This window comes from Topomyia yanbarensis, chromosome 2 (assembly GCF_030247195.1).
Source record: "Topomyia yanbarensis strain Yona2022 chromosome 2, ASM3024719v1, whole genome shotgun sequence".
NCBI classification, from domain to species: Eukaryota; Metazoa; Arthropoda; class Insecta; order Diptera; family Culicidae; genus Topomyia; species Topomyia yanbarensis.
In genome coordinates, this window is record NC_080671.1 from 217,076,466 (window position 1) to 217,148,554 (window position 72,089).

At 41.2% G+C, this 72,089-nt stretch overlaps 3 protein-coding genes, 1 long non-coding RNA gene and 1 pseudogene across 4 annotated transcripts; 2 read left to right on the plus strand and 3 right to left on the minus strand.

Moving 5' to 3' along the window:
* Window positions 1-27,654: 27,654 nt before the first annotated feature.
* LOC131680065 (uncharacterized) lies at window positions 27,655-28,971 on the minus strand. Its single transcript, XM_058960789.1, has 2 exons — window positions 28,779-28,971; window positions 27,655-28,067 (listed from the first exon to the last, which is right to left on the minus strand). The coding sequence occupies exons 1-2, from the start codon at window positions 28,969-28,971 to the stop codon at window positions 27,655-27,657; spliced, it is 606 nt and encodes a 201-aa protein (XP_058816772.1).
* Window positions 28,972-48,846: 19,875 nt separating this feature from the next.
* On the plus strand, window positions 48,847-49,885 carry LOC131678867 (uncharacterized). The gene is made up of 3 exons (XR_009303747.1): window positions 48,847-49,031; window positions 49,185-49,685; window positions 49,750-49,885. It is a non-coding gene; the product is annotated as an uncharacterized LOC131678867 (long non-coding RNA).
* A 5,059-nt stretch (window positions 49,886-54,944) lies between these two features.
* Window positions 54,945-56,036, minus strand: LOC131680066 (uncharacterized). Its single transcript, XM_058960790.1, has one exon. It carries the CDS (start codon window positions 56,034-56,036, stop codon window positions 54,945-54,947), a length of 1,092 nt encoding a protein of 363 aa, XP_058816773.1.
* Window positions 56,037-56,071: 35 nt separating this feature from the next.
* LOC131680068 (uncharacterized) lies at window positions 56,072-58,168 on the minus strand. Its single transcript, XM_058960791.1, has one exon. The coding sequence runs from the start codon at window positions 58,166-58,168 to the stop codon at window positions 56,072-56,074; it is 2,097 nt and encodes a 698-aa protein (XP_058816774.1).
* A 13,239-nt stretch (window positions 58,169-71,407) lies between these two features.
* LOC131680069 (serine--tRNA ligase, cytoplasmic-like) overlaps window positions 71,408-72,089 on the plus strand; it is a 1,076-nt pseudogene continuing 394 nt past the window's right edge.

Sequence of the window (72,089 nt, forward strand, 5' to 3'; positions counted from 1 at the left end):
GAAAAAATACGGTCCTGGGCTTCGTCCGAGCACCGCAATTATTGGATAAAGCTACAAACGTGTCGCCAAACAAAGGCGTTTCGAGAACAACAGTGTCTAGTGATTTCGAAAAATCTCTTACATTTTTCGACGCTCCACTGCGGCATGCTGACCAGGGCTTTAACCGGCCACTGCAAACTCAACTATCACATATATCGTCTGTACGGTGTATACCGAAGATATGAAAAAATAAACACATGGCAACTATTCAGCGCGCTGAGTCTTTTTCATGTGGTCTTTGTGAATCCGACTACGGCTCATATCATCTGATATGCAACTGTCCAGTGGTAGCGCGATTGCGATTTCGATTCTTCGGCCGTCCTTATATATACGAAACCATGTTTGGACAACTGAAACTCAGAGACATACTAAATTTTCTTATCCAGTGTGGTAAAGAGCTTTAGGCTTATTCACAGGCAAGTTGAACTACTTGTGAGTTTAACTTACCTGTTGTTTATTTTTGTTTTTGCGCTGTTATTTTTCCCATCCGTCTAATTCGACTTCCTCACACCTCCTTGTCCTTTCCTTCCGCTCAGGAAATGATGAAACACACGGCAAAGCACAAATCCCCGACTACATACGAGGAACGTGCCATTTAAGCCAATATATTCTGATTCCTGAACTGATCCTCTTAAAAGCCTTCTGATACGTTTTCTCCGTATAGTGCAAACATTTTTCAAGCAGTTGACTACTAAATGGCCCCTCCTTGAAGCGATCGTTTTATTCGATGGCTAAGTCATCGAACGAGGTCACCGATTCGATCACTGTTCTACTTTGGAAAAGCAGAAGTATCCTCCCGAAAATCGATTCCTTTAAATTTTTACTAAATAGTTTAAAATGTGATGCTTTCGTTTTATGTGAAACTTGGTTAACTTTCGATATAAATCTCAACTTCCACGACTTTAATATAATTCGTCTGGATCGAGAAAACCCCTATGGAGGAGTACTTTTGGGGATTAAAATGTGCTATTCTTTCAATCGAATTAAACTCCATTCGACACAAAGCATTGAAATTGTCGCTTGTCAAGTTCTAATCAAAGGCAAAGACCTTTGCATTGCTTCCATCTACATTCCTCCTAGAGTTTCGATAGGGCACCGAACACTTTATAATATCACGGAATCCTTACCGGCTGGTTCTGGGAAACTTTAACTCGCGCGGTACGGTATGGGGTTGTCTTCACGATGATAATAGATCAACATTAATCCAAGATCTTTGCGACAATTTCAACATGACCATCTTAAATACGGGAGAAATGACGCGGATTCCTATGAACAGCCCCACAATGGTAAACACCTAAAAAATGCGCAACCAACAATTCTAAGGTTGACCTGAAAGAACTCGCCACTAGCGAATTTGCAAACGCAGCGGCTTAAGTCGCGGTGCACATAGCACAACAAACGTGAGTCACTGTGTGGCTCGAAGAATTAATGATTGTTTATAGGTATCCGCGGTAAATAATCGATTTCCAATGACACCGGCGGCAGGTGTTTATACGATTGTATAGAATTTGGCTGTGCCAATATTAATTAACGTAATTATTTACATAGGCGTGGCGTTTTTATGATTGTGAGCGCATCGATACAAATGCATAATTATGTTCGGGAAATAGAGCGTTCAACTACTTACGAATAGCTTTAGTTAGAACAAGAGAACACGAGGTTCTAGCGAGAACCGAAGGCTCACTAACACTAAACCAATTAGGAAGTACTCACGTTCGGGGAACCTTCGTAAAATAATAGAAGACAGCAAGAGTTACTTTAAGATAGAGGAGAATAGGAATACATTAACATAAAAATTACAAACGAAGGAGAAAGATAGAAAGCGATGCGACACTAATACAAATATAATGTCAATCGCATGCTGAACAGGGATAGATAGTCAATAATTGAAATTTTGCTGAAGTAAGCAAGAAATTTACTATATAAACTTCAGAAGATTTAGAATCGAGGCTTTTTTTCTTTTTCTCCCTTTTTCAATTAACTCGATCAAGGCTGGGCCCCATGTACTGTGCGTACCTCTGGCTGCCAACAACCGAGATCAATTTGAGTAATAGATTGCGTAGGTGCGAAAGAATTCGCGCAGTAGGGTAGTTCAGAAAGTGTAAGTAAAAGTAGGGAAAATATATCGTTTTTCTTCTACCTATCCTTTGTGTTTCTCTTCAATTCCGCCACGGTGCGTAAGCATTTACGGCGCACCTACACCACCAGCACGCGCAAGCGCGTTGGATTTATCGCTATGCTCAACATCGCTACACTTAGATTGCTTGTGGAAGGTGATCCCTGATCCCCACGGTAGCGATCATTTGCCTATCGTAATTTCAATTGCTAACGGTTCAAGACCATCGGAAACAATCAATGTCTCGTATGACCTTACACGGAACATTGATTGGAAGTTACGCGACCGCGATATCCGGTAAAATCGAATCCATTCAAGACCTTCCTCCGGAGGAAGAGTACAGGTTTTTGGCTGGTTTGATTCTCGACAATGCGAATCAAGCTCAGACTAAACCAGTAACTAGCGCGAATACTCATGGACGGTCTCCTACCCTGTGGTGGGATCAAGAGTGCTCAGAGCTGTATGCGGAGAAGTCCACTGCATATAAGGCCTTCCGGGAAGACGGGTTACCCGCTAGCTATCAACAGTACGCGTCGTTAGAAAGGCGAATGAAGAGTCTAATGAAAGCCAAAAAAACACATTGGCGCCGGTTCGTCGACGGGTTAACGAGAGAAACAGCGATGAGCACTCTGGGGTACCGCTCGACGTATGCGTAACCGAAACAGTACTAACGAGAACGTGGAATATTCAAACCGCTGGATATTCGCTTTCGCCAAGAAGATCTGTCAGGACGCTGTTCCGGTAGAGAAAACTCACCGCGCCGCGTCTCCTCACGATACTGCGAACGAAACACCGTTTTCGATGGTGGAGTTCTCACTTGCTCTCTTATCATGCAACAATACGCCCCAGAGTTAGACAGAATCATATTCAACTTGCTGAAGAATCTGCCTGACACTGCAAAAAGGCGCTCGTTGAACTTATTTAACAAGTTTCTTGAGGGTAACATTGTCCCTCATGACTGGAGGCTAGTTAAGGTCATCGCCATCCAAAAACCAGCCTCCGACCACAATTCGTATCGATCGAGTACAATGCTGTCCTGTATTCGAAAGTTGTTCGAGAAAATGATCTTGTTTCGCCTCGAAAATTGGGTTGAACCAAATGGCTTACTATCAGATACACTCTTTTGCCTTCGCAAAAGTAAAGGGAACGATTGCCTTGCGTTGCTTTCTACAGAAATCCAAATGGCCTATGCTAACAAAGAGCAGATGGAATCAGTCTTCTTGGATATTAAGCGGGCTTTTGACTCAGTTTCTATCAGTATTCTGTCTGAGAAGCTGCACCAGCATGGTCTTTCACCAATTTTAAATAACTTTTTGCTAAACCTGTTGTCTGAAAAGCACATGCACTTTTCGCATGGCGATTTAACAACATCGCGATTTAGCTACATGGGTCTTCCCCAGGGTTCATGTCTAAGTCTACTCTACAACTTTTACGTGAATGACATTGATAATTGTCTTGTCAATTCATACACTCTAAGGCAACTTGCAAACGATGGAGTAGTCTGTATTACAGGGCCTTAAGCTGCCGATTTGCAAGGACCATTACAAGATACTTTGGACAATTTGTCTGCTTGGGCTCTCCAGCTGGGTATCGAGTTCTCCGCGGAGAAAAGTGAATTGTTTGTCTTTTCTAGGAAGCGTGAGCCGGTGCAACTCCAGCTTCTATTAATGGGTGTAACGATCAATCAGATTTTCACATTTAAATATCTCGGGGTCTGGTTTTCATACGTGTAATGTCCCGGCTTATGTCCAACCACTACACATTGGATGCGCATTTGCGGCGTATTGGGCTCGCGGAGAGTAGTCGGTGCGCTTGTAATGAAGATTATCGGTTACTATGTTTAATTGCCTCAAGGTTCTACTGTATCGATTTTGTTGGTTATTTTCGGCAAATTTGAGACTAAGGGAAACGAAAGCAATGAAATTGAAAGACGGATAGGTATTCTAGAACAAATCAGTTATAAACTTAGAACGGAAAACTAGGACTAGGCAGTAGGGTGTCCCAAAATGGCATCATGTTAAAAAAGTCATCGGGCTCACTTCTTAAATGAAAGGTTAGGGTATCAGGACCACTTTCTTCTTCGTAGTGAATTTGTTAAAACGCTCCCTACTACTGGCGAATTTTGTTTTTTTGTAAAATGGGCCGATTTTGGGTAAAATTTCAAATTCATGCTTGTTGAAGTGCTCCTGAACTGTATTAGATTTTTTTCAGCATTTTTTTATTTTTCTGGAGATCCAAATGGAGAAATTTGGCTAGTTAATTTGTACAAATTGTGGATTATAAGAGCGGCAGAGCCTTTAAAACTTGGTAAAAAGTTTAATTTTTGGTGTTTTTCATTAGTTTTTCTTCAAAACAAAATTTTAAAAGTATAGGAAACACTTCAAATAGTTGAGCCAAATATAGGGGCGTAGTTTTGCTGAAGAAAGTGTATAGCTACGGCTAATGGGGCATGAGTTATTTAAGTTTTTGCTAGATAACCTTTTGATATTTTAAGCTATTCATAAAAAATAACATTGTTCTACAAAAAAAACAATTTCAGTATGCTTAGTCCGCATTTTGTTTTTCGCAAAATTGGAGGAAAATGATGAAAAATGGCGTTTTCTGCTTGTCTCTACTACATCAGCATCGGTTTTTATGAGCATTTGACGATTTTTTTAAAATTATTTAGTATATTAATAACCACCTAAAGGGGTTGAAAATCATGAAAATTAAACAAATATGTCGAGTTAGTAGCAAGTTATAGCGTATATTTGTATGCTGAATTAATTAACGTATTCAGATTTGGTATATAAAGTTTCATTTCCATGTTAGGTACCTAAGAGTGAAAAAAATGCAGAAGGGTGGGGTGAATGTTAAAAAACTGATCTTTACGTTTTAGATCACGCAATTCCGAAATAGTCAATTTTGAGGGCTTTGTATTTTCAAAAAAAAATTTACAACAGAATACAGCGCATCTTCTCGTACAATAATTTTGGTGAATAAGCCTCCAAGAAGTAATTATGGAGAATTACTTTTCAGAAAATAATTGAAGACTTAGCATCATTAGTAAAGATATCACTATTTTTATAATTGATGATACAACAATCCATCAAATTCTCATTAAACCCGATCCTGACGCACTAAAGACAAGCAGAAAACGCCGTTTTAAATCATTTTCCTTCTATTTTCCAAGAAACAATATGTGGTCTAAGCATACTTGAATTATTTTATTTTTTGGAACATTATTATTTTTGATGAATTGCTAAAAATGTCGAAGGTTATATAACAAAAACTCATATAACTCATACCCCATTAGCCGTAGCTATACACTTTCTTCAGCAAAACTACGCCCGTATGTTTGGCTCAACTATTTGAAGTGTTTTCTATACTTTTAAAGTTTTGTGGATATCCAGTTTTGAAGAAAAACTAATGAAAAACACAAAAAATTACACTTTTTACCAAGTTTTAAAGACTCTGCCGCTCTTATAATCCACAATTTGTACAAATTAACTAACCAAGCTTCTCCATTTGGATCTCCAGAAAAATAAAAAAATACTGAAAAAATCTAAGACAGTTCAGGAGCACTTCAACAAGCATGAATTTGAAATTTTACCCAAAATCGGCCCATTTTACAAAAAATCAAAATTCGCCAGTAGTAGGGAGCGTTTTAACAAATTCACTCAAAAGAAGAAAGTGGTCCTGCTGCCCTAACCTTTCATTTAAGAAGTGAGCCAGATGACTTTTTTAACATGATGTCATTGATCGAAAGGAAATGTGAAGAATTCTTTGCCTTCTGCTAAGTAGGAGTTGGGCGTTGCACCCAAGTCTACCGCATGGTCTATGTTAGAACATAACTCATTATCATGTTTTACCGCCAAAGTGTGCCCTCAAGTGCAAAGACTGGTTTTACCAACAAATTTTCACCCTAGTGAGAAATTTTGTTGTTTACCAAATTTTCCTCCTTAGGGTGAAATATAGCATAGTGCTTTCGCATAGGTCTGCTAAGCCAAGACAAGTTTCGGCTTCACTGTGTCTCATCGGCATAAAAAGAACTTCTGCTCGGACGGGACATCACGTTTGATCAGTCATTCGATTGAAACACAAAGTGTGTTTTAATTTTAAGGGATTTGCGTCAAGCCGGCGCTAATCTATTCCGACAAAAAGGTAGTGTCGGTTTCTGATGAGGCGAAGCCTAAACGCAACTGTGTAAGAAATAAGGATTTGTGCCGTCAACTGCAAAGACTGGTTTTACCAACAAATTTTCACCCTGGTGAGAAATTTTGGTGTTTACCAAATTTTCCTCCATAGGGTGAAATATAGCATAGTGCTTTCGCATAGCCAGGACAAGTTTTGGCTTCACTGTGTCTCATCGGCATAAACAGAACTTCTGCTCGGAAGGGACATCACGTTTGATCAGTCATTCGATTGAAACACAAAGTGTGTTTTAGTTAACTGGAAGAACGACCGCTTTGTTTTCAACAGATGGAGATGGCTTTTGGTCACGGTTTTAGCAAATATTATTTTATTTTGTCTATCGCCTACGTTTCATAGGTCTACGCCTACATCTTCAGGGCTACTTGTAACCGTTTTTTGCCCTGAAGATGAAGTAGACCTTTGAAACGTAGGCGATAGACAAAATAAAATAATATTCGCTAAAACCGTAACCAAAAGCCATCTCCATCTGTTGAGTGTGTTTTTGTTTTAAGGGATTTGCGTCAAGCCGGCGCTAATCTATTCCGACAAAAAGTTAGTGTCGGTTTCTGATGAGGCGAAGCCGAAACGCAACTGTGTAAGAAATGCCCTGTGCCCTCAAGTGCAAATACTGGTTTTACCAACAAATTTTCACCCTAGTGAGAAATTTAGGTGTTTACCAAATTTTCCTTCTTAGGGTGAAATATAGCATAGTGCTTTCGCATAGGCCTGCTAAGCCAAGACAAGTTTCGGCTTCACTGTGTCTCATCGGTATAAACAGAACTTCTGCTCGGACGGGACATCACGTTTGATCAGTCGTTCGATTGAAACACAAAGTGTGTTTTAGTTTTAAGGGATTTGCGTCAAGCCGGCGCTAATCTATTCCGCCAAAAGTTAGTGTCGGTTTCTGATGAGGCGAAGCCGAAACGCAACTGTGTAAGATGGTGATCTTCTTTTCGTCGGCATCTACGCGTCCACCACTATTGTAATGCACTAGCGCATTATATCTACAGTGCTGTTCCAGACTTAAGACTGTTTTAAGCTTGTAGAGCCTTGATCTCCACTGCGACCTTTTAAAGGAATATTGTGGAATGACTCAATTTGATGTTAAGCACCTCAGCTTTCCCTTCATAATTGAGATACAAAGAGCCTTGCCTGATTTTGCATATTATCCCAGCTAGAATCAACTTGCGTAATGATTCTGATTACCACACTAGGATTTGATTGCCAAATCTCAGAAGGCTGTTGGAGCCCTTTTCCAAGAATAGAATACACTGAAGTTTTTTATGCGGATTTTCAAAGATTTGCGGTTTTATGCGGATTTTCAAAGTTATGTGATTCTTTTTATGCAGCTTTATTTTAATTTTTAGGGCATCACCTGAAGCGAATTTTATCGAAAGATAGATCCTCGTGAATACACATGCTCAGACACATGACATAAAATGTTCATATTTTTATTTTAGCTAATTAATTACTAGTCTTTGGGTTATCGGAAGCATTCACGATGTCAGTAAAAAAAAACACAAAGTGACTGAAAACCTTTTTAGCTTTCTCATAATAAAGGTTATGCAATCGGTCGCAATTTCGACATTTGAGCCGAGGCCCACAGGGCCGAATCTCTTATACCATTCGACTCAGTTCGGCGAGATCGGAAAAAAGTTTATGTGTGTGTGCATTTTTTACATGGTGGTAAAGCTTTTACGCCGACCCAACACTCGTTCAGTAGTTAGACCATACTACCGATTTCGTCCATCGTGTGCCAGAGTGAGGGACTCTGAAAAGAGAAGATAACTCTGAACCCTACTCTTCAAAACTCCACCGAGGAGTCCGACATTTGCCTGATCCCCCGGATTCCATTTGAAAAGACTACTTCGGGGGGAGGCCTGCTAATGCACTTCTCTTGATTTCAGGTCTAGCTGGTCGTGCTAGATTTCGCTGGTCTCATAACCGCCATATCAGTCCTGCACTGCATTATATTCTACGTACCCTCCTCTCTACGTTGGCCAGTTGCATGCCGATCCGGCGATTCCGGTTGGAAGGTAGCTTCCGGTTCACTGGTGCCCCAACGACCCTACACTAGTGGTTTGTCGCGTTCGGTGTTACTCGGCGTAGTCACCGACGGTGGGAGCTAGCCCAGCTCGGTGGAGAGTTCCCCGATGAAAGAATGTCTCCCGCAACCGTTGACGGACGCGTTATTCTTCCTTCGATGCAGTCCGGCGGAATGCCGAGGTCAGTCCAGCGATTCCGGGTGGAGGATTGCGTCCGGTTCACTGGTCCCCTGACGATTCAAGCCGGCGACTCGCTACGGACTACTCCAATAGTCCCCGATGGTGGAGAGTTCCCAGGCAGTGGAAGATCTTCCGAAACCGATGCTATCCGGGCAGATGCCGAGGTCGGTCCTGTGATTCTGGGTGGTGTGTGACTTTCAGTTGACAGGCGCCCCGACGACCATTTGCCGGTGCTAGTTCCTGATCTAGTCGAACTAGTCCCCGGCAGTGGTTCTAGTCTACTCCGTCGGAAAAATTTCCCGACGTTGGAATTTCTTTCGAAATCGTTATCTCGATGCTGGTCGGTTAGGTGCCGACGTTAGTCCTGCGATTCCGAGGAGTCACGGTTCCGACAGAATAAGTCATTAGGTGACTTTACACTTGTCCGGACATACCGCAGACTCAGGTGATTCGCATTTAATGCCAAAAGATCCGGACTCCTGCGTGGCAGAAGACAAAGAGTTAAGTAGCCAAGAAACTCTAAGCTTGCTCATATGACCCTACTTCACGCTTTTCTAAACTTTCTTAATGTGAATAGTCCGAGTCTGAAGGATCACCCAGCACGCTCCATGACACCCAAATAGGTGTTATCTTTGCGGTTGCTAGTGAACGAATGGACAACGCAAGTATCGTTGCTCCACAACCAAATATACGATGGCTGTGACGGAAATGCTTTGACCATTTCTATAAAAGGTGGTATTAGTGCGCCAACGAAAATCTGCATTACGGGTAATGAATCAATGCAAATGATAGCATGGTACTACACACTTACTTCAAATCCTTTCTCTTCCTTGAGTACCATGGCTCCTAACGTTGAAAAATATTTCACACCTTATGCGTTTTTTTATGCGGATTTTCAAAATTATGCGGTTTCTTTATGCGGATTTTCAAAGTTTGTAAGTAGCATTTTGCCCACTACTCGGATTCTGATTGCCCGGCGGACCCTTCTTTTCAGGGCGGCCTAGGTGCCTCTACCGGAATTACGAACACAAACAAATAAATTTAATTTTACCGTTTTTATTTTCCACTGTCAATTCTCCATTTCACTACTGCTGGCGTTGACTCGCTGCTGTGGGCGGAAAGGCGGGTGGTCTCGCCTGACCAGCCGGGATAACGACGGCCTCTGAACCCTACTCTTCAAAACTCCACCGAGGAGTCCGACATTTGCCTGATCCCCCGGATTCCATTTGAAAAGACTACTTCGGGGGGAGGCCTGCTAATGCACTTCTCTTGATTTCAGGTCTAGCTGGTCGTGCTAGATTTCGCTGGTCTCATAACCGCCATATCAGTCCTGCACTGCATTATATTCTACGTACCCTCCTCTCTACGTTGGCCAGTTGCATGCCGATCCGGCGATTCCGGTTGGAAGGTAGCTTCCGGTTCACTGGTGCCCCAACGACCCTACACTAGTGGTTTGTCGCGTTCGCTGTTACTCGGCGTAGTCACCGACGGTGGGAGCTAGCCCAGCTCGGTGGAGAGTTCCCCGATGAAAGAATGTCTCCCGCAACCGTTGACGGACGCGTTATTCTTCCTTCGATGCAGTCCGGCGGAATGCCGAGGTCAGTCCAGCGATTCCGGGTGGAGGATTGCGTCCGGTTCACTGGTCCCCTGACGATTCAAGCCGGCGACTCGCTACGGACTACTCCAATAGTCCCCGATGGTGGAGAGTTCCCAGGCAGTGGAAGATCTTCCGAAACCGATGCTATCCGGGCAGATGCCGAGGTCGGTCCTGTGATTCTGGGTGGTGTGTGACTTTCAGTTGACAGGCGCCCCGACGACCATTTGCCGGTGCTAGTTCCTGATATAGTCGAACTAGTCCCCGGCAGTGGTTCTAGTCTACTCCGTCGGAAAAATTTCCCGACGTTGGAATTTCTTTCGAAATCGTTATCTCGATGCTGGTCGGTTAGGTGCCGACGTTAGTCCTGCGATTCCGAGGAGTCACGGTTCCGACAGAATAAGTCATTAGGTGACTTTACACTTGTCCGGACATACCGCAGACTCAGGTGATTCGCATTTAATGCCAAAAGATCCGGACTCCTGCGTGGCAGAAGACAAAGAGTTAAGTAGCCAAGAAACTCTAAGCTTGCTCATATGACCCTACTTCACGCTTTTCTAAACTTTCTTAATGTGAATAGTCCGAGTCTGAAGGATCACCCAGCACGCTCCATGACACCCAAATAGGTGTTATCTTTGCGGTTGCTAGTGAACGAATGGACAACGCAAGTATCGTTGCTCCACAACCAAATATACGATGGCTGTGACGGAAATGCTTTGACCATTTCTATAAAAGGTGGTATTAGTGCGCCAACGAAAATCTGCATTACGGGTAATGAATCAATGCAAATGATAGCATGGTACTACACACTTACTTCAAATCCTTTCTCTTCCTTGAGTACCATGGCTCCTAACGTTGAAAAATATTTCACACCTTATGCGTTTTTTTATGCGGATTTTCAAAATTATGCGGTTTCTTTATGCGGATTTTCAAAGTTTGTAAGTAGCATTTTGCCCACTACTCGGATTCTGATTGCCCGGCGGACCCTTCTTTTCAGGGCGGCCTAGGTGCCTCTACCGGAATTACGAACACAAACAAATAAATTTAATTTTACCGTTTTTATTTTCCACTGTCAATTCTCCATTTCACTACTGCTGGCGTTGACTCGCTGCTGTGGGCGGAAAGGCGGGTGGTCTCGCCTGACCAGCCGGGATAACGACGGCCGAGTGCTCCCGAAACTACTGCTGGCTGCTCCGGGAACTGTCCTTAGCTAAAGAGGTGAGAAAGGCTCTTTTGTAGGAACCTCCCTAGCGACCGGGCGAATAATCGCCGGGACCACTCACTCCCCGTGAATGTTCAGGTAGACACCGCAGTGACCTACCTCAGGTGGATCCGCTGTCCAACCTGGGGTGGAATCATGTTAGGTGATTATCACCTGGTGATTATCACTTTTGAATATTTGGTATCACGTAAGGTGACAATCACCATAATTTGTTACCACTGTGGTAGGGTTAATATCGCATTATCAGCTTTCTGCCAAAATATAGGTGATAACGAAAAAGCTATCACTTTTCAAATTTTTCGAAACTTATATTATACAAGTGATTTGTTGAGTATCGCGTGTTGCAAATTATGAAAATGAGTTAAAAGAAAAGAAGGTAACGAAAACATTCTATTCATACATTATGTGTCTTTTTAGCGTTGTTGTGGAACACTACACGAGCAAGCAATCCCCAAATATTCTTCATATGATTTTGTTGAATGGGTAGCAATAACCATAATCGAAATGAACGGGTGACCTATTTTAGTGTTAGTGTATATTATTAGTGATATAATAAGAAACAACTAAGATAGCTTCCGTTATCATCGATCCAAAATTCGGTCCAATTTGTCGGTTAATTAGTTGGGAGAAACGTCAAAATAATTACGGACAATAGGGCGAAATTCCAGAACGCTCAAGACAAATTAATTTCATTTTTATTGAAATATCTACTAAGTGACATTAGGTCCCACTAGAATCTATGTATTATAACATAAACATAGACAACGCCTTACATAGAATGTTTCATGTTTTGAATATCCAATTGCTTCAGGAAATAAAAACTACTTAGGGGTGGGTGTAGCGTAGTTGGTAAATCGATTGCCTTGTACGCTGCGCACCTGGGTTCGAGTCCCGACCTCGCACATAGGGTTAGAAATTTTTCATAAGAGATTTTTCTAACCCGAAGAGGCGAATGACCTTGAGGTTAAAACCTCTATAATCGAAATAAAAAAAAACTACTTACCCTGAACCTTCAAACGCTAAAAACATTCAAAATAAATTAAGTTTGAAATTCATCCGTATTCATCGAATAATGGTGGTTTGTGGAAGGTAAAATACTAGTTAAAGTTTTAAATTGAAAGACGTTTAATTGCATGCTTTGATTTACCAGCTGCATTTTCACGGTAGTCAACAATACATAATTAATAGATTTCAGGTAAATTATTTTGCAAAAGGAAAGTAATAACAAGGATTTTATTCAGCTCTATTGCCACGAAACTTCCCAAAATTTCTGACGGCTAATATGCCACTAAAACTTTGCGTTTGGCGCATTACCCGAAATACTAAAACGCATGCCAATATTTTGTCGTTGCATAGCGTAGCATATACGATTGCACAAATCGTGGGTGGATGTACAATGATCAGCTAATATTCACCAAGATATCCACTATATCGTGTCGCAAAAAAACATTTGGGATTAACGCTTTTTCTTCATAGTGGAACAAGCATCACAGTGTACACCTGGCCACGTCCCTACACGAGCAAGCAATCCCCAAATATTCGAGGAAGGGAAGGAATGTTAGTTCAACATCTACTTGCGAAAGTGCAGGGAATCCATACTACTTTCATAGATGTTTCAGGAATAGGAGTTTGTGTTAGTACGGCAGGTTATTTATGAGGAGCTTATTCAACAACATTCCAGTGCAAAATGGATGTAACTTACCTCGTTTATACAATAAAACAATTATTTAGATAAAATATATAAACATTGAAAACATAACATTAAACAATTTCACCTGCTCTCAAGTAACTGGGGTGCAAGTATTCTCCTCAAACTTCAGTGAAATCGTTGCATCCACTAGTCATTTATAGATGGCGCTACGCTAAACGAGCGGGTGTATTTTTTGCGGCTAGATTCACGCGCATTCATTGCAAAGTTATCAGAATGTGACGATAAAATCACTACATAAAATCTCTCTATTTTCACGCTGTTCACACCTATTAACAAGTAACTTTATAGAAGAAATGACTATGTGAATGATTGACTTCGATCTTCCGTCAAGCACATTATATACTATTGGAAAACTTTGAAAATATTGCACGAACAGAGAGACACGTCCGAGCGATTCGGCGGTGCTGCCACTTTTCCGCATGCCAACATTTTGTCGTTGCCTACACAAATAATCGATTCAGGTAATTAACCTTTAAAGGAGAATCGTAATAAAACAATCTGATAATTATCTTTGAATGCAAATTTCTGTTTTTTTCAGTCTACCTTTTTATTTCGCACAGAGCAGAAGCTAAAAATCGATGTGCTATAACTTTATGCTATATACCGCGTTTTATAACTTATCCACTACATAATCAGTATAAAACCGTTTCCTCCAGCTGCGCACACAGAAAATAATGATGCCCGCACTAGGGGAAAATAATCTTGTTTGACACTTAAAACAAAATCCCTTTTTGATCTACATAAGCTGAAACCCTATAATGTTTAGAAATTAAGCCTAAGCGGAAAACTTTATTGCGAAGAACCAAATTCAACCGAACGTCGCATATGACAACGTAAAAACCAAGATCACATTATATATGATGACGATAAAATTCAAATAACCCCACATGACCAGCAACACGCGCTAAATTTGTTCATATTTACAGTTTCATGTCGAAATATGGGTAAGCGGAATCCGTTACAAATGACAGGAGAAACTTTTCACTGGCATTTCCAACTACATTGTAAATGTATCTGACCAAACCTATCCCTTCCTATTTGAGCCCAAAGAACTGAAAGACATTACCTATAAGCAAAATACGCTGTGCACCCACTGTGCTGGGATTCCTACGTGTCAATTCTGCAAGCAGAGCCAGCCACCGCTAAGAAAAATCAACCGACTACAACTTTTTTGCCTTTCTCATATAAAGAAAGGCTATGCAATCACTGTAAAAATCGACTTTTTAACCGAGGCCCGGAGGGCCGAGTGTCATACACCATTCGATTCAGTTCGTCGAGATCGGCAAATGTCTGTGTGTGTATGTATGTGTGTGTATGTTTGTTTGTGTGTGTCATTTAAACTCACACAATTTTCTCAGAGATGGCTGAACCGATTTTCGCAAACTTAGTTTCATATGAAAGGTATAACGCTTCCATAAGCTGCTATTGAATTTTTAGTTGATCCGACTTCCGGTTCCGGAGTTACGGGTTGAAGAGTGCGGTCACACAGCAAATTCCCATATAAACTGGTACCACCATGATGTTCAAATGATGTAAAACATATTAAAATTGATGTAACATTACTCTAGTTTGCGGGTCTGGATCACTTATGATCAATCAAAGCAGCTTTGACCACATTGGCCACCTATGACAGTTCATGACGCCTCCGGGGAACCCGCCAAGTTCCTAAGCTAATATCACACCCATTCTTCAACGAATTCTCTACCGATTTTTACAAACTTGATTTCAAATGAAAGATACAGTAATGCTGCTGCTGAATTTCATTCGGTTCTGACTCTTGCTTCCGGAGTTACAGGAGTGTTAGTAAGGATACACTGGAATTTCCCATATAAATCGGTACAATCGTAATACCTCAGAGGCTAAAAACTATTGAAATGGTCACCAAATTACTTCTAATCGCAGATCTATATCACTGATTGCCAATCAAACATTCTTTGAATATATTGTCCATTATCGACGATTCCGGAAGTCCGGAATTCCTGGCATATTCCACAAATAAAGTCACATCGGTTCTTCGGTGATGACTGAACCGATTTTCTCAAACCAAGTCTCAAATGGAAGGCAAAATATGCAGCTGAATATTGCATCGCCGCCCCTCCGCCCCCCCCCCGCCTTGCTCTTACATCTCCCTCCTTCATCACTACCTTCCCCTTGGACCACCCTCACGCCCGCATTTCCTTCATCCACCCCGTATACCAAAATAAGATGAAGGATTTCTGACGCATCCTCCACTCCCACTCTACTAACCCCCCATTCCCTCCACTTTTAAACCCATTCCATCAACATTTCAAAATACAATCACATGAAGATAACATTGAACTCATGCTGATTAAGCTAATTAAATACTATTCTTTTGCCTTTCTCATATAGAAAGGTTACGCAATTGCTCCAAAAACCGACCTTCTAACCGAGGCCCGGAGGGCCGAGTCTCATATAACATTCGACTCAGTTCGCCGAGATCGTAAAATATCTGTATGTATGTGTGTATGTGTGTATGTGTGTATGTATGTATGTATGTATGTATGTATGTATGTATGTATGCATGTATGTATGTATGTATGTATGTATGTATGTATGTATGTATGTATGTATGTATGTATGTATGTATGTATGTATGTATGTATGTATGTATGTATGTATGTATGTATGTATGTATGTATGTATGTATGTATGTATGTATGTATGTATGTATGTATGTATGTATGTATGTATGTATGTATGTATGTATGTATGTATGTATGTATGTATGTATGTATGTATGTATGTATGTATGTATGTATGTATGTATGTATGTATGTGTGTGTATGTGCGGATTTGTTAACAAAATGTCCACATCGGTTTCTAGGAGATGGCTGAACCGATTTTTACAAACTAAGATTCAAATGAAAGGTACACTATTCCCATAGGTTGCTACTGAATTTCATTTTCAACCGACATCTTGTTCCGGATTACGAGTTGAAGAGTATGGTTACAAAACAAAATTTGTTGATTTGTCCACATCGGTTTCTCGGAATTTTCTGAACCGATTTTGACAAACTTGATTTTAAATGGAAGGTCCATCAGCTGCTGTTGAATTTTGTGTGGAACCGAGTTCTGGTTCCTGAATTACAGGGTGATACGTACGATCACGCAGCAAATCTCGATTCTAACGAATTCTGCGATGAATGTAAAAAGGTGAAATTTTTGCCTTTCTCAATAGAAAGGTATTGCAATCGCTCTGAAAACCGACTTTTTAACGGAGGCCCGGAGGGCCGAATGACATATACCATTTGATTCAGTTCGTCGAGTTCGGCAAATGTCTGTGTGTGTATGTATGTATGTGCGTATGTGTGTGTGTATGTGACCAAAAATGTCACTCATTTTTCTCAGAGATGGCTGAACCGATTTTGACAAACTTAGTCTCAAATGAAAGGTGCAACGTTCCCATAGGCTGCTATTGAATTTCTAATGGATCCGATTCCGGTTCCGTAATTACAGGGTGATGAGTACGAACACGCAGAAAATGTCGATTTTAATAAATTCTGCAATGAATGTATAAAGGTGAAAATTTTTCCAAAATATGACCACAACTGCTTCGATTTGTAGTATTAGGTCACTAACATCCATTTAAAGTCTATTTGGCCACAATGGTCACCATCATTCGACTAAACTTGGCCTCAAATGAAAAGTATTGCGTCCCCGTAAATGGCTATTTAATTTCATCCGACTTCCGGTTCCGGAGTTACAGGTTGTGGCGTACGATCACATAGCAAATTGTGATTCAAACCGATACTCCGATGAAAGCAAAAAAGGTAAAAATTTCGCTAAAATGTCTCTCAAATAACTTAAATTTGCTGTTCTAGGTCACCGACGGCCAATCAAACTTTCGTTCACTACATTGACCACCATAGACGGTTCCGGAAGTGCCTCACATCAGTTTCCCGGAAATGGTTGGGCCGATTTTCACAAACTTAGTCCCAAATGATAGCTATAATATCCCCACAGATGTTTGTAAAATTTCGTACGGATCGCTTACATGGGGCCGGCAATATAGACTAAATCGTCCGGTCACATATAAAATTCCCATATAAGCCGGAACTCAATTTTTTTTTCAAAGGGGGGACCCCATGAAATTTCAGAAATCGAATTCGTATTGTTGATGCCAAACATCTTTAAAATGCATGAAACGTCGACATTTTATGTTATCTCGAAAACATTTTTTTTATATTGCGCACTTCCCACCAACCTGGACTCCGCACTTTCGAAGTGCGAGTGATCAAACTGCTACTGAAAACTGCGAGCTGTCAAATCACATGTATTTCAAGTGATAGAGATGGTATTTTCATGGACAGACCAGTCGAGCTAACCAGTCTATGAGAAGAATTCAATAGAAGAATAGTAAGTGCGCAGTGTGGTTAGAATCCAGTTTTTACTGCCACAAGCAATAAAAATCGACTTTTTGGGACTTTGCCGATTTCGCACCTTTTTTCAGTTCAATATTACCGTGGCTGTTTTTTCTTTTTAAAAATTTTAGAACTCGAATAATGATTTATTTTCCTGTATATAGTTGTCATGTGATGTACAATAATAAAATGTAATATATGCATTTAAAAGCTTTTAATGAATATAAACAACGCACACATTCTCGTGATTCATGATTGAGAAAGGCACAATTGCACCGCTAGGTGGATTAAAATAGGTTTTTTTTAATTATGTGACTAGTTTAGTTTGTCATTCGTCACATGTAACCGACTACAACCTAGAGCCCTCTAGTTAGAGTGTGGCCATGAGGAAGATGCCATGTCTACATATCCAAACGAGCATGAAATTTGCCATATGCACAATAGAAATACGTCAAATTTCATGCTCGTTTGGATACGGCATGTCTTTTCTTCCTCATGGCCACACTGTAACTAGAGTGCTCTACTATAACCAACACCATCCCAGTCTTAACAAATACTCTGATAATTATTTGTTGAACCATCGCAGCAGTTAAGCCCCATATGCAACTTCTTACAGCTTCTACGGTGAATACCCAATCTACCAATACTTCGATTTAAGAGGGGTGCGACCATATCCAATGATTTGTTACGTAAGCCTTTACCATAAGGACTAAATCCGAATGTACGATATACATATAGCACATGTTCGAGTTGATAAATCGCTATATTCGTATACTGTACTGTCAATAATCGCATGTGCGCCCTACGTTCAATGGGATTCTCTATCTACATAAGACTGACTTGCAATTGTAGGCAGTACTGCTGTATTCAAGTACATATTGACTGGTAAATTAGTGGTCAGAGAAAAAAAAATAAATATGAACACTTAGTTACTTAGTCACATAAATTCTGTTTACTTCAATTCACAATTAAGTTGGTGGATTTTTTCGAAAACAACCATCGTCGTTGTTGCACAGCAGCTACAACAAGGAGCACGCTTTTTAGGCATATATCAACTTTATATGTGCTACGTCACGAAAAAGTCCTTTGATGAAACGCTTCCAGGTTATACCATAAATCTTCCGCTTTCGGGTTATTCCACAATGTTCAGCTACCTATCAATGATACGTGAAGCTCTTCGGTCGGCGTTCACAGATGTCCTCTTTGTTCCTTTACAAGCCTCTCATACGTTTTATGGTATTTGTATCACATTCCATTCATAGTAATAGTTAAAAGGTAAATCTCACTACTGTAAAAACCTTCTTAATCGAAACAAGCAAAACAACATTCATTTTATTAGTAATTTACAATACTTAAATTTTTTGTGTTTCTCTGACATACACACTAACCAACGGACAAGCAACAATGGACCCACGAGCAATGACGGTTTCCTAATAATTTAACTCAAGCATTCCGTGACAATTTTATAACATCGTAGAATTCGAAAAATTCGATAAAACACCAACACAAAAAGATGGGTGGGTAATGTCTGCGACATAACCGGAGAGATGTAGAATACATAAGGAACACGTTCTTCAAATATGTTGATACTCATTAGGATTTTCGGACAAAAGCTGATTTGGGCGAGGAATATTTCAAATTATTCTTTACAAAAATGATGGTGGTCCTGAAAAGGACCGGTTTTGTTGGCGTTGTTGGCCTTGGTGAGGGAGATGGCTAACGATGAAATTAATTGTTAGCATGAGAAAGTCGCGTAGTACTGGCCAATGGAAGAACAGATAATAATTGATTCCTGAAAATCAATTTTTCTTTATTCATGTAAATTATACATAGATATAAATATACATACAAATCTAACAGAAGATTCCTGATCATATTTCTGATTCATTAGTGCGAACATTGTGTAATTTGGTTAAGTACAATGAAAGTTACAAACTTTCCAAACTCGACCTTCTGTTCCTTCAGAAATATTGAAATGGGGTGTCTATATTAAACCGTTAGTCGTGGTCACAATAAAAAAAGATGGGTGGGTAATGTCTGTCATATAACCGGAGCGTCGTGATTTCAATTCGAGACGTTAATTTAAATCTAATAATATTCAACAGAATCACGTTTGAATGGGAAATTTTCAAATAATTCTCTATGGTAATAATGGTGATTCTGAAAAGAACCTTTGGTATCGGCGTTGGTGTTGATGGTGATGCGCTGGATCGTTGGATATTTTTGGCATGATAGTTACGTGCCTGGCGAACTGTTTTGTAGCCTCGAACAAAACGACAAGACTGGCTTCTTCGGGTACCATTACGGCTGAACTTTATAAGCTTAGCTCGACTTTGAAATCCGGCACAATCTCACGAATCAGACACTGGTAGGGCCATTTTGTTTGCTACTAGCACGGAGCTGCACAAAAAAATCATTTAATGCAGTTAGTTCACGGGGGCTGCCAAAAAGCTTGAATAGAAGCATGCGACTTCAACGTTTATCTTAAACACATGCAACAACACATTCGTTTTGGTAATACTTATAACAGTAGAAAGGAATGGAAAAGCAGTGCACGAAACGAGCGAGAGGATAATTTAAATTTTTGTTCCGTGTGCAAGCTACTTCTTTCCACCCAACGTATTATGTTGCTTGTTGAAAACAAGAGAACACCTTAAAATGAAAGTTTCAGTTTAACTCTCACTAGAACACAATTGATTGGTCCTGAAAAGAACCGTTGCTTTTATTGTAATTTACGCCCACTCCCACAAACCGACCAAGTAGGCACTGGCTTCATTACGGCTGAGTTTTGTAAGCGTAGCTCGACTTTGAAGTAATACACAACCTTACGAACCAGGCGCTGGAATGTTAGCCAGCGGATTAGTTGCTCCGTTGCCCTTTAGTTGGGGCGAAATACTAGCATGGCGACAGTTCCTGATCGGCAGTTGGTTGCGATGGGCCACCAGTAGCTGGGGCACTTTTGCGGACCGTCATCATCGCCAACTGCTTTCCTCCGGTGGACTGGCTGCTTGCTAGTGCTTCAACGAATACGAATGATGAGAAAAACCGACCGACCAATATTCATATATGAAAACACGAGAAAGCACTACTATCGCTCTCCCGCTCGTTTTCGTGCCATTCCTGTGCCTTTCCTTTCCGTTCGGCTACCAATACTAGCATAACCAAAACGAATATTCTGTCTTTCCATCGCCTTCAATCTAGTGGCCAGTGCTAGCAAACTTGCATGTTCAGTTTTTCAATAACAACATTCCAACAATATTTTCAAAGAATGTTGCAGATTTGAAAAGAAGGAAGGAGAAGATTTTCACAAATTTAAATTCTTTCGTGTTATTTGTTAGCGCTGATAAAGGCTATTTAGTTTGCTACTAGCAAGGAGCTGACCAAACAAATCGATTTATGCAGTTAATCAACGGAGGCTGCCAAAAAGTTCGAATAAAAGCATGCGACTAGTGTACTTTGCACGTTCTATATTTTATCAATACTAGAGAGGATCAATAAAATAATTCAAATTGTAATAGCGACATGCAATTGTGGCAACACTGGTCATGAGATGGTGGGGGAACACGCACATTCGTTTTAGTTATGATGGTAGTAGCAGCAGAAAGGAATGGAAAAGCAGTGCACGAAAACGAGCGAGAGAGGATAATTTAAATTCTCTTTCTTTCCACACATCGTATTTCTTATATTGCTTTCTGAAAATTATTTGTTATACACCATAAAATGTAAATTACAGTTTAACTCTTATTAGAACACAATTAATTGGTCCTGTAAAGAACCGTTTATTGTTTTATTGCGGGAGCATAATTCAGATGCACTCCCCGCGGACACGGTGAGCTAGAAAGCACTATTTTGCATTCTCGAACAAACCGACCAAGTAGGCATCGTTGGCTTCTCGGGGCATCATTACGACTGAGCTTTGTAAGCGTAGCTCGACTTTGCAGTCCTGCACAATCTCACGACCCAGACGCTGGAACGATAGCCTACTCTGTTGCCCTTTAGTTGGGGCGAAATTCTTGCAGGGCGACAGTTCCTGATCGGGTTGCGATGAGTCACCAGTAGCTGGGGCACTTTTTCCGCCGTCGTCATCGCCAACTGCTTTTCTTCGGACTGCCTGCTTGCTAGTGCTTGAACGAATACGAATGATGAGAAAAACCGACCGACAGATATTTATATAATCGCGCTAATATGCACTACTATCGCTTTCTCGCTCGTTCTCGTGCCGTGCATGAGCCTTTCCTTTCCGTCCGGCTTCTAATGGCCTAACCAAAGGAATATGCCGTCTTTCCCCCACCAAGTGCTCTCGTCAAGCAACCCAATGCGAATAACCATACGAACAAACATGTAGTGGACCTATATATAAACTTTTCATTATTTTATTGTTCGGTTGGTCTACCATAACGACGGCTCTGTGCGGGATGGGCTGAAAATTTTCACTTTTCCGAGTCGTTTTCGAAAGATTTTTCAAAACACATTTTTTTTGTTATTAGTACATGTTATACATACTTCAAATTTTAATACAGCATAGAGGAACATATTTGCAACAAATTGGCCTAAAAATCAAATCATTCTGTTAAGTATGATAAAAGTTATTAACGTTCAAAATCTGACGCGGCGCCGCAGCCGATATTTTGAAACGGGACCCCTATATTGAAACCTTAAATGTATTCTACATTAAAAACAAAGAAAATTCCAATTCCAAATAAAATGCTCTCTAAAACATACACAGCAAAGGTAAAAAACCGACAACCAATAGGATCCCCCACTGTTTATCAACTGACGTAGTAGAAATACACAGCCACCATATAGTCATGAAGACACACAAACCAAGTAGAATCATGCCAATCGGAAGGCACAGGCCCTGCACCAACCCACACCATCAGCCGTTCAACCTGGAATTATATTTTCAACAATATATGTATTACTAACGCTTACAGATCCCGTTTTAGTGGTATTAGATGTACCATTGAGTCCATTAACACACTTCCTTACATCAATTCCAACTTGATAAAGAAATCCTCGGGTGATAAGTGATTATTACCTTGTGGTGACAAGGTGGTGATCACCCTACTTTTGGAAATCACCTACACGGAAAAGTAAAACAACCCGCAGAATAATTTCTTTTAACTTAAATTTAGGTAGTTTTGAGTCTTGCGTCGCTTTCGCACTTATTAGTGTTGTTAAAAACAAAGAGAGAGATTCGACTCAGTCGATGCCTTCCATGGAATAAGGTACTTTTGAGTTGTTTAAGGTATAATCAAAATTAGGTAGATTCAATTTAAATTTAGACTTATTTAACTCAAAGTTGAGTAAAAAAAACTTGTCAATGAGTTATGATTTTTGCCGTGGTTAAAGGGAAACTACCTTCAATACGGTTTACCTTATTTTACCTTATTCCACGATACCTCGAGATTGAGTCAAAAGAGCTCAACTTTTGGTAGTTTTTCGTATTCGTGTAAGGTGATCACTTCGATTATCATCAGGGGTGGAATCACGTAAGGTGATTATCATTGGGTGATTATCACTTTTGAATATTTGGTATCACGTAAGGTGACAATCATCACAATCTGTCACCAGTGGAGTAGGGCTAACATCACATTAAAATTTTGAAATCATCTAAGGTCACCTCGATGTATTCACTTTTCTGTCAAAATGTTAGTGACAAAGAAAAAGTTATCACTTTCCATAAATACAGTTCACTTTCCATTCGAAATACATTTTCTTCTAAACTCGTTATTTTTGAAGCATTCGTACTGCATGTGACAAATAGTGAAAATAAGTGCCACGAAAAGAGTATAAACTAACAATTTGAACTACGCATAGATGTGTCTATAAACTATCTAGTATACTAATGCTACACACAGAAAAAAATGTTAGTAAAAATAAGAGTTTTTCACTCTTAGCAAAAAACAACTAACGCATACTCTTAGTTTGAATATAATACTTTTATTTTGATTACCAATCTTCATTAGCTTAAAAGGAAATCTTTTATTTTGATTGTCATTTTTGATTTATTTAAAAGTTTTACTTTCAATCTGACAGTAGGCGTTGGTTGTTTTTTGCTAAGAGCGGAACACTCTTACTTTTACCAATATTTTTTTTCTGTGTGTATGTATGACACATATATTGGAAGAAATAAATTATGCAAATTCATTAAATGCTTTCACAATTGCCCCGTGCAAATTTTTGATTTTTCGCTTGTTAATTTTTTTTCGCTTCAAAAAACTATTAAATTGAAATATTCAAACACTCAATAAATAAAAAAAAAATATTTAAAAAAAATGCAGGTATGCAATATTAGAAACAAACGGAGTGACATTGTCAATAATTCGGTCTATCAAATATATTGGTACATATTCGAATAATAGTGAATCGTGTGGATAGGTAACTTACACTAAAAGATTTAGTTTCAAAGGCTTTTGACTATTTATATTTCATTTATGAGCAGGTCGTAAAACTGTCAGTTACAGAAACCTTGCAAAGTCAAAGAATATGTACACTTTAAGGTAAAAGTTCCGAATAGCGGCTTTTTTCGAAACGTAGGTTATTTTGGTTTGGAAATGGTTCTAAACGGCCTATTTTATAACAATCAATAAAAAGATGGGGGAAGTTTTAATATAGTTTAAACTGAAAAAATAAATTGTGCCTGTTAACCTTACTAACAGCGGTATAGAGTATGAGAAAGTGACGTGTATGGCGAAGGTAGTGTAATGCGGCTTGGCCGCATAGTCGAGTCCAAGGAGTCGAAACGGCGGAAAGCTGCTCATAATCCGCGAGACTAGGTGGTTTTGGCCTCGCTTTGGGGCCGTTCATATACCACGTGGACAAAAAAACCTTCGTTGTTGACCCCCTCCTCCCATTCTGTGGACAAGCGTGGACAATTCCTGCACGATGTCCACGTGGACTTTTGATAAAAATTCGGGTAGTTGTATGAAAATGGGTTTTATAAAATTTTCCAATGTGTTAGACTTCTATGATGCTGAAGGACCTAATGAAAATTGTTCACACTTCAACCATAGCATGTCATACACTTCTTTAGATTGTTGCGAAATTTCCATGGAAATATATTATTTCTTAATGACATTATGATCTTTCATATCTACGTTTTATAGATTCATCATAATTACACAAAATGTAAGTAACCTTGTAATAGGTTTGCCAGCGATGTGAAAGGACCGCGAAGGCAGCACCGACTAGCATGGATCAAATCACAAACCAAGAATATCCTCAAATACTGTTATGTGTTTAAACTAAGAAATATTTTGCATCATGACATTTGTTCACGGCTGACTACCCTAAATATCTCCTATTCTGCACTAATCACTGGCCCTCATTCTTGGCTATCCTTAACTGGCTTTGTCTCTTATTTCTACTCACGGATCCGCATCACGCGTGCCTTAGCATGCCATTCCGGGTTTCCTCCTACCCGTGCTCTTCATCACCACCATGCGTCACACCACAGCCTTGGCTTCGACTTCTTGTGACGTCAACTTGTTACCGGTGCACAGTTGCTTTCTTGACTGTCGTCCTCGATTCCGTGGTGTCCGACTAATTCGTCAATGAATCGTCCTCCTGATCAGGCAAATCTGAGAAAACGGCCCTGAAGGCAAGACCAGTTAGCCTCTGTCCGACGATGCACTTACCCTTTTCGGGGCTGTTTTCCGAGATGGGCGATCGTACCGACCCGTTATTGATCTTCAAAGATGTCTTCCTCGTAAGCATGTGCTGGGTGCCGTTTGAATCTTTCTAGGTCCCTCGGCTTGGCATTTTGGCTGAATAAGACTCCCGTGGCGAACCAAGAGAATGTGTTGCTTGATTGCAGCTTGCGCTAATGGATCCAATCAAGCTAAAATGATCACGTGCGTTTGATGTGTCACTTGCTAATTGTCATAAAATTGGCATTATTATTTCCAGTTTCAGCAAAGAATTTTCACATATTTACACGATCTACTATCCGTATTTAGAATGAACCATGGCAAGTTTCCAATATGGCTTTCGTAGCTGAGAGGTTCTTGGGCCAAAACTCACCACGTGCGTTGGTCGGCGATTTCTGATTTGTGTGAAAATTTGGGACCATTAAACGAAATTCTAATAATTTTTGTATATTTACCCGGTTTACGGACTTGAGAAATCGTACGACGATTTTCGATCTGATTCGCAGCCTTTTAGTTACTTCTGCTTGGTGAATTCCGCACTCGGTTCCACACGACGCTTTTTCCGAAATCTCACGATGGCGACTTTGCTTACTGGCCTTGTTCGCGTTTTGGTTGTCCTTGTGAAAAAGACTTTACTCATGCGATTTCCGCCAAAAGTGATGTAGACTTCGTGCAGAGAGATATGCGGGTGCAAGTTGACGTCAAGATAGTGCTGCCGTAGTGCTGCGTAGTGCTAGAATGTCTGAGTTTTCTATCAACTAACTATAATGTCTTTGTTTTGACTATTATAATATGTTCATGAACATTGATTCTCATGACAAACGTTACATAACATTGCCGTTGTGGAGCACTTCCAATTAGAAGTCTGTCCGAGACAGGACTTGATCGAGAAAGAAGGTCCTGGTGGTTACCTCCTTCGGCTCTGCTAAACTATACTTTAACATAACTGAATAATACAAGCTTGCTGCTTGTTAAATATTTCCATGGCCTTATTGACTACATAACTAAAATCCTGAAAACACCAGCATAATATTCTGGTAAAAGTTGTTTCGATCTTTTACCATCTTTAATTGGATATGTGTCTCTGACCCATCTCTAGTAGTCCCAGCTTCTCAAAACCTGTCCTTTCACTGCGGCAAAACATTCAAACAGATCTTAACCTATTGCTTAAATAATAGGATGATCCAACAAAACAACGAGAAGCTGAAATATGATAGTCTTTTTTTGGTTTGTGTTTCCGGTGTGCTGGGTAGGAAGAACGCATTTACTCGTCCGAATCGCCATGAGTCCATGCTAGGGTTTTACCGCGCCCAGAATCGAGTTGCTTTTGTACGAGTTTTCATGGCGATCCCCACTCTAGACACGACCGACCCGAATCCGAACTCGCATGATCTTGCGGGTTTCTTGAGGATACCCATTCTGGCCTAATATTATACTCTCATTGAACGTGTTTTTTTTTTGGTTGAGGTGATGATTGATTCTATTCATGACTTCTTAACGTCTATGTCCGGTTTCGACTTCTTCCTTCTGCTTTTTACTTTGAGGGGTACGATTCCACCCGAATCGAGGACACTCGCGCTTGCGCCTGCTAATCGGTTTCTCACGCTCCGAAAGCGGTAAGCACGTTCGCGCCTTGACTAATAAGGTCTGCAACTTGATTCGACGAATTTCTTTGGAGCTGCTGGCCTCCGAGACTAGCATTCGTTGTGTGTAGGAGCCCAGAGGGGTCCGCCCTCTGCAACGGTGCAAGGTTTTCCCGAGGCTCCCTCCGCAAGTTTAATCCCTGCTCTCGACTTTCTGCTTTCCTCGCTTTCCTCCCGTGAACGACGATCAGTTTCTCATGTGCCGAAAACGGCGAGCTTGTGTAGGCCCTGCTTTGCCTCTTCCTCCGTCTCCTGTGTGGCTGGACTAACCGCTAGTTGTCAAGGTGGGGAGGTAGTTTATTAAGTTGTGGCTCACCTCATCTCAACATTGGCACGATTTCTCCCGATCGTCAAACGGTGTTTTGTGAGTTTGGGCTCTTGGTTAGCGGGTCTGACCCTGCTGACATGGCTAGATAACTGCATCAGTTTTCCTCGTCCCGGGGATTTGATTTCTCTAGTCTCGGGAATTGTAACGTTTACATGTGGTGAGAGCAGTTGGCAGATTGTTAGTAGGCTTTTGGTGCTTTGCTGCGTTATGATAGAAATCCTCGTGCGGTGCTTGTCAATTTGATTTCACTTCACCATGGTCTGTTTCAGTGCCGCTGTTGTCCCGATTTGCTTTACTTCACTGCTTCTCGATGCGATTCTAACGGGAACGCAGCTGCAGTTTTGGGCATCCCGAAGTACGAAGTAGTGTTTCGATTTGGAAGTCACTTCTCGTCCTCCGCTTCCATAATGCCAGCGAGTTGTCCTAGGCATTTCTGGATTGCTACTCGAGTCTACTTACGCGGGCTGTTGTGCCAAGGTGGGGAGGTAGTTTATAAAGTTATTGCTCGCCATACCTTGACCGAGCACGATTTATCCCGATCGGCAAACGGTGTTTCTGGATCATAAAACTCATTGTTGACAGGCTGACATGTGGACATAGCTGTGTTTATTTTCTCTAATCGGATTTGATGTCTTCCGCATGGTATGCTTTCCCGTAGTAATATCCTCGAGTAGATACAAATTTACTTCCAGTATATCCTTTACCAATGCTGGAACAAACTTCGGATCAAGCTTCTGATTTACATTGTCTACTTTCGACGATTGCCCAACCGATTTACGCCATACTAGATGTCCGATCTTGAAGGATACAGCCATTTTCCGTAGATTATAACGCAGCTTCGCCTTCTCGTGATTATTCTGGATGCGTTTCACGATTAATTGTTGTATTCGTTGGATTTTGGATAAGCGCATGTCCAGAGCTACCTTCGGATCGTATGAAGCGTCGAGTTTCTGCTGAGCGTACAAATCCGTGTGCAGTATCCCTGTCAAAAAAATGCGGACGAACATGGTCAGGCGATTTAAAAAGTTTGTCGTTTGACTCAACTCGCCTGTGCTAATTGCCCCTAGGAACAAATGCAATTTGCGAATGCGATTTAAAGGCAATTTCAATACTTAGACAAATGTTCTGGCGGCTGAAATGGACTTGGTTGTTTTTTGCGTTTTTCAAACATGGCGGTTCATGTTTGGCTTAAGTTTAAAATTGTTTTTTTTAAACAATTGGCGTGTTCCCGCTTGTATTTTGTTTGTTTAGTGCACTTAATTTGGCCAACGAATGTGGGAAATTGAGTAATCGTGTGTAAGTATAGTGGAACAAGATCTCTGACCTAAAGTCTAAATGAAAGTCAGATTGTGGTAAGTTTTGGTGTGCAATACGAATTTCACCATCGATTCTTCCTTTAGTCTGGTGGTGATTACCTAGTGTACTGATAAATTTATGTGAGTAGATAGTGAATCCGAAAATAATTATAATCTTTAATTTTCATATCAGGCAGTTAAGGGCGATTAAATGGCGCGTTCCCTGGGCGATTTGGGGGCGATTTAAGGGCGGGTAGAGCGGCAAAAAAATGACGGCAGCAAATCGCCCAAATGTTGCATTTAAAATAGCCCCCTAATTGCCAGCAAATTGCTGGCAAATTGTAGGGCAATTAGCGCGTCCGAGTTGGCAAATAGCCCCCCGTTAACCAGCAACTTGCCCCTTTTGCCTGGGATGAGATCTCGTCCGAAATTTGCGCAGTGTGGACTGACACCGGTCACGTCGTGCTTAGCGCTGTTGATGGCTGCAGGGATCGCTGGAAGTTGCTCGTCCCATTCACGATGATCTCCCTCCAGCAGAGTTCGAATACACGTCACGAGAACTCGATTGACCCGTTCAGCGTTGTTCACCATTGGACAATAGAATTACGTCTTCATGTGCGTAATTCTGTGCCGCGCTAGCAGCGATGTGAATACCATTGATTCGATCTGCTTTCCGTTATCCGACAGCACTATCCGTGGCCGTGAAAACTTCAAGAAGACTTCCCGCTCCAAGAACTGTGTCATCTTCACTGAGTCTGCACTACGCATTGGATGTACGATTACGTAATTCGTTACCCAATCTACAATAACAAACATAACTGTGTTTCCGCGCTTTGAACGAGTGAAGGGACCAACAAAATCGATCGAGATCAATTCCCATGGGACTCTAACTGGCTTTTGATTGCCCATCTGCAGCATCATCCTCGTGATTGCTGCCTTACTTGCTTTGCATGTCGTAGAGTTTTGTGCATAGTGGCTGATTTCGTTTTGCATCTTCGGCCAGTAGAAGTGGGTTTGTATCTTTTGCCAGGTTTTGTGAAAACCGAGGTGCGCTGCCGTCGGAGAATCATGGAACCTTCTGATGATTTCTTTTCGCTCATTACGAGGTACCCCCCTTTTCCATTTATGAGATCTGTTACCTGTTTCGTCTTTACACAAACAATTCTTGCAGAGCTCACTACCCGCAACTCGGAAATCCGGAAATTTGTCCACGTTGTTCATCACCCGATCTCGTAGGCTATCGTACCACGGTTCCTTGACTTCCTCCGCCGAGAACACCATACTCGCTGCTATACGGGAAAGCGCATCTGGAACGACATTGCAACTGCCCTTTCGATATTTTATTTCGAAATCGTATCCGTTCAAGCGTAGCAGCCAACGACTCATGAGTGCAGTCGGGTTTTTCATTGATCGTAAATAGCTTAATGCAGCGTGGTTACAAAACACTATGAAGTGCACGCCTTCAATGTACCCGCGAAACAATCGCGCTGATAACAGCCAAGCATTCCCGTTCCGTTGTTGAATATTTACTCTCTGATGATGAAAGCTTTTGTGAGAAATAGCATATCGGATGTTCATCTCCTTCAAACTCTTGCGTTGACACCGCTCCAATTGCGACATCGCTAGCATCACATGCTACAGCAAATGGCCTGCTATAATCGGGCATCGCCAACACCGGTGCTGATACCAATGCCGCCTTCAGCTTTAAAAATGCTTCTTCTGCTTGTACCGTCCAACGGAACTTCGCTTTTGTCTTGGTGAGCTCTGTGATGGACGTCGCCAGTCGTGAGAAATCCTCAATGAACCACCTATACCAGTTGCAAAGACCCAAGAATCGTTGAACTTCTTTTCTGCTGGATGGAATCGGAAACTTAACAATGCTTTCTACTTTTTCCTCGTCTACTCTCCAACCGTTCTCGTTCAACCTATATCCCAGATACTTTATCTGCTGGCGACAGAACTTCGACTTGTCCGTCGAGATTGTCAAGTTGGCTTTCCGTAGTCTGTTCGCGACCTCCTCTAGCAAACGTATATGTTCTCTATTACCTATTCCTCTATTACGTCGCTATCATGCGGTCGGTCTCTCGGTTCACCTCCTCCAAAACCTATTGGGACATCGTGTAGTACCGTTACTTACGTGGTGGTGCGTTTCCGACGTCTATACGATGTTCATATATTGCTGTTCTTCCCAGTTTTTGTGCCTCCGCTTTTGGAAACATTAGCGACCACTCGCTGGAGCAGATGGTCCTGCTCTGGAGTCAATTGTTTCCTCGGCTCATCGTCTTGAACTTCCGACTCACTTACTGACGCTTCTAATGCACAGCACACAGTCTTGACCCCAAACTTGTCCCAAAAGTTCATCCCAAAAATAACGCAGTCTGGTATCGTTGGCACCAGTAGAACAGGAATAGTCTCATTACGATTGTTGTACACAATCGGCAATCGAGGGAAGTGGTTTATCTTATGGTTCGTACCATCGGCGGTCGTTATGCCACCGTCCACCGTGCCTGTGCGTAATTCTAACTCATCGACCATCTTAATGTATTTTCCTCTCAACAGTGAGCAATTTGCTTCGCTGTCCAATAGTGCGGTTATATTTCACCCTAATACACTAATCACTGCGTGCGGTCTGTAAACCTTTTCCATGTTGATTATGAGTGAACTAATGTGTCGAAATTCGGGAATGTCTGAGGGATTCTCAAGTTGCTGCGAAGAATCATCTTTCCCCCTGTTGAAGATTCCCCGCCCTTGCGTTTCCCGCGTCCGTTCGGCACGTGAAGCAGCTGCGTAGCGAGTACCCTTTCCGTCCCCACCTGAGGCAATCCATAAACCGATGTCCTTCATCGTCGCAATTCCAGCATAGCATCACTAGACGACGGTGATCCTGCCACTCCTCTCTGGGCTGCTGCGGCTGTACTCGTGGCTGTGCGTTCGGTTCAAGCTTTCGCCCTGCATCGTATTAGTGCCGGAAGCTTTGTTGTTCCTCCGGCAACTGCTGTTCGTGTTGAGTATGCTGCACTTGTGGATGCGTGCCTTGTTGATACCGACTGGACAGGTTTTACCTCTGCGAGTTCTGCGTCGTTGTCGACTTCAACCTATTCCGTTCGCCTAGCTGCATTTTCATGGCGTTGACTTGTTCCGTCAACTGGTCGATCTTCAGCTGCCATTCTTCATTTTCCTCTTGCTTTAATGTTTCAGTTTGATAGGAATACTCGCGTTGACGTATAAGTGTCTAGGTAGTTTGCTTCCATCTCCATGGCATGTACCCTTCCGAATCGTTGTTGTGGTGGAGCAGTGGGCCTGTGTGGAGACACTGGCGTTTCGAAATTTGGATCCAGAAGTGCACTATGCGGAATCGGTATCCGTCGTTATCGGCCCAACAACATCCTTGTTTCGTCGTAGCTGGTGCAGACCTCGACCATATCTTGCAGTGAGCGTGGTCGCGCTGCGGTGACAATTGCGGCGTAATCTGCATTCATGTTCTTTTTTACAAAGCAGAACGTTTCTTCATCCTCCATGGGCGGCGCCACGAATCTAAATAACGCCGAGATATCCCGGAAGTATTTCGCGAAGGTCTCAGTTTGACCCTGAAAGCGAAAACATGCTTATAATCGTAGAATTTGTGCGTAACCGCTCGGTAGAAATTCTTTCCGACTCTCTCTTTTGAAAGCCTCCCAGGAACCCAGTATTCGTTGTTCCATTGCTCGCGCATACCAATTCAGCGCATCTTCTTGTAGCAAATGCTTGATGGATGTTAGCAAAATATCGTCGCTCATGCCTTCGGATCTCGCGAACGTCTCCACCCGGTTGAGAAATATATTTAATGACGTTGTGTCTTTTTCTCCCCGAAATTTAAAAGGCCAGTTGTGTACCGCCTTAAGAATTCGCCTGTCATCGACACGTTCATTCGATGGTCCTGTATCCCGACGCAGCAAATGCCCCAGCAAATCATCTCGCAGTTGGTTGTATTCGTTTCGTATATCTGGGCATCTTTCCCGAGGCTGCTCGTTGAAATGATGAGTTGAATTACGTTGCTGCCGTCGTCATGCCCCAAATTCTGTTCTGCGATTGATGTCTGCTTCATTTGATTCGAAAACGGTTGACCTATGTACTGTGTTTCTGCTATACTCCTGCGGATTAGGAGGTGGTGTGTACCCTGATGTTCGCGATATTTCTTGCTCACCGTTGAGTCGGAGTGATTGGGTGCCGGATATCTCTTGCAATGACTTACCTCTACCTTGACCTTGCATGAACGGAGAGCTGAATGCTGGAATGGTAGTCCCTTGACTAATGTTGGCATCATTATTTAAATTGGTTCTTACGTTCGCAGCTTCTCCCGCTATGCCTGCTTGCTGGAACCTGTTCGCCGAACCGTTGCAACGCGTTGTCTTGGAGTATCGTCCCCGATGTCCCGTCGTACAGTGGGGCAGAATGCTATTTTCGACGCTCAAAACCTCTAGCGCCCTAGATATGTGGAATCAGGAATCAGAATATATTGGCTCAAATGGCACGTTCCCCGTACATAGTCGGGGATTTGTGCCTTGCCGTGTGTTTCATCATTTCCTGAGCGGAAGGAAAGGACAAGGAGGTGTGGGGAAGTAGAATTGGAAGGGTGGGAAAAATAACAGCACAAAACAAAAATAAACAACAGGTAAGTTAAACTCACAAGTAGTTCAACTTGCCTGCGAATAAGCCTAAAGCTCTTTACCACATTGGACAAGAAACTTTAGTATGTCTCTGAGTTTCAGTCGACCAAACATGGTTTCGTCTATATAAGGACGGCTGAAGACCCGAAATCGCAATTGCGCTACCGCTGGACAGTTGCATATCAGATGATATGAGGTTCCGTAGTCGGATTCACAAAGATCACATGAAAAAGACTCAGCGCGCTGAATAGTTGCCATGTGATAATTGAGTTTGCAGTGGCCGGTTAAAGCCCTGGTCAGCATGCCGCAGTCGAGCTTTGAAAAATGTAAGAGATTTTTCGAAACCACTGGGCATGGTTGTTCTAGAAACGCCTTTGTTTGGCGACACGTTTGTAGATTTCTCCAATAATTGCGGTGCTCGGACGAAGCCCAGGACCGTATTTTTTCCCTTATCCAACTTGTCGAAATTGGCAGCGCGGGCTCAGGACCAACGAAGTCAATCGCTGAACCTGCCCTGGCCAATTTGTCAGCCCATTCATTTCCAGTAATACCGCAATGTCCGGGCACCCAGACAAGGTAGATAGTGTTGACAATGCTTAGTTCTTCGATTTGGGTTCGGCACGCGATCACTAGCTTGGACCGGGATTTGTCTGAGCTAAGGGCCTTGATTGCAGCCTGACTATCGGAGCAGAAGTTTATAACTCTGCCGGATAAACTCAGTTGAAGGGCCGATTGAACCCCGCACATAATCGCAAAGATTTCTGCTTGGAATACAGTACAGTATCTACCTAGTGAGTGAGATTGTTCCAATCTCATTTCACGACAGTAGACACCAGCACCAGCACGTCCCTCCATCAGAGAACCGTCAGTGTAGCAAACCACTTGCGTTTGTTGTTGTCTTTCCATAAAGCCAGACAACCACTCCTCTCGAGAGGGAATCTTCACATGGAATGTCCTGTAAGAAAAACTACAAGTGAGTGTAATATCGCTGGGAGCAAGAATATCTTCACCCCATGTAACCATTTGTGACCACAATCGTGTATGCTGGTAGCAAGATCAACATGATTACTGTTCCAAAGCCCAGTAACCTGCAGTCTGTATGCACATGATAGTGCTTCTTGTTTTAAGTGTATGTGTAATGGTTTGATGTTTAGAAGTGCCTCAAGAGCAGCAGTCGGAGTCGTGGTGAAAGCACCAGTCAACGCCATGAGCGCCATTCTTTGCAGATGGTTTAGCTTTGACTGGACTGTCACCACCTCTCCCCTCTGCCACCACACAAGACATCCGTATGACAGTATTGGACGTACAATTGTCGTGTAAATCCAATAGATGTATTTAGGTTTGAGACCCCAGGTCTTTCCAAAAGTTCGTCTGCACTGCCCGAAGGCCATGCACGCTTTCTTGACTCTGAACTCAATGTGAGCAGACCAATTCAGTTTGGAATCCAATATGACTCCAACGTATTTGACTTGATCTGCACACAGCAGCTCAGAATCAAAGAACTGCAAGGGACGAACCCCGGTTGTTATTCGCTTCTTCGTGAAAAGAACCATTGAAGTTTTGCTTGGGTTAACTGATAGTTTAACTTGTCGACACCACTGTTCGACAGCTCTTAATGCCTGTTGCATTAAGTCAAAGATTGTTCCGATGCAAAATCCAGTAATTAGTATTTGGTAATCGTCAGCAAACCCGTAGGTTGGAAATCCAAGCTCATTGAGTTTCTTCAACAAGCCGTCAGCTACTAAGTTCCATAACAAAGGTGACAGAACGCCGCCCTGAGGACAACCGCAAATACTCAACTTCCGTATCTCAGTCTGTCGCAGTGACGAGCAAAGTATGCGGTTACTAAGCATTGCGTTTATCCAACCTGAGATACATGCAGGTATCCCATGACCGTGCGTAGCTTCCAGAATAGACTGGAAGGACACATTGTCAAAAGCACCCTCAATATCTAGAAATACACCCAAGCTACATTGCTTGAGCGAGAAGGCCTTCTCAATGTTGTAAACAACATCGTGAAGCAAAGTGATCGTGGATTTCCCACACTGATATGCATGTTGCATTTTGTGCAGTGGATATTCAACTAAACTAACGTTCCTGATGTGATGATCGATTATCCGTTCCAAAGCTTTCAGAAGAAAAGAACTTAAGCTGATAGGCCTAAAACTCTTGGCTTCTTCATAGCTTGAGCGCCCCCCTTTGGGAATAAATCTAACAGTTATTTCTCGCCATGCTTTCGGGATATACCCGGTAGCAAGACTGGAAAGCAAAATCTTTTTCAAGACATGTTTAAGAATATCAAATCCCTTTTGCAGTAGCACGGGAAGTATTCCATCTTTTCCGGGTGATTTGTATGGAGCAAAGCTGTCAACCGCCCACTTGACCGATTCAGTGGAAACCAATGTGCGTGCTAACGCCCACGAGTCCGAATCACCAGAATGAGATCTGTGAACATTGTTCAACTCCGGATCGATACAACCTGGAAAGTGTGTGTCGAAGAGACAATTAAGAACATCTTTTTCGTCCGTCACATAAACACCATCTCTGGTTTCCAAGGAGTTCATCTGAAAATCATTCGATTTGGAGAGAATTTTATTTAATCTGCTATCCTCGTTCAGACTAGAGACATTAGTGCATAGACTTTGCCAGCCAGCCCGTTCTGCAGATCTAAGACATTTCTTATATGCACTACGAGCTGACCTGAAAGCCCTGGAGTCATCACGCTGACGCCGGTTCCATGCTCTTCTCATAACTTTCTTCATTCTTTCAAGCTCAGCCCTCCACCAAGGGGTTCCCCTAGTCGATTTAACAGTACGAAGTGGACAAGCTTCTTCGTAGGATGCTAATATGAATGAGTTTGTCGTATCCACGACGTCATCTAAGTCGTCTAGTTGACTAATTGTTGGAAAATATCCATGAAATTTAGTCGCTAAGTTTTCCAAAAAGAGGTCCCAGTTTGTAGACTTAGGATTACGATATGTCACCACATTGAAGGTGACATCAAAATGATCGAAAAATATATATTTATGATCGGATAGAGACGGTTCAGTTTCATTTGGAACCTGCCAATTTCCCAGTTCATGCAAAATTCTATCAGAGCAAAGTGTTATGTCTAACACCTCCTCCCTTCCAGATCTCGCAAAAGTTGGTCGGTTTCCCACATTCAGAATATGGAGATTTGTACTACTTATGTACTCCATCAGTTCAGAGCCTCTCAGATTGATGTCTGAGCTGCCCCAAATGATGTGATGAGCATTCGCATCACTGCCGATAATGAGCGGAAGCCCATTTCTGCTACAATATGCTACAACGCTTTTGAAATCATCAGAAGGAGATGATTCGTTATGCGGTAGGTATGCTGAACAATATATATATTTTTTGTCTACGTTTCCGACAGTCAATGTAACTGTGACAACACAGATATCGCGAGTTGTGAGCTCCGATATGAGACACGCGTCAATAGCCTTATTTGCAAGAATGCAAGCACGAGGCATTTCACGTGGGTTAGTCATGCCTGTCTTGTTGTAAGCAATGAAGGCAGTGTTAAGTAACTTTCCAAAATAGAAGTTTCCTTTATGGAAATACGGTTCTTGAACCAATGCTATGGAAGCTTTACCTTCCTGCATGAGTCGAGATAAATTCATAGTTGCTGTACGTTTATGTTGGAGATTGACTTGTGCTATTCTAACCATTGTTGATTAGAGAACTGTACATTTCATCTTCAACACAAATTGCACAACAACTAGAGGACACCAAGCGAGTTGGGATGTTAACGCATTTAGCGAGCCATATCAGGTTTAAATGGGACATGATCATTTGATTCCCACGATTTGCGAAGAAAATAATGGTCCACTGTGTCAGAGATTCGCATAACACAGCAAGGGCAAAACCCAAAACGCTCCGTGCGCGACTGGCATATTTTAGACCCTCCAGTCATTAAGTCCTCGGCATGGAACTACAGCTTGACTTAGGGTCTCCTACTTTCAGTCGCCTCCTACGACATGGGAGCAGGACTCCAGTGGCTCAATTCTAGGCCGGATACCACACGGCCTCTGGGCAGGTTTATCTGTACACATCGAAATTTGATAATCGAAACTCAACAAAACTTCACCGAACTACCATCAGCCGAGAGTCTCAGCAAACCCCCAGCCAACAAAAATTCGGCAAAATTAAGTGGATCATCGGTGCAAAAAAAAAATCGGTGTGTAGAGTGAACGTTCCGCTGCGTAATGCAGCATACTGGGGAGTTCGCCCGACTCTTCCCAGGCTCCGTTCGCCATTGAGAATGTTTTAAACCCCCTCAACAATTTTACCCATAGCACGGGTCGCATGACACTATGGAATTGGGGTTCCCTGTTTGGTAGATTTTTACCACTGAAACAGGTAGTCCGTAGTGTAATTCTTAGTCGGTTGAAACAACCACTACCGACACTACACGGCTTATCTAGGCTGTTCGGTGAAAGAAGCTGACATTGAAGAACAGCTTCCATATTTAGATGTGCGAACAGCCGCAGAAGGAAGGAAGGATAACGGGAGGAGAGGGATTTGGGCTAAGCGCTTATTTAAAGGCGGCGCTGGCTCGCCTTGTCAGGGCTGCTTTAGGGCATGTGGTATTTAGGCCTAGAACGTATAGGGCCCACTACCTCGTCCTACCACACCCGCAGTCAGCCCCCGCTGCTGGTTCGGGTCGCGAATCACAACTAGTTGCTATCGCGATTAAGCATTATCCACCACCTATGACCCGCCCGGTTGCTTGCAGCTCAGCTTCCCACGTAGCGTTCCTCCACCACCACGGGGCCTCTACCTCTACCTTGACCTTGCATGAACGGAGAGCTGAATGCTGGAATGGTAGTCCCTTGACTAATGTTGGCATCATTATTTAAATTGGTTCTTACGTTCGCAGCTTCTCCCGCTATGCCTGCTTGCTGGAACCTGTTCGCCGAACCGTTGCAACGCGTTGTCTTGGAGTATCGTCCCCGATGTCCCGTCGTACAGTGGGGCAGAATGCTATTTTCGACGCTCAAAACCTCTAGCGCCCTAGATATGTGGCTTGGACGATTGGTGTGTTCAGCAAAGTATCGTAAATAAAAATAAACATTATTTTGACAACTTTGGTTTTGATCTAAATAAGTAGAAACTGATCTAGATCAGTTCTATCTTTTGACACAGACGTCCTATCAAAAAGTTTTCTTCGGTAAAGTTATTTGTTTTGATATGTTAAATATATATACTAAAGTTACTTATACTCTACAACCTATGTAGATGGCGCTATATGACATTTAAAAAAATATTCGAAATAATTTATTTTTACATTTTTTCTATGATAAAGTTTCTGGAAAATTTTGGTTATTACTAAATCTTCAAAAACATACAATATTCAAAGAAGTTGCAAAGAGTTATAAATGTTATCGTGACATTTAAAGAGTGGTTTCATCATAAATACTGAAAAAACATGACCCACAACATTTTAATAACCCACGAAGCGGCAGATGGCGGCAGCTAAAATTTTGATTGTGTTTATTAGAGACTATTAACTTTATAATAACGAAGAGAGAAAAGTGGGGCAAGGTGGGGCTTTTTATCTACAGACATTTAGGTTAGGCGAAATTGATGTATTTCTACGATAAATAGTCACTTTCCGAATTCCGCAATCATTACTTAATGTGCGGCGGCAGCTGAAATTTTGTGTGTGACTAGTTCAAACTCTAATCTTTGTAGACGTCAAGAGCTAGTTTAATGTCATGTTAAATAAACTATAAGATAAATAACAATAATAAGAACAAGTTCATATATTCTAAACAGGTAAAATTGTCAAATGTACGGAATGTTCCTCACAAACATAAAAGCCATTTTTTGAAATTCTTAACGAACATATCATCGAATCTTGGGGTGAAATCTTGGGGTGAAACTCAACCTTACAGGTGAAAACGGTAGCGGAAGTGGATTAACTTAAATCGTTCATACACAATATTTCTTGTAAAGAATAAGCACCAGTTTATGTCTGAACTACAATTTGGCAAACTGCAGAAAGCACGAGATACATTAGGTATTTGAACAAAATTATTTTATGAATTACTTTAAAATTGTTTTCTAAATCCGAAATATTATATTTGAATTCATAAATAAGAAAATATTTATATTTTTAAGATTACTCAAAACTACTCAAGCAAACTAGGAACCATTTCATGCGAATTATATTTTTTCCTTATTTCCATGTCTATATATAAAAGGCTCCACCTTGCCCCACTTTTTTCTCTTTGTGGTTATAAAGTTAAAGGTCTCTACTAGTCACAAACAAAATTTCAGCTGCCGCTTCGTGGGTTATTAAAATTTTTGTGGGTCATGTTTTTTTCAATACTTATGATGAAAATACCCTTTAAATGTCATGATAACATTTATCACTCTTTGCAACTTCTTTAAATATTGTATGTTTTCGAATATTTAGTAATAACCAAAATTTTCCAGAGATTTTTACTTAAAAAATGTAAAAATTAATTTTTTCGAATATTTTGTTTAATGTTATGTATCTTTGGTATATATATATATATATATATATATATATATATATATATATATATATATATATATATATATATATATATATATATATATATATATATATATATATATATATATATATATATATATATATATATATATATATATATATATATATATATATATATATATATATATATATATATATATATATATATATATATATATATATATATATATATATATATATATATATATATATATATATATATATATATATATATATATATATATATATATATATATATATAGCATATCAAAACAAGCAACTTTACCGAAGAAAACTTTTTGATGATAGGATGCCTGTGTCGAAAGATAGAACTGATCTAGATCAGTTTCTGCTTATCTAGATCTAATCCAAAGTTGTCAAAATAATGTTCATTTTTATCCACGATACTTTGCTGAACACACCAATCGTCCAAGATACATACCAAGGGCGCTAGAGATTTTGAGCGTCGAAAGTAGCATTCTGCCCCACTGTGCGTCGACTGATGCATGATTTGCTGGATTAATTAGAGCACTGGTTATATCACCATAGAGCACGTCAACTATCATACAAAACGATTCATGTGCGTCTGTAAGGAATTCAGGTGGCTTGTGAATGGCCAACCTGTCCTTGTAGTGAATTAGTCGCGACCGTAATTGCATAAGATTTTGTTTGTTCGAGGTCCTTAGCGCTAAATCCACTAGCTCCTGGATTTTTACCTGACATGTTTCGAGATTGACAGTGAAACTCATTACGTGTTCCGAGCTCTTGTGATTTATCCCACGCGCCTTGTCATCTTGATTAGCGTTATTGAGGTGTTGAACCCTAACGCGACGCGTCGTAGGTCCTATGTTGACAATATGTCGTAACGCCAACTCATAAGCGAGTTCGTTATCGTTTAAATGAGTATAATCCATGTTGGATTGATGGGTTTTTATCGGGTTAACTATATCTACACAAACCAAATTATCAGTATGTATCTGCAAATACTGATTAAACTAAACGCAAACGGCAAAATCTTTAGGATGGATTTTTTGTTGGGCGCCAATGTAATAGGTTTGCCTGCGATGTGAAAGGATCGCGGAGGCAGCACCGACTAGCATGGACCAAATCGCAAACCAACAATATCCACAAATACTGTTATGTGTTTAAACTAAGATATATTTTGCATCATGACATTTGTCCACTGCTGACTACCCTAAATATTTCCTATTCTGCACTAATCACTGGCCCTCATTCTTGGCTATTCTAAACTTGCTTTGTTTCTTATTACTACTCACGAATCCGCATCACGCGTGCCTTAGCATGCCATTCCGGGTTTCCTCCTACCCGTGCTCTTCATCACCACCATCATGCGTCACACCATAGCCTTGGCTTCGACTTCTTGTGACGTCAACTTGTTACCGGTGCACAGAGGCTCTCCCCCTGCCGTTCTCTGTAGTGCTGCCAGTTGCTTTCTTGACAGTCGTCCTCGATTCCGTGGTGTCCGACTAATCCGTCAATGAATCGTCCTCCTTAGGTCCTTAGCGATAAATCCACTAGCTCCTGGATTTTTACCTGACATGTTTCGAGATTGACAGTGAAACTCATTACGTGTTCCGAGCTCTTGTGATTTATCCCACGCGCCTTGTCATCTTGATTAGCGTTATTGAGGTGTTGAACCCTAACGCGACGCGTCGTAGGTCCTATGTTGACAATATGTCGTAACGCCAACTCATAAGCGAGTTCGTCATCGTTTAAATGAGTATAATCCATGTTGGATTGATGGGTTTTTATCGGGTTAACTATATCTACACAAACCAAATTATCAGTATGTATCTGCAAATACTGATTAAACTAAACGCAAACGGCAAAATCTTTAGGATGGATTTTTTGTTGGGCGCCAATGTAATAGGTTTGCCTGTGATGTGAAAGGATCGCGGAGGCAGCACCGACTAGCATGGACCAAATCGCAAACCAACAATATCCACAAATACTGTTATGTGTTTAAACTAAGATATATTTTGCATCATGACATTTGTCCACGGCTGACTACCCTAAATATTTCCTATTCTGCACTAATCACTGGCCCTCATTCTTGGCTATTCTAAACCTGCTTTGTTTCTTATTACTACTCACGAATCCGCATCACGCGTGCCTTAGCATGCCATTCCGGGTTTCCTCCTACCCGTGCTCTTCATCACCACCATCATGCGTCACACCACAGCCTTGGCTTCGACTTCTTGTGACGTCAACTTGTTACCGGTGCACAGAGGCTCTCCCCCTGCCGTTCTCTGTAGTGCTGCCAGTTGCTTTCTTGACAGTCGTCCTCGATTCCGTGGTGTCCGACTAATCCGTCAATGAATCGTCCTCCTGATCAGGCCAATCTGAGAAAACGGCCTTGAAGGCAAGACCAGTTAGCCTCTGTCCGACGATGCACTTACCCTTTTCGGGGCTGTTTTCCGAGATGGGCGTTCGTACCGACGCGTTATTGATCTTCAAAGACGTCTTCCTCGTAAGCATGTGCTGGGTGCCGTTTGAATCTTTCTAGGTCCCTCGACTTGGCTTATTGGCTGAATAAGGCTTCTTGATTGCAGCTTACGCTAATGGATCCAATCAAGCTAAAATGATCACGTGCGTTCTATGTGTCACTTGCTAATTGTCATAAAATAGGCATTATTATTCCCAGTTTAGAATGGATCAAGTTTTCAATGTGGCTTTCGTAGCTGAGTGGTGCTTCAGTCAAAACTCACCACGTGCGTTGGTCGGCGATTTCTGATTTGTGTGAAAATTTGGGACCATTATACGAAATTTAAATGATTTTTGTATATTTACCCGGTTTACGGACTTGAGAAATCGTGCGACGATTTTCGATCTGATTCGCAGCCTTTTAGTTACTTCTGCTTGGTGAATTCCGCACTCGGTTCCACACGACGCTTTTTCGAGGTCTCTGTCACGATGGCGACTTTGCTTACTGGCCTTGTTCGCGTTTCGGTTGTCTTTGTGAAAAAGACTTTACTCATGCGATTTCCACCAAAAGTGATGTAGACTTTGTGCAGAGAGATATGCGGGTGCAAGTTAACGTCAAGATAGGCTGCCGTGGTGCCAGAATGTCTGAGTTTTCTATCAACTAACTATAATGTCTTTGTTTTGACTATTATAATACGTTTATAAACATTGATTCTCATGACAAACTTTACAACCTATTGATTCTTGAATTGGCTCGTGATTTCAACCACAAGCTTGAAAGCTGTGGAATTTGACCAAGTTACAGAAGATTGAATCAAGTGATTCAATATCGGTAGAGGCAACTTTCACAAGCTTTCATAGGTTACCTTTGTCGCAAACATTTATAAATCGTGTCGTGACAATCGCAGAGCATCCTGTTAAACCTTCGAGAGCTTCTATATGATGACCAGCAGCTAGCTTACGGCGCAGATCAAGCATGAAATGTCGCGTGTCACACCGTAGCTTCATACACCGAATGTATCATAGCGTGTTTACTAACGGTACTAACCAGCGGGAGCATATAGCACAGAATCAAAAAAGGCTGGTTGAATAAAAAATCGACTCTTTATTTTTATTTCTTGTTAAAATTATTTAGATCAAAAGTCCTATATCTCTTATATATCTTGTTAAAAATTCGAAATAATTAAAATTAAGCCTCATTATATATCGTTTGTGCAACAGTTATTATTCCCAACCAGAAGATAGACGGGTGTGAACAAATTGATTGATTTGTCGATTCTACCCAGTCATTGGGTTAGCTATTGGTCAAATCAAATTAAAGGCAAATACTTAGATCATTATCAGTACGCTTATGTATTGGTAACAAGTTAAAATTGCCATATCCTGAAGAATGATTCCAATAATTGTTGCGCTATAACTGTCGCATCGTAATCATCGAACCTTACTCTGAACACTCATTTCTAAGCTTCAGAATAAATTGTTCAATACCGGCAGCCGGCTGTTACTTTCTTTACATTCAATAGTTTAAATGAAAATGTTTCTGTATAAGCATAAGCATAAGCATAAGAGATCGCCCGTAGTTGCTACTCCGTTATTGACCAGAACCAAATGAGATTGCAAAATGTTCATAGGAACAACATGCTTGGGAATAACATGATGAGCCACATTGTACAATCTATATTGATCCCTGCATGCTGATCAATACCGACGCCGGCCACGTCCGAATGCAGATCTTCTGGGAAAGGAAGGAATGTTAGTCCGATACCTGTTGCTACTAGAGACCGAGGAATCCTCTGCATCTCCACATGTATCACGGGAAGGGGAGAGTTGTTAGTAAGTATGCCAATAGCGTTATCATGTAATGATTGCTCTGGGCAGCCGGCTGCCAAGAATCTGGGGAATTTATCATTTGTTATATTAATACGATTAGCAAAATAAGCAACTTGAACTCCGGATAGCCGGCTATAAGGAGCAATGCTTATATTTTAATAAATCGGTGATGTTCACTTTTCAATCACGCGACGATTTTTTTCGTGGTTTCTATCGTGTCGGTGTTGATTTTACCCAGCGATCGTTTGGATAGAATGCAGAATCTTATACAGAAGGTATTTGCGTGCGTTTTTATTATTTTTTTTTCTTGTACCAAGCACTATTCTTGTAGATAGTTGGAATTGCACATGTATAATGATTTCGTAGTAAGAGGGGCTTTTATTAATATTAAACTTTATTAAGTAGTATGAAAACAGGAATGTAAACTGAGTTATTTCCGTAGTATTAGTATAACAGAATGCCGATTCTAAGTTAATAATAGAATGCCGATTCCAAGCAATCACTTCCGCGCACGATTTATTTATTGTTATGATCACTACTGGTTATGCTTGATAAGTCCTAATGAAGTATAGGCATACGAGATCGCCCGTGTGTTGCTACCCCGTTATTGACCAGGACCGATTGAGATTGCAAAACGTTCTTTGGAATAGCATGCTTGGGAGTACCATGCTGATCCACATTGTGCAATCTCTCCTGATCCCTGCATGCTGATCAATACTGACGCCGGCCAAGTCTGAATGCAGATCCGCTGGGAGAGGAAGGAATGTTAGTCCGACACATGTCTCTGCTAGAGGCCGAGACTGTATCTCCACATGCATCACGGGAAGGGGAAGATTATTAATAAGTGTGCCATTAGCATTATCGTGTTCTTTTTGCACTGGATAGCCGGCTACCGAGATTGTTTAAAAGATTTATTGGATGTTCTATTAGTTCTATAGCTGGCTTTTCGAAGGGCTGCGTGTAGATTATTTGATACTTATCATGCTACCGATTGAATAATTGTACATGCTTTTGTTATGGTAGAACGTTTGATTATCTGAAGCGGTTATAAGTAAACGCCGAAGTTTGTTTTGAACGTGGTTGTGTTTCAATGTGCTCGCGCTGTAGACTATCATATTATGTCTACAGATTGTTATCGTAGCAGAAAGAATCTTCACAGAGTAAGTACCGTGAAAGCAATATGAACCTTAGAACGGACAGCTATATTATTTTCGTTTCAGACGAACATATCGATCGAATACCGCATCTAAGTAACTGATCTCGGGTGCCATTTTTTATTGTTGAACTGTATACTGATTAGATGTATCAGAGATAAGTAAGGGAATATTCTACTTTTAAGAGGGGAGAGCAGATTATTTTTGTAGACTGTATCGGTAAAAATTAGATATATCTAGAAAATTAGGGTAGACATTGGGTTTCGAACCGTATAAAACCATCAAACGAGCTCGACTCTCACTTGTTTCTATAATAGATACTGGCCAACGATAATCTTTTTTTTATTAAATAATCAAATGTTAAGGTCCCTATGCATACTAATACAAAGAAAAGGCTGAAACAGTCAAACTGCTGTTTAAGACAGAAAATGTTTTGGCTCGACGATATCCGCAATAAGTGCATGTACCTAGTAATTTCTCCTAGGCACAGAATTAACTTATTCCAATTGTGATTTCTACGCACAATCCCTCAAGCCTAATGCAATAACAATGCATAAAGAGCATCCCGTCAGCACTCATGGAGTCCCTGAATCCCAACTTAGTCTATACAAGATTCTCTTCTCCACCGCTCTGACCAACCAAACGTCAGTCCATTCCATTGTGCAATATGCAATACCACCGTTGACGGTACCAACACTGCGAAACAGCCCTGTGGCAAGTCAAATAGTCTTGTAACAAGTCCAAATCAGAGTCGTCAAACTGATTTACGAGGTCCGCCTCCAAATTCCAACACGATCTGTCTTGTCTTGTCTTGTCTTACGCATCGCTTCACGGCTAGGCAGTCGAGTAAAATAAAGAAAAGAAGGAACACAAAGAAAACTAGTACCTTCGGTCTAATCATTGCCGAGCCATACTGAACTTGCGACAATACAAATTATTTTGTTAAACCCGATTTCACTGGCGCCACTCCAATCCTTATAGGGTATTTATTCATATGTTTACTGTAACACCAAAATTCTTTATTTTTCCTTTTTATATAGTGCACATGGAGCATTACCGGGATTTGCAGGGTAATTTGCATTAGGTATTGGCTATTCCACCTAATGGCGACTGTTTGTTCGGAGCAATAGTGCATCAAATGTATGGGATAACCCCAAAAAATCAGCTATTCAGTCCATATACTCTGTGGCTACGGCTAAAAGCTCGAGAGGTACTATTAGACTCTTTTGACTTTTATCGAGAACAGATAGTCAGCTCTGCACAGAAGGTAATAGAGGGGCACTTGCCTTTGGACTACAAAGTTCGTGCTTATTTGGAGAAGCTCGGATGCGTCGGTTTTTTGGGGGGGGGGGGGGGGGCTCTGAATGCATTTCTGCGTTGGTTAATCATTTTAGAGTAGCTATTCATGTTTATCAGAATAACGCTTGCATAAGATTCGAACCTCGCCAAACGAATGATGTTAACCTACCTGTTTATCGGCTTCGTTATCGCGGTCCTGCAGAGTCAGGGGAAAGAAATCATTACGATAGTGTAATTTGTATCAGGCCATTCCAGTATTGTACTGCATCGTTAGGCATATCTGGTACCGATATCACTGAAATAGCTGAAAGTGGTATGAGAGCGAAGGTCGTGCGGTTTTCCACTGGCGCGGATACTCTAATAGCTTCCGTTGGTCACCAGATGACCGGAGCAAACGTTGAGAAGGTGTTTATGGACAATCTTCGTTTAATAATTGCTGATTTTGTGGAAGCCCAACCTAGAACGGAATTAGAAGGGCTTGGAATACCGTGGGATTCCTTAGATGAGCTATCGATGTTTGTGTTTCGCCTGCGAAATGGCCAGATCAATGGTGGATCATCTACGTTAGTTCTGGTATCTGCGTTGTTAGGCATAACTATATATGTTCACAGTGAACATCGCCCAGCTATTCGTTTGGACCCCTCTGATAGGCAAGCAGATGTCGCAATACATTTGCTAGAATTTGGTGCGAGTCATGATTTCAGTTACGCGAGTGTGGTTTCCTTGGTCACGGCCCCCGATGAGGAAGGGCCCAGACCTGTGCTTCATGGGGATCATCTTTTAGTCGGCGAAAAGGTTGTACGAGCACAAACATTTCAAACACAGATTCCTGTCAAGCCAAATGTCACTATCGAATCTAAATTCGGCTTACGAGTTGTTTCTTTAAATATTAACGGATGTAGAAAGTTAGCAAAGCGAGAAGGGGTGGATGCAGTATTGTTTGCGCACAATGTTAATGTTGCTGTGCTGCAGGAAGTGAACCTAGAAGGTGCCGAACTCATAACCCAGAATAGACCTTTCTCGTCAAAAAAGTTTATATGCAGAACAGCTTCTGTTTTCATCGCTGGATCGATTCTGAATACTGTCACGTTAATTTGGTGTCTCTAACTATTGAAAAAATCAAAAATTCTTCGAACTGCCCATTTTACTCTGTATTCCCCTGTCCTATTTTACCTTGATTCTCCATACTTTTACACCATTTGGATGAACTTGGGGGAATATGAAATAAAGTTACGGCGGGTAGCCTATAACAAAGTTCCAGTAGCCTACCGCTCGCCGGCATATATTTTAATCTGGCTATTCGCCGTTTCGTTTACTGGGTATGAACTCCAAGAGTTCAATCGAATTTGTCAAAAACTTTGTTTTGACGTTGATGAACCCCAAAACAGTGTTGCAGAATATACCGATTTATCGATATTTAAACCGATTTTTAATTTCAATACCAATAAAGTTACTAAAAATACCGATTTCTTTTTTCTTACCAAAAAATAACGATTTTCATATAATAAGATCAATTAATATTATGTATGGGCCTTTTTAGAAAATGTATTCACCTTTCCACATCAAATCATCCGGAAATTGATTCAGCAATCGCCAGGTTACTATCAAAACTTCAAATGAAGCTCAACAACCGATTCTGAAATCGATTGAGCTCAGTAGGTTTGATTACATAACATTAGAATGATCTATAATTTAAAACCAATAATTTGCAGTTGCAGGTAACTTTTGGTTAGCATACATCTTCACACCGATGTATACCTTATTTTTATTTAGAACTATACCGATATTAGATTTGTTCCAGTACCAGTAGAAAGTGGAAGTACTCCGGAGCAAACAGAGAGAAAATCGTTCCTATGTTCGCTTTTTTCTTCTTCCGTTAGCAAACTGGAGTAAAAAGCAAGTTTTTTTTGCTTCTGTTTGCTCCGGAGCAGCTTCTGTGTACTAGAACAAACCTATTATACAAAACCATCTGACAACGCTGCTTTAAAGTGAAAAGTGCTCTTCAAACATCGATGACATCTTTTTTGTTTTTTCCTGTTTTCTCTACCTATCTGATAATGTATTTCCACGGCTTACATATACTTTCTGTGAGCCGTGATGTATTTCATCCTGCCAAGGAATCCAAAAACATCAGCTGTCTCCCGTTTCCTGAGAGTTCGCCGACCAGTTTTGCTTTCAAGCTGAAGAAAAAACTACAGTTTAACTTCACCAGGCACAATCATCAGAATGAGATGCAGGAAAATATTAACCCAGAATGGTTTCGTGTTTCCGTCCAGTGTGAGAAACATTTCACAAATGATAATCGTGTATGCGTAAAAGGTTTGTATTTGTGCGGATCTGCAAATTCGGTTTTTGTGGAATAATTCGACCAAGGGCTATGATCTAGCAGCGGTGGAGAGTAAGTCCAATCATACGGCTTCATCCCACCCCGGGAGCAGATGAGCGCTAGCGAATGTTCTCAGGCGGTTGGAGTTCTGGAAGGGAACGACTGGTAACTTTAAGGTAAATTGTTTGGAGTCACTTGTTTTTTATTACAACTATTGACGGACGTTTCATTGCAGGGTATATATGAAGCCGAAAACACCCACAACAATGGGGTAACTAACATAAAGCTCGCCGGTGACAAAGTGATAGTCGCACGGTTGAGTGGAAGAATCGATTTTCTGAGACTGGAAACGTACACGCAAGGTTGTCAGATCGATTGGGGATTTACGTCTGCATATGGGCGAAGTAAGTTCTATGTTTCAAGCAATTTTTTTAGCTCACCTAGGGCACAGAACAGAAAGATTTTACTTCTTTTAAAATACTGCATATTCTAAGTCATTTAATTTTCAGTCTGTAATGAGTATTTCATCAAGTGCCTTAATTCTTATTCTTTTTTAGCCCACGAACGCACCGGTTCGGCAGGAAGCATTAGTTTATTTCCGCTATCCGCCGGCTCAAATCCGTCCACAGCGTTGCCAGCTCAACATCACGTATCCGAGGAGTATCATGGAGTTTCACAGCAGGGTCACCGTCGACATGTTTGGAAGTGGCGGGCGGTACAGTCATGACTGGCAGCCAGGGCCACACTGTTAAAGTGTTCCGGCTCGATAGCGATAGGTTTACGTCGAAATATGTATAACTCGAATTTTCCACTCACGTAAATATAGATGGTGCGATGGAATGTTTTCTTGGGGGCATTACCGCATCGAGTTAGTTTTACAGATTTAAATATTTTTTTCAAGACCTTATAATAGTTCCGGCTCGATAGCCACCTATTGCAGTTCACCCTAAACGGCCATTGCGGTCCTATCACATGTATTTTCATAGGCCAGTGGCAGGCCGATATGGGCGCATCTGGTTACCAGGATGGTGTGCTATGTGTGTGGGACTTGATACGGGGTATGTCAGCCAAATTTACGGTATGGCCTAAATCTACATAATTAAACTAATTGGTTATCTATAGGTGCCTGTATGTACAAAATTGAAGCCCATGACGACTCAATCGTCGCACTTGCCTGTTCCCCGAGTTACGCAATATCGGTCGGACTGGACGAACGAATACGGGTCTGGGATAGATTTCAGGGTCAGCCGCTCAACACCATGACCGTCAGTTATGCATATTCATCGCATGTGATGCTGACGCGGTCCCTTCTCGTGACTGGAAAGCCTGGTTAGTCGAAGATAACTTTCGTAGTAAAATATTCAATCTAATCTCATCACATTTAGGTTCACTAGTCGTATATATAGGAGCATATCGCTGTCTGTGCAAATTTTTGGCCCACGCGCATTTTAACGATCGCTTATCCTATTTATCCGCATGTGATCGGTTGGGTAGCGTTGAGCAGATATCACAAATAGATCCGAAAAAGTTATTTCTTCGGGAGAAACGCTTCTCACATATCTCGAATTCCCGAAGTCCTGGTGAAATTATGGTTGATATAACTGTTTCCTGTTTCCCATCATTCTGCTTGATATATTCCTGTCTATGATAGGCTACTAGTATATTCCGTCTGAAAATATCTAAATCGTTAGCAAAGAAACACTTGACACTAGTGACGATAGTCACCCGTATGAACGTTTGCAGATAGGCTAAAATGTTGTGGATAAAATCTTTGTCGCATACGGTGCATTTGCATGGAGCAATTTAAAAAAAAGTTCTTGAAAAATGCTGTACCCTCTACATCACATCCCTATCTTTGAATTAAACAGTCTGATTCCGTCAGCAGCACCGCGTTGATGAATTAGTGGATTTTTTATAGTTCCATGGATGAAATATACAGACTAATGTTAATACTGAGCAAAATTAGATTAGAAGCTATACGGTTACGTTTCAATGTCTTAGTTAATATCTTCCTTGGGAATTTGGTGTGATTCTTTGTTGAAAGGAAGATTCCTTTACCGGATTAATATTCAAACCAATAGATTTCTGTGGGATTATGAAATTATTCAATTACATAAAATTAAAAACTTTTTCTTGGTTTCATCTTGTTTCATTAATTTGAGCCGTTGAAGCAGTTTGTTAAAACGTCCCTTATCAAACTCGTGCTTATCGCATAGCGCTAATTTCAAAATGTCGAACACTATAGCCAGAGCATGTAGTTCAGCATGTTAAGTTGGTCGCCGTGTCACGTAAGCAAAACCTCGAGTCCTAAGTTATTTTTCAAAGATTTACAATCTGGTACCAAATTCAATTATGATACCGGTGGGAATACCGTGTTGGAATCGTAATTCGGTACTAGGGTGCAACTACCAAAACGTGGAATCTTTCAATCAGAACGCGATCCAACGCTTTCCGGAACGAATCCGTTGGATAGTTTTTGCTGGATGAGTGCTTCCTCGATGTAATCGGCTACTACTGATTCGTAGTGTTACATTACCCTTACTGGGCACCTGCAATGATGGCACCTAACCCATTAGGTTTACGTCGAAATATGTATAACTCGAATTTTCCACTCACGTAAATATAGATGGTGCGATGGAATGTTTTCTTGGGGGGCATTACCGCATCGAGTTAGTTTTACAGATTTAAATAATTTTTTCAAGACCTTATAATAGTAATGGGACATTGCAAGATTGACAGTTTAGCGAGCTTGTTTACATGGTCTTAGAATATAAAAGCAATTCGAACCAAGCTTTGTTCTGGGTGAAATCAAAAATTTTCTGAGTCCATGTAAACAAACTCTCTGAACTGTCAGAAATGTGAGGTTATACATTTTCATGCAATGTTCTATAGCAAACTGTCAAAGATACACTCTCGAGTTCATTTGTGACGTCACCGTAAAGTAATGAACTTAGTATCGCGATTCACCACTTCATTTGCAGTGTTGCCGATAAAGCAAACTGAAATTTGCAAAACAGTGCTGCCGAAACAGGTATTTCGAGTCTCACCATTCTTGATTTGGTGAAAATATTACTCAACATTCTTGCAATTTTCAATTTTCAAAAAATCATTAAAAAATCAGGGAAGGTCCTAAAAATCTCATTTTACCGTGAATGGTCTTAAAAATATGATATCTTTCGATCAAAAATAAGAAAAATAGGGGTTAGGTCGGACAAGAAAGGTCTATTATAGATGGTATATGGGAAATGAGACAAAGAGCAAACGAAGAGGTCTTGCGGTCCTCATACGATCAGGTACCAGCTTGCAAATTGACGACGCTAAATGTGTGGGCACAAATATTCAGTATGTTAAGCTGACTTACGAGGTATTTATGTAAAATATATAATCTCACCTCTTGTTTACTTATCTATCAGCTCTAAATTTTTCGGGAATCTAGGATCGCTTATTAGAGAGCTGGAGGATCTTTCTAGAGTTCTTGTTGCAGGAGATTTTAACAGCCAGCTTGGGCGCACCTCGTCAATACCAGGCGAGAACTTGTTGATAGGAAAGTATACTGGGCATACTGACTTCAATGCGAACGGCATGCAAATGAGATTTTTTCTCAATTTGCACCGATTTGCTGTTCGGAGTACACAATGTAACGCTAGTTTTAAGATCACGTAAAATAATGGTAGGCAATCGAGCCAGATCGATCATTTGCTAACGCACGCGGATTCGTCCCTGTTTCTTCGACGCATGCAGTGCACTTCAGTGAAGGGTTTATCGACTGATCATAAGATGCTTCTAGCTAACATATAACCGAACCGATCGAGTCAATTACACATCATGAAACAAACAACCAGAACATCTGCACCAGACATCAGACACGCCACCGAGCCCTCTTTGCTCCAAAACGAACAGATCAGGCGGAAATTTCAGGAGAGCCTTGACAATCAGCTCAGTCCTTCACTATCGAGTGGCAATATCGATGAGAATTGGCGAAGGAAAAAATTCAAAATTCAGTTTTGTCAACTTTAAAACGAACTACTCGTCTTCCAGCTAATCGTGAGTGTAGAATTGCTTTAGGTCGTGTTAAAAGGTGTATGTTTTGGTCTCGGCGATCATTTCACCCAAAGTGGACTCATAGGCTTGCAGAAGCGAAAGAAGATCTACAGCGAAAAATTCGAGAGAGCGAGGAGAGGGAAATTGCTTCCTTTTTCGAAAATTTGCAACGGTTTCCCACAGGGAAAAGAATTAACCGAACGTATAAGTATCTAAAGCGATTCTCTAAAAAAAGACCACGAAAGACCCTATCAACCATTCAGCTCAGCGATTGGATTCATGAGTCATAGTGCACACTTGATCCCAGACCCACTTCCTGAACCGTCAGATACTATGCTACAAAGCCCTCCAACTCTAGAAGAAATAAAGTTGATATTAGCTCGACTGAAAAATGGGAAGTGTCCAGGAGTGGATAACCTTTATTCAGAGTATTTGAAATATAGTAGTGAGCAGACAGTTCGTAATCTTCATCAGCTTCTTGTCAGAGTGTGGACTGAAAATCGCCTACCGCAAGAGTGGAAGCATGTAGTGGTGGTCCCGATACCAAAAGTAAGATCTCCAAAGTCAGTAGATGATTTCCGTCGAATAAGCTTAAGTTGTACCGCTTTTAAGATTTATTCATTATGGATTCTTGACAAATTACAAAATTTAGTAGGACCCCTTGGTAGCCATCAGACAGCTTTTCTTCCAGAAAGATCGGCCACCGATCATTTGTATGTGTTGCAGGAAAAGTGGAACGAAGGAACTTCTTTGATACTCATGTCACTTGATTTGGAGAAAGCTTTTGATCGCGTGTCATTGTTACCTCTACCAGCAATCCTCAGAGGTATTTTTGACTCGTAGCTGAGCTATGCAAATACTTTCAATGTCTTTCCTTGATTCTTAGAAAAAGGTATACCCGATGCCTTTATCAATCGAGTGTTCGAGTCATTGCGAGGTGAACAGCAACAGGTATTATGGCAGCAGCAGCTATCTCGGCCCACCGAAAGAATTCGTGGTATCAAACAGGGCTGTCCATTATCACCCTACATTTTTAATCTAATAATGGAAGCTGTTCTAGAGTCTGTCGAAGAAGAAGTTGAAGGATTGAGATTGAATCAGAGCGAATATTTCCCATTGCCGATAATTTTGGCCTTTGCTAATGACCTCATAATTGTAGCGCGGACAGCAGCAGATGTTGAGAAAATTCTATTAAAAATCAGGGAGTATCTTTCCTATGTAGGGCTGAACTTAAATGAGAGTAAGTGCAAAGTTCTCATTAGAGAGCCGAAGGGCACAGCTATTGAGTCTGTAGAAATTTTAGGTAAGACCTATAGAACGACAGACCCTCTGCGATATTTGGGTGTTTACCTAACTGCTCGGCTAGATCGTCCAATGACTATCCGTACTCGCTGCCGAAACGCTGTCCGTGCTTCTAAGCTGATTCTGGATTTTCTCAAACGCTATAGACCTTCATGGCAGGTAGCAAGAATTATCTATGAGTCTGTCGGCGCCGATTTCTCAAGGCTACCGAACACGTGGGGGACTCTGTCCTGAGATAAATTAACACGGAAGTGGACTGTATACGCTTCGGTGGAAGGGAAAAACATGGCGGAACACGGGAATTTCTTTCCTTGCGTTCTGGTAACGGGCAACAATAATTAAACCACTTTTAAGTTCTTATTCAACTATTATTCACTACTTTATTTATCTTAATCACTTATTCACTGAAAATATTGTTCACTTGTTATCCATCGCACGACTTGAATTTGAATGAGAACGATTAACTTATTTCTACGCCTTATATACCAAATCCCACAAAATGGCTTCCTTGTCGTCAGCGGAAACACAAAGTGCGCTCTCTCTCTCTTCCGGAAATGCAAAAGACGCGCGCAATCACTCTCTGCTGACATATCACAGTTGATCCACAAAAATGTTGATCGCAGCAATCGGGGGGTCGTTCAGTTGTCATTTAAAAATTTTCTTCGAGCTGAGTAGAAGGGCTCGAACATCCTCCGCCCAGAGAAGAAGAAAGAAGATTACCCTGGCTGGTTTTCCAAGATAGGCAATGGTGCCAATTTGTGAATGGGTCGAGTGAGAATTCCAGACCGTGTGCGAACGTCCACAACACGGACTAAGTCATCTTCGTCTGGATACGTCTGCTCTACCTTTCCCATTTTCCATACTTGTGCAGGTAAGTTGTCCTCCTTTATTAGCACTATCATTCCAGGGCGCACATTGACACGTTTGCACGTCCATTTTTCTCGACCTTGAAGCTCAACTAAATATTCTCTTGACTATCGCTTCCAGAAATGGTCTCGAAGAACCTGAATGTATTGCCATCGCGACAATCTATTCTGCGGTATGCCCTCGCAAGTGGGCTCAGGAATCGCTGTAAGCGGACGGTCAATCATTAGATGCCCCGGAGTCAGGACTTCCTGGTCATGAGGATCATCCGAGTGTGCAAACAACGGCCTCGAATTCAATATGGCCTCGATCTGACAAAGCAACGTACTGAATTCAACGATGGTAAGTGATGCTGGGTTACAAATTTTCCTTAACACGGTTTTCACACTCTTTACTCCCGCTTCCCACAATCCGCCGAAATGCGGAGGATTTGGTGGGATGGTCTTCCACTGAATCTGGTTTGGCTGACAAAACTCAAAAATTTTCTGCTCTGTCATTTGCTTCTTGAACATTTCATACAGTTCCCTTAGTTCATTCTTTGCTCCCACAAAATTTGTTCCGTTGTCGGAATAAATTTCCTCAGGGACTCCACGTCTAGACACGAAACGTTGCAAAGCTGCCAGAAAGGCAACTGTCGAGAGATTTTCCACCGCCTCCAAATGTATTCCCTTGGTGACCATGCAAATGAAAACGCAAATGTAGCCCTTCACTGGAATTGATTTACGGACGCCCTGCCTTATCATAATGGGCCCGGCGAAATCCACACCAACCTTCAAAAATGCAGGAGCTTTTTCCAAGCGACATCCAGGAAGATCTCCCATAAATTGGTTCAATGTTTTTGGATTTACCTTGAAACAACGAACACAGCTTCTCGTAATCAGTCGTATGGTGTTGCGACACTTAGGGTTCCAAAACTGTTGTCGAAGAATCGCCATCAGTCCTGACGGACCTATATGCAGGTTCTCCTGATGTATTGCCTTGATTAGACTTCGAACCACTGGATTATTAGCTGGCAAAATCCACTGGTGCTTCACGTCGAATGGTAGCTTGGAATGGCGCAGTCGGCCACCAACTCGCAGTAAACCTTCATGGTCCAATAAAGGACACAAATTTTGCATATATTTGCAGGGCTCACCTGTTAAAACACGCTGGATCTCGCTGCTATATTCCAGGTTTTGCACTACCCGAATTGTTGTCTTCATAGCCTCACGAAGCTCAATCACTGTTGGTAGGTTTCCTAAAGCGCGATTTCCTTCCTTTTCTTGGCATTGTTGCGAAATCGTAGCACATAGGCTAGGACGCGTTGCAGTTTCCCAAATGACTCGAATTTAGTGAACACTGGAAGTTCGTCGTACCTCGCGACTATATTCACCGAAACGATTGGCCTTAACTCTGGGATTTCTTCGATGGGCAAGGCTGGGGGAATTTCCATTCGATAAATTGCATATCTCAAAACCGCTGGACCATTCCACCACAAATCACTATTCGCTATCTTGCTAGCTGATAACCCTCGTGACACTATGTCAGCGGGATTATCCTTTGTTGGAATATATTTCCACTCAAACTTAGTACCAGTTGCTGTTATTTCTCTCACTCGATTGCGAACATATAATTCCAACTGCTCGGGTTGCTTAGTAAGCCATGCCAATACTACCTGACTGTCTGACCAAAGTATCACTTCATTGAATGACATTTTCAAAGCAGAAAGAATTTTCACTACCAAACGATGCAGCAGAAGAGCTGCCAACAACTCCTTTCTTGGTATACTTAGCGGTGCGATAGGATCCACTTTCGATTTTCCACTAATAATTTTCATGCTTGCAGATCCATCTTCGGATATCGACCGTATATATACACAAGCTCCGTAGGCCACATCGGAGGCATCCGCAAACCCATGCATTTCGAATGCCACAGCACTGCTGCTTACCACTCTTCTTGGTATCCGAAGTTGATTGACCCCTTCCAGTGCATGTAAGAAACCTGTCCAACCTTTGACCAAATCACCAACAATTGGCTCGTCCCAATCAAGTTTCTCCTTCCAGACCAATTGCATTAACATTTTCCCAATAACGACGACAGGAGCCACTAGTCCCAAAGGATCGAACATCGACAAAATCTGACGCTTTGTAGGCTGCTTTACGTTCGTGGTGGGCATCGATACAAAGATTAATTCATCTGAATCTGGATTCCACATAAGACCCAAGGTTTTTATTACTTCATTTGCTCCATATTCGCTTAAACTTACTAACTCTTCACGATCTTCTCTCGGTAACGATTCTAGCAGCTCTGGAATATTTGACGACCATTTATGAAGATGAAAGCCACCGGCCTCCATCATGCTGATTAGCTGCCTTTGAGATTCAAACGCCTGCGGAAGGCTATCGTAACCAAAGAGTGCGTTGTCCACATAACAGCTGTTCTCGCCAATGGAAGCTGCTACAGGATATTTGTGCTTCTCATCAATTGCCAATTGAAGAAGTGCCCTTGTTGCCAGAAAAGGTGCTGAAGCCGTCCCATAGGTAACCGTGGTTAGTTCTAACACTCGAAGTGGATCAGAAGGATTCTTTCTCCAAAATATTCTTTGTAGAGGGGTGTGACAATCAGCAACCACAATCTGCCTGTACATTTTTGCAATGTCAGCCGTCAAAACAAGTCGATGTTCCCGGAATCTGAGCACTATAGCAAGCAAATCGCTTTGGCTGATTGGACCAATCTTCATCATCTCATACAATGATAAACCAGACATCTTAGCAGACGCATCAAAAACAACGCGGCACTTCGTTGTTGTGTTTGAAGGTCGTAAAACTGCGTGATGAGGTAAGTACCACTTTCTCATCCCTGGTGCGTGATTCTTCTCATATACTTCCTTACAGTGACCCAAGGATTCGTACTCCTGCATGAAGTCTACGTATTGCCGTTTTAACTCTGGTTGTTGGGCAAAACGTTTCTCTAACCCGAAGAATCGTCGGAGCGCCAACGATCTGGATTCTCCGAGCTGCTCCAGTGAATCTCTTAATGGCAATTGCACCACATATCTTCCTGTTTCATCTCTTCGGTGTGTTGCTATGAAGTGCCTATCACATTCATCCTCTTCGGTGCTTGACTGGAATTGCTGGGGAACGCTCTCTACTTCCCAAAATCGCTGAATCGAGTCGCAAAGTTCCTCGATCGTAACCGAATGTGAATACACGACATTATCCTGAATGGCTTCGCTGCAATGTGTACCACCTACCACCCAACCGAACTTCGTTTCAGTTATGATAGGAAGCTCTTCGGAAAGTATGATGCGCCCTGGTAGAAGTAACTTCAAGAACCATTGATTGCCGATTAGCATGTCACCCGCCAGTAGAATTGAATGATGGATCGGCCAGTTGAACTCCAGCTGGAATCTCCCATGAACGGATGTCTATATTCGAAACTGGAAGATTTGATGTCACCCTTTTGGTTATCAAGCAATTGAGCTTCAGCTGATAGTCCAGGTATCTGGATCGGATCTGCACTTCGATACCCTTGTCAGTACGAGACAGCATTCCATCAACTCCAGCAATTCTAACGTTTGTATGATATCCATCTAAACCGAGACGGTCTGCCATGCCTTGTGAAATCAGATTTACCTGGGAAGCAGCATCCAATAAAACACGACAGGGGTGTGGGTGATTGTTTCTGTCCATCACATTTATGACTGCGGTTAGCAGTAGGACCGATGGAACTACTAGTCCCTTGTTTGTTAAGCAAGGTGCAGTCGTCACTTGTGTACTAGTAGACGGCCGTTGCTCATCCGCTTTCGGTGCTTGAACCTGTGCTGCTGGTCTGGATGACTTCGTTTCGTCGGGAATTTCCGTTGCTTTAAAAGGCTGACTGTCCGCATGCAATAGGCTATGGTGCTTACGCTGACACTTAACGCACGTTCCATTGGAAGGACAGTCTGATCCGCGATGTCCCTTCCTAAGACAGTTGAAGCAAACGTTCCTTTCTCGCACCTTCGCAAGTCGCTGGGGAACGGACATGACTAAGAACTGGGGACACCTGAACCCTTTGTGCTGGGAATCACCGCAGAACTCGCACTTGAACTTTGACTCGCTGGCGGACGTGGTAACCAGTGAGTGCTGACCAGTACTCTTCACAGACTTTTTTGCTGGTTGGTTCTCCTTTGAATTGGAGGTTTCACATCTCTCCAAGATGAAACACTGCTCCTTCAGAAACTTGATGGTTGCATCGTATGATGGAAGCTCTCCATGCTTGATGGTAGTCTCCCATCGTCTTCTTGTTTCCTTATCCAGGGCTTCGGAGAGCAGGTGCACAACGAACTGCTCCGATATGCCAGTGCATTCTTGATTGAGGAATTTCAACATGCCTCGAGCACTCGTCCACTAGTGCTCTTAACTCTTTACCGTTTTCATTTGCCATTTTTCTGAGACTGAAGAGGCCATGGATATGAGTTCCTACCATGTGTCGTAGGTTCTCATACCGTTCCTGCAGTATCTCCCAGGCATGCTTGTAATTGCCATCGTTGATCGTCTTGGCATCAATAATTCCAGCGGCACTGCCCACCAGGGCCTTGTCTAGGTGGTAAAGCTTAATGGCGGGAGGGTCGGCTGTGTTATCTACCAGGTCTCTGAACACGACTTTGAACTTTGACCAGTTTTTGTACTTACCGTCGAAAGTCCGAATCGGTACCTTCAACGGTTGCTGAACCATCACTGGGTTCCGAAGCGGAGCGGCTACGTTTGGGTTGGAACCTACTGGGGCAACACTTAAACGCTCCATATGGTCTTCCAAAGCCATTAGTACTTGATCGTGGAGCTCATCAAATATAAAAAAATGTGCATCATGCTCTTCTCTACTTGAGGATGGAATTAAAGGAAGCATCTTCTCCTGTATGTCGTGGTATTCTTTGTGCGCCGAGTCTATCTTCTTTGCATAGACTCGCAGTTGAGAAGATGGCAGGTCATCGTTTTCATGCAGTATGTTTAAAATTCTAGTTAGCTTACCTTTTGCCAGCCCACGCTGGTGGACGAATGCTTCTACCTGTTCCATGATCAATCGATGCGCTTTCTTGATCTTCTTAACGCTAGTTGAAGGTGAATTACTGGTAATCGGTGTTGCAGCAGGCGGATTGCTTCCTGCAGACGAAGTGGACTCTTGGTGCTTGATGGGTGTTCGCTTCAGCGGCATGACACTGAGGAACAACTAAAACCCGGCATTGGTAACCGGAGCTGATCTTAACAGCCTCTTCACTTAACTTCTGGAACCACTTTTCCAAACACGTCACTGCTTGTTCGATTCTTCTTCTTTTCCACCTCGCTTAACTTCTTCTTCTTTTCCACCTCACTTAACTTCTTTTCTACTTCAATCGTTTATTGTCACTTATTTTTCCATTGTGCCCGTTCCGAAGCAAACTTCACGAGACATCCTAAGCCAGTCACCACTTCCACCACCAAACACTGTACTGCACTCAATCTGGCTCGAAGGACCAAAATGTCGGCGCCGATTTCTCAAGGCTACCGAACACGTGGGGGACTCTGTCCTGAGATAAATTAACACGGAAGTGGACTGTATACACTTTGGTGGAAGGGAAAAAACATGGCGGAACACGGGAATTTCTTTCCTTGCGTTCTGGTAACGGGCAACAATAATTAAACCACTTTTGAGTTCTTATTCAACTATTATTCACTACTTTATTTATCTTACTCACTTATTCACTGAAAATATTGTTCACTTGTTATCCATCGCACGACTTGAATTTGAATGAGAACGATTAACTTATTTCTACGCCTTATATACCAAATCCCACAAAATGGCTTCCTTGTCGTCAGCGGAAACACAAAGTGCGCTCTCTCTCTCTCTCTTGCGGAAATGCAAAAAACGCGCGCAATCACTCTCTGCTGACATATCACAGTTGATCCACAAAAATGTTGATCGCAGCAATCGGGGGGTCGTTCAGTTGTCATTTAAAATTTTTCTTAGAGCTGAGTAGAAGGGCTGGAACAGAGTCTGTGGTTGCTCCTAGTATGCTCTACGGTACTCAAACAGCTATTTTGACGAAATATAGCAGAAGATCCATTCGGGGTTACGAGCGACAGATTGTATTGTCTATGATAAAACTGTGTCGTGGTCAGGAGTCATCAGAATTACCAAAGTCGATAAACTCATTACTACAGAAACGGAGAATCACGAAAAAAATCGAATGTACCAATTAAGATGGTGGGGGCACGTTCGACGACGCGAGTTAACGATGAAGCCACGCGACTCAGGTGCTGACGTCGAAGTTCCTCGAGACAACCGGCAAACATCGCAATCGCCAAGCTAGGCATTTTTGTTAGACGACGACAACGTGCGACCCAATCGATGGCAACGTGTGACCGGATGGATGGCACCACCGCGAGGATTGCAGAGTTAGCAGTATTGAACTGTAGTTAGGGCTAATTAATTGAAATAAATTCATTCGATGTGGAACGGTAGAGTAGTGTAGTTGTATTTTTTAAAAAGAGTATCACAAACTCTTATTCTTAACTGGAGGCTCCGGCGAGATCCATCTCGTGCCGGGAAGTGTATAAGTGTTCGAGTGACTTGTGAAAAAAATCTTACAACCTGGTCTCTAGATCCAAGCAAAAAAGTGCAAAAATCTAAATAGTGGTGGTCCAAGGAGCCACATACAAGTTAAAAAAAAACCCGACACAAAGCGAGAAGCGAGGACACCGTGGATTATCCCAATTGATAGTAGGGTCCGGAGTAGTGGATGCAACACAGCAGAGCAAAACGGAGCAACCCAAAATATCTGCCTCTTCTCCCCCGCCACTTGGTGGAACGCCAAAAAGAAGACCGGATTAACTTATGCCGGCCGAACCGAGGACACGGTCCTATATGTAAGTACCAATAATTTTTTATCATTCTAAGTGTTAGTGACAAAAAAATCCAAGAAAATCCAGAGTACAGGTGTATAGTGAAAAAGTGTTAATTATCAATTTTCATTAAAAATAAATTTCCGTCAAAATTAGTAAGAAAAAATCTAGATTAAACTTTTACTTCAAAAAAATAATGGAGCACCCAGCCCCAATTCCTGCGGCTGCACAGTTGACCATGCAACAATTTATTGAATTAGGAAAACTACCAGATTTTATTCGTGATTTACAAAATTTTGATGGTAAGCCAACAGAACTATTAGTATGGCTTACAGATGTTGAGGGCATTTTCTGCATGTACAGAGATGCCGGAGCCACGGAAGCTCAAATTGATTTAATTGAACGCTCCGTGAGACGAAAAATTAGAGGCGAAGCAGCCGATATTCTCAATTCGAATAACATTGTGCATGATTGGGCACAAATAAAATCGACGTTGCTTCTATATTACAGGGATAAGCGTGATATAAAAACATTGGACTTCGACCTAACAACTATTAAAAAGAACTCCAATGAAAGTTTAGGCAGTTACTACTCCAGGGTGAACGAACTACTTTCATCCATAGTAGCTCAAATTCAAACGGAGGAAAAACTGTTCCTCCATGCTAATTCACACATTGACTATTTTCGAGAAAAAGCAATAGATGCATTTATTCGAGGGTTAGAAAAACCTCTGTGTCATTTACTAAAAACATTCAATCCAAAGACGTTAAACCAGGCGTATCAGTTTTGCCTAGACTACCACAATATGGATACCAGATCGGCACCCTTCCGAAATGAACATTTCACCTCAACTCCCAAACCAAGGGATTTGGAAATCAATAGGCTTTCTCCTAGACCACCTCCAAGGAGATATCCATCTCCACCAATTCCAGCCCCAAGGAATTTTCCACAGATGCCATCATTTGGCAGGCAACACTTTCAAGCCAATCCTTTCACCCAAACCAGACCTCAGTACCAGCCTAATCCATTCCAGGCACCCCCACGGCCTTGGGCTGCGAAACCATTACCGAAACCCGAGCCGATGGATATTGACCAGAGTATGAGAACACACAATGTGGACTATGGTAACAGGCCACCAATGAATCTTAAAAGACCACCGCCGATATCGGGGCAAGCATATCCGTACCCATTCAAAAAGCACGCTCATCCTATCGATACCATTTTTGAAGATCGAACAGAAGATCTCTATAATTACGAATATGATTATTACGACGATTCATATCCATATTATGATATGCAATCACCGGCAGAACCGGAACCTAAATTAGATACGCAAGAACAAGAACCGCAGCAAGATGAGGCTACAGCCACCCATTTTTTAGAATGGAACTCAAGTTGGTGAAACCTATATTGCTCTACATCAACTTGAAGACTACTAGTGGACAGTTCCCCTTTTTAGTAGATACAGGAGCAAACATTAACTTAATCAATCCAAAACTTGCCTGGGCCTACAAGGACAGCAGGCCGTATGATTTCAATGCCGAAGGCATCACTAGTGCTAACGGTAAATTTAACGCAACCTCTGCGATAGATATAAACTTTTTTTATCCGAAAATTAATTACGTTACTAAATTTCTGTTACATAAGTTCCATTCATTTTTCTACGGAATCATAGGGACAGAAATATTGAATGCAAATATTGATTTTCCTAATAGGACTTTGACCTTGTATTCTGATAATCAGAAACTTGTCATTCCTCTCTGCGAATATTCTCAGACAAACTGTACTTCCAATAGCGTTTTTCGAACAGCTCATCTTACTGAAGAGGAGCAGAATCAACTAAGAGTTGTCCTCGACAGCTCAAAAGAAGTTTTTCATGAAACAAATGCAAAATTAACATGCTCAACAAACGTTGAGTGCACAATCAATACCACCGATGATATTCCAGTTCATCAGAAGGTATATCCTTACCCTGCTGCCTATGCAGACGAGGTAAAAAAGCAAATCAGCAAACTCCTGGAAAATGGTATTATTCGACCATCTCGTTCAGCGTGGACGGCACCAGTATGGGTTGTACCAAAGAAACCCGATGCCTCAGGAGAGAAAAAAATCCGAATGGTGATAGACTATCGGAAGGTGAACGAGAAGACAATTCCCGATAAATATCCAATGCCCGAGATTGGGTATGTTTTAGATCAACTAAAGGGTCAAAAATACTTCACCACCTTTGATTTAGCGTCTGGATTTCACCAGATTAAAATGAGGGAGAAAGATATCGAGAAAACGGCTTTCGCCATCAACAACGGGAAATATGAGTTCACTCGAATGGCGTTCGGCTTGAAGAACGCTCCTGCGATCTTCCAGCGGGCAATTGACGACGTGCTAAGAGATCACATAGGGAAAATATGCTATGTGTACATCGATGACGTCATCGTGTTTGGAAAGACCCTAAACGAACATTTGAAAAATCTTAAAATAATTCTAGAAACACTAAATAATGCAAATCTCAAGATTCAGTTGGACAAATGCGAGTTTTTGCATTCTGAAATAGAATTTTTAGGATTTATTATCGGTGCTGAAGGAATCAAACCTAACACTAAAAAAATTGAAGTTATCAATAGGTACCCAGAGCCTAAGAATCTCAAAGAGCTTCGTTCCTTCCTTGGAATGATGAGTTATTATCGAAGATTTGTAAAAGACTTTGCGAAAATCGCAAAACCTCTTACAAACCTTCTTCGGGGGGAAAGAAATCCCTCATCAAATAGAAAAATTTCGCTCTCGAGTGATGAAAAACGATGCTTCGACAAGTTGAAGAACGTATTAAAATCGTCTGACGTTCTCATTTACCCAGACTATGGGAAACCTTTTATTCTCACAACGGACGCATCTGATTTCGCTATAGGTGCTGTCCTATCCCAAAGTGACATCGGCAAAGACAAACCGATTCACTTTGCTTCCAGAACTTTGTCTTCAACGGAAGAAAAATACTCTGTGCCAGAGAAGGAAATGTTAGCGATCTTCTGGTCTTTGCAAGTATTTAGAAACTATTTATACGGGGCGAAGTTTAAAATTCTAACTGATCACCAACCGTTAACGTTTGCTTTATCTCCAAAAAATACAAATGCAAAACTCAAAAGATGGAAGGCATATTTAGAAGAGCATGATTATGAAATAGTGTATAAGCCAGGAAAAGCAAACGTGGTGGCAGACGCCTTAAGCAGAATTGTATGCTCCCTATCAGCAACCCAACATTCAGCCGAAAATAGCGACGACTTTTATATACCTTCGACTGAATCGCCAATCAACGTATTTCGCCATCAAGTGGTAATAAAGAAAGGACCTGATAAAACAATAACAGAAACCCCATTTTCAGGATACACAAGAATTACAATTTATATAAATGAAATTAACGATGATTCATTATTACAGGTACTAAAAAACCACTTTAACTATTCTAAAGTAAATGGTTTGTTAACAGATGAGAACACAATGGGAAAAATGCAAGAGGTCTATAAAAGACATTTCGGACAACAAAATCTGTTAACGATTCGTTTCACTCAGAATATGCTTGAAGACATAACTGAGGAAGATGACCAATGGAATATCATCCGCACTGAACACTACAGAGCCCACAGAGGTGCACAGGAAAATAAACAGCAAATATTTCGAAATTATTTCTTTCCAAAATTAGCTCAAAAGGTAGGAGATTTTATCACTAACTGTCAGATTTGTCATGAGTGCAAATATGATAGAAACCCGATAAAGTTTCCTATACAAGAAACACCAATTCCAAAGGCTCCATTTGAAATAGCGCACATCGACATTATGTTTTTAGAGAGTCTTCACTTTTTGACATATGTCGACAAATTTTCAAAATTCGCTCAAGTCACACAAATCGAATCAAGAGCAGCCGTCGACCTCATACCAGCAATAAAGGATATTCTCTTAAAGTACAAAGCACCAAACACACTTGTGATGGATGGTGAAAAATCCTTTATGACGGGAGAGATCGTTAATTTTTACAACATACACAAAATCAACCCATATGTAACCGCCACCGGACGGAGCGAAATGAACGGAACCGTTGAACGTCCACTCAACGCTCCTAGAAATTTACCGAATAACAAAAACTGAAAATCCGAATCTCTCAACTCCAGACCTGATCCAACTATCCGTACAGAAATATAATTCTTCTATTCACTCCTCCACAAATTTCACTCCTTTGGAAATAATTCTTCCCTCTCCTCGTACACCGGACATTATCGAAAAGACTTACAGAAACCTACTACGAACCCAGAAAAATGCGTTGGAACACCATAATAAAAAAAAGAAACCTGTACCGATCGAAGAAAATCAAGACGCATACGAGACGACCCGACAAAGACTTAAATACAAGAAAAGGTTCAAAAAAAATAAAAATTTCGAAAGTTAACAAAAGCACAATTACGACTGACGATAACCGACGAATCCACAAAGACGACCTGAAAATTAGGAAAATATAAAACGTGACTTCTACTTCTACGTTTCAGACTACTACTGCTATTATGTATTCAACCAGACCAACTTCAATCGACACAAGATGTGACACTCGACTTACGGGACGTAGGACGTCAACCAGTCATGATCTTCGATCAAGGCGAGGCACGGATCAAACTTGACCACACATATTACATTCATCACTTCAATCTAACGACTATTAGAATACAAGTAAAAAGCCTTAGAGATCAGTTTGAAAACTTTAGCAGAAATCAATTTTCCGACTTAATAATAGAAAAATTTAACGAAATAGATTTTGCATTAAAAAGCATAGACCCTATCAGACGTCATAAACGTTGGGATAGCTTAGGCACAGTTTGGAAATTTATAGCTGGCAGTCCAGATGCCAATGATTTGAGAATCATCAATTCTACCATAAATAATTTAATTATGAACAATAATGAGCAGATCAGGATTAACCGTGAGATAAACCTACAATTGAAGGAAGCAATGTTTGAAACGAAAAAGGCAATCAATCTGTTTAACACAAGATCAGCCGAAACTTATTCCACTAAGATTTTATTTCATTTAAACTACTTATCAAAGAAATTGAACCAGATAATTGATACAATCTTGTTAGCTAAATTAGGAATAGTAAACGAAAAAATTCTGAGCCAACGTGAAATTGCTATTTTAATCAATGATTTAGCTAGGGAAAATATAACGGTTCATACTGCTCTGGAGGCAATGAATTATACGACGACATCAGTGGCAACGAACAGTTTGGAAATTGCACTCATAATAAAAATGCCAAAACTCGACCCGAGAATATTCAACAAAATACGTCTATACCCAATCATTCACAAAAATAAGCAAATTCATATAGATCATCGATTTTATCTAACTCACAAAGACGAGATTTACTCCATAAACTCAGTCGAACCTACTATATTCGACGCAAACGAAATCAATTTGGACAATTCAACCTGCATACCGAAGCTATTGAAAGGAGAACAGGCAACTTGTAATTTTACCACCAACCCAGTTGAAGAAGAAATTATTTTTCTAGACAACCAACACTTGTTCATAAACACTATGAAAAATTTCACCCTTTCATCAAATTGTGGCCTAACAAACAGAAACCTGACCGGAGCATTCATCGTTTTCTTCAGAAATTGTCAGTTATACATCAATAATGTTTTATATAGCTCAAGAGTGAAAACCTTACCGGGAAACCCAATACAACTACCCTTAGACGGAATCGATGTGAATATGCATCGAGAGATTCTAAACATCAGCCTGGACCATTTACATAAACTCCATCTGGAAACGAGGAAGGAGCTGGATGTTATCCGGCTATCAACGAACAGTATAAAGTGGCCAACATTATCCATTTTCGGGGGAATTATGTCCCTACCTAGCTTAATCGGTATAGCATTTCTCCTTAGATTTCTCATCCATAGATCAGCTACCATAAACATACAACCTGCAGCCAGGACCACAACAGTCGAAGATCCAGTACCAGACATCCAACCTAACATTAGACGTTTGACAATCAGAGAAGTGATTCGTACGGAACCTCATCTCTCAGGAAGGACGAGTTAACGATGAAGCCACGCGACTCAGGTGCTGACGTCGAAGTTCCTCGAGACAACCGGCAAACATCGCAATCGCCAAGCTAGGCATTTTTGTTAGACGACGACAACGTGCGACCCAATCGATGGCAACGTGTGACCGGATGGATGGCACCACCGCGAGGATTGCAGAGTTAGCGGTATCGAACTGTAGTTAGGGCTAATTAATTGAAATAAATTCATTCGATGTGGAACGGTAGAGTAGTGTAGTTGTATTTTTTAAAAAGAGTATCACAAACTCTTATTCTTAACTCGCGTAGTATCTCACCCTCTTCGCGTTGCTGCTCGTTTGCGACCATCTCGTTTACGTGCTTGTCGACCGGGCTTTACATGGCGGGATAGTATTCAACAAAGCATGGATCGTTACGATCTTAACTATGAGGAATGGCTGTAAACAAAGATCAATTCCACAAGAAACTTTTAGAGATATACGACAAAGAAGAATCCGACAGTAGTGATTGGGGTAACTAGTATTTCGATTGAGCATGCAACAAATAAACATCTTATTTTTCAGAGACAGATAACGAATTGTGAGTGGATTATGGCAGCTGAGCAAGTGCTATGCAGAAATGACATGCATTCTTTCAGGGCAATAAATATACACTCCTATAGGTTATGACCACACGACCGATCGACCCTTCTATTCATTAATTTTTCCATCGAAACTTAACACTAAAATGTAATACAGACGTAGATCACGTAGAATATAGTGGATGTTCGAGTTTCTAAGAACCAAAGTTGCAATACAAACCGTTTATCCAATAAGACAAAGTGGAGTTTCTCGTTACACACATTTATGCTCAGGCATTCGCTGTTATTGCAATCTTTATGAAGAACCTCTCTTAAATCCTAAAGATCAGTGACTCTTCTGTCGGAACGCGTCGTGCAAATATCCAAATTTTTCCGAACGATTTCTTCCCACTGACACATCTAGGAATGTTTCCCAGTCCTTTTGACATAAACATAATTAATTTTCACCATGCCCAATACGCATAAAATTCTTTGCAGAAATTAATAAGTTGGAAAAACAACACCACCCGTTGCGATCACTACTCTTAGAAAATTAGGCATCAGAAAACAAAACAAAAAACAAACAATCAGTTTACGTGCCAATAAGAACAAGTTAAAAACAAAAAAACTTATAAACTATGTAGATTAAGAACAAACAACGTTACCATCAATTCCATGCCTAGATAATAGCCCGGTCCTATTTCTTGCACAGTATCTACAAAACGAACGATGCAGTCATATGTCACCGTGGGAACCTTTACAGGGCAGCCTGCTTGAATTAAGTAACTTGAGAAGCATCTGTAACCGATAAGTTTGATACTTTATGCAGTGATTATGAGCTACCCTACTGTAGTATTATCACGAGGATTACTGCCATTGATGTTAGCTGCTACTTTCATTGCATTGATTCTATGGATATTTGTTCCTAACTGCTGATTCCCACACTACTGTTGCTACGAATTCTCTCTCTCTCTCTCTCTCTCTCTCTCTCTCTCTCTCTCTCTCTCTCTCGGAAACACGTTCAGCCGGAAGGTGGGAAGTTTTCGCTCGGGCATTAAGGCTCAAGTTACCTCAAGGCTTGGTAGTATGCGTAAGAAAAATTGTGTTCAGCTTTGCCACCAGATTATCTATTTAAACCTTTTCAAAACTCTAAAAGAAGAATATCAGTCGATTTATTAGATCATCGGGATTCAATTCATGCAAAATACCTGCTGGAAAAACCATCGGTTTAGCTGTATGGTGCTTTTGAAAAAGTGGCTGTGATTTTTTGTCACACTACCACACCGAGCGGGGGTACGCAACACAACTGCGCAATGAAAAAACCACAGCCACTTTTTCAAAAGCACCATCCAGCTAAGCCAATGGTTTTTCCAGCAGGTATTTTGCATGAATTGAATCGTGATGATCTAATAAATCGACTGATATTCTTCTTTTAGAGTTTTAAAAAGGTTTATATGGATAATCCGGTGGCAAAGCTGAACACAAATTTTCCTACGCACACTACCAAGCGTTCAATTCTAACACATGCTTAAAAAAGGTAACTTGAACCTTAAACCATTTTGTCAGATCTATATAGGTATATAGTATAACATCAACAGTTAGAAGCAGTGTTGTGTCTCCTCTACATTCATGGGGATAATTCCGGGTAAATTCGTTCTTCATAATATCCAATCAATGTTATCGATTCGATTCTATCACACACCGCACGGAACCCTTGGGAAGTGCGCTGGCCTGAACAAGTAGAATGGTTAATCGTTTTAATATCGCGTATGATGCATTTGGTTAATGCGATTTTTAGTGTTGGTACTGGAAAGGGAAATGAAACCTTTTTAGAGTAGCTTAAGTATTGTGGATTTTGATGAATTTATTTTTCAAACGAATGTGATTTACATTGATAATTGCAGCAATCCTGAGAGCCGGAATCGATTGACTCACATTCGTTCGTTAAATCAATTCATCGTAATTTAAGAACGTTTTTGCTTAAAAATTAGTTACCTATTCAACAATCCTGTGGATAAATCCGCTCTGCACAACACCAATTCCAATTGATACTGTCGACACGATTCTCGTCCCAACGCGAGGGAAACACTATCACGAACAGAACAAAACCCTCGAAGCTCATACCGATATTTTGGAGTAAATTGTAATGATAAATCTAAAATTAATTTAGAATGATTTCGAAAGTTAATTATTTTTTCTCGATTATATAATGAAGACAAACGAAACGATGAAAACTTCCGATGACATTTCGTGTGACGTTTCGTTTCATATGGTGATAATTGAGTTAAGTTTGCTCAAACATGGTGATGGTGAAACTTAAGGTGATCACCTTATATGATTCCTACACACAAAATAATATCCTTGTAAATATCACAATAAATACAACGACACGAGGAGACACTTCAATTCCAAAACTGTATCACAAATATGACTACCCCTCAGTGACTCAGGTAACTGGTACTGTCAAATTTGACAGTTGATTAACAAAATCATGAAACCAGCAACACTGACGAATCTTTTGTTATTTTTTGCAAACAACTTATACTATGTTCACACTACAGAGTTAAAACATGTTATAATAATTAGCAACAAGAAAAATGTCATCAAGATAGCGTTAAAACACGTTTTAACTCGTAGTGTGAACGTAGTATTATATAGTTACCGTTGAAATCCCTGGTTACGCTTTCGTATTTCGGCGTCCTTTCTATACCGTCCTATCGATTGGTGACCAAAAAGCGGAATCAAAAAGGCTTCGAATTTGCAAGTAGGTATTCCATTTTATTCGAGTAAAATTGGGACGTTTTTAATTTCATCACCCTTTCTAGTGTCGTATCAAGTCATCTTTAACATCTGTGCAGTGCGGCGAAATGGTCCTCGAATGAGTTCTGTTTCGCTCAGACCCTATGGTCTGGACAAAGTTCAAACAGACCAGGAGCGTCGCGTTAAGGACGTTGAATAGATAGAAGCGGCGAAAATAAAGCAAAGGAGCTGTAAGGATGTGGAGGACAAATCGGTACTGGAAACCATCGGAAATGATTTATTGTTGAAGAGTGAAGAGTCAGATAAAATGTGTATGACTTAATCTACTAAGCTGTATTAGATAACGAGAATATGCTTTGCGAGGAAGAAAGGCACTAAGAGAAATGGAAATCTGTACAAAAGTACCCGACTGAAATGATGAGAACAAAATAAGGTTTGGTGATTGCGAATTGAAATATTAGCATGTAGATCTGATAGTTATGATCGACAGAATGAGCGAAGAGAAAGATGCTATAGTTTCAGGCGGAAGGAGATATTTTTGACGGGTCTTGCTATCTTCTTGGAGAAAACCCCGATTCAGCATTTTTTGCAAACTTTATACACAAACGACTATACACAGCTTTTCATACCATTTTTCATGCGCAAGGAAGTAATGCAAGAAATTGTTAAGTTTTCACAGTTTTGCGAAGAGCTATAAAAAGGTCACGGAAAAGGTAGTGCTGACGAGAAGTATCTAATCGCAACATCTAAGCAATTTAGTATCACTGGCTATCACCGAGACGAGTGGATTCCAGAATCTTCGCTACCAATAAAATATTCTGGGTTTTCGACTTATTTCCGACAGGAGCTCGGTTCACATGGCCGCGATACACAGGGTATCTTCATGAGAAATAACGCGGTAACGCAGGGCAGTATTGCCATCACTAGACATACCGTATCGCTTCGTGAATATTGTTTCCGGAACTCAAAATGATGCTGCTTCGAAAAACCACTTGGAAGCTTGATTTGATGATTCCGGCGTTTATAGGGAGAT

Coding starts and splice junctions, on each gene's coding strand:
- LOC131680065 (XM_058960789.1), bottom strand. CDS start 28,971: ATGGTGAACAACGCTGAACGGGTCAATCGAGTTCTCGTGACGTGTATT. Junction 28,068..28,778: donor TCTCATCCCAGGCAAAAGGG/GCAAGTTGCTGG, acceptor TTTTTTTGACAG/GGATACTGCACACGGATTTG.
- LOC131680066 (XM_058960790.1), bottom strand. CDS start 56,036: ATGAAGACAACAATTCGGGTAGTGCAAAACCTGGAATATAGCAGCGAG.
- LOC131680068 (XM_058960791.1), bottom strand. CDS start 58,168: ATGCTAATCGGCAATCAATGGTTCTTGAAGTTACTTCTACCAGGGCGC.